Source organism: Oncorhynchus clarkii, chromosome 16, assembly GCF_045791955.1.
Source record: "Oncorhynchus clarkii lewisi isolate Uvic-CL-2024 chromosome 16, UVic_Ocla_1.0, whole genome shotgun sequence".
NCBI classification, from domain to species: Eukaryota; Metazoa; Chordata; class Actinopteri; order Salmoniformes; family Salmonidae; genus Oncorhynchus; species Oncorhynchus clarkii.
In genome coordinates this window covers 19,392,732-19,462,465 of record NC_092162.1, presented here as the reverse complement: position 1 = coordinate 19,462,465, position 69,734 = coordinate 19,392,732, and the positions used below count along the sequence as shown (strand labels likewise).

Genomic DNA, 69,734 nt, shown 5'->3' with positions numbered 1-69,734 from the left:
GACGTTGGAGCAACATGACATGATGACACAGCATGACATGTCAATGTCAATGTTTATTCAGGCAGCCACGGAAATAGTACAGTATTTCAACTGTGGAGAGAGATGATCAAATTCCTTTCTAGGCTATGTCTACACTGGCTATACTATTCGTTAGAATATTTGTTTGTTAAGGTCAGCAATTTCTCTCTCTCCTCTCAGTTCCCAGCTTAAAGGGCCAGTGGCCGCATATACACCGGTATTTCTGGACGGGTGGAAGCCAGAGGCCTCCAGGGCAGACAGGCAGGTTTATGAGGATCCAGTTGAGTCACAACACAAACATGAAGCCCTGAGAGAAAAACAAGAGGTTTGTGATAAGAGAGATGCACATTCATGTACATCATGTACATTGAGGAGTTGACAAAGATTGTAACATCATACGAATGTGCCCTTTACTGTCCTGACCTCTTCCTCAACCCCCTCCCTTTTTCTCTCTCTCTCTCTCTCTCTAATTCAGTTGCAGCCTACTCAGCCAGTTGGACCTCCAGTCACCCCTAAGAGCAATGAAATGTAAGTTTTCAAATCAAACATATTTTTTTTGTATTTTTGTATTGTTGACTTTTATTTAGCAGTTACATCAATAATACACTAATTTCCTCTCAGGGATAGCAGTGTCCTACCCCCCGAGGGAGAGAGGATGTACAGTTGCAGCTATGACTTTGTGGCCCGCAACAACAGTGAGCTGTCTGTACAACAGGGAGATACACTGGAGGTAAACATCTGAAAAGTAATTAAGTGACATTAGGTAATATTACACAACAGACAAATTCAGGAGAGTTCTTGAACAACACACGCCTGGTAGCTAGTCTTCAAGGGCTTGGCTCTCTTTTAATGGTAAGATACATGGTTGGTACAGATGTAGGAGGTTAATTTGAGCCAGTTTGCTTGAGCAGGAAAATAATCCTGCAGCAACAGGAAATGTGAATTATTATGTTGATTATAATCAGAAGCCTTTTTAAACCTCAAATACACTACACGTTTTACATTTCCTGCATTGCAGGAAAGTTCTCCTGCAACAGGGTGATTGAATTAAGATCCTACATCTGTAAATTAGAAAAATCCAGTACACAATCTGGCTATATTGGTGATACTGTACAAAATCAAGTTCTAAAATAAATGTATCCTCAATCAAGCATTAGTAATGCCAGAGTTAAAAAAACCTAGGAAATAAATATTGATGCATAGCACAGGTACACTTTGTCCTTGCCAGATTCTAGGCATACTGTACATACAGTTGAAGTCGGAGGTTTACATACACTTTGGCCAAATACATTTAAACTCAGTTTTTCACAATTCCTGACATTTAATCCAAGTAAAAATTCCCTGTCTTAGGTCAGTTAGGATCACCACTTTATTTTAAGAATGTGAAATGTCAGAATAATAGTAGAGAGAATGATTTATTTCAGCTTTTATTTCTTTCATCACATTCCCAGTGGATCAGAAGTTTACATACACTCAATTAGTATTTGGTAGCATTGGCTTTAAATTGTTTAATTTGGGTCAAACATTTCGGGTAGCCTTCCACAAGCTTCCCACAACAAGTTTGGTGAATTTTGTCCCATTCCTCCTGACAGAGCTGGTGTAACTGAGTCAGGTTTGTGGGCCTCCTTCCTCACATAATGCTTTTTCAGTTCTGCCCACACATTTTCTATAGGATTGTGATGGCCACTCCAATGCCTTGACTTTGTTGTCCTTAAGCCATTTTGCCACAACTTTGGAAGTATGCTTGGGGTCATTGTCCATTTGGAAGACCCATTTGCGACCAAGCTTTAACTTCCTGACTGATGTCTTGAGATGTCGCTTCAATATATCCACATCATTTTCCATCCTCATGATGCCATCTATTTTGTGAAGTGCTCCAGTCCCTCCTGCAGCAAAGCACCCCCACAACATGATGCTGCCACCCCCGTGTTTCACGGTTGGGATGGTGTTCTTTGGCTTGCAAGCATCCCCCTTTTTCCTCCATACATAGCGATGGTCATTATGGCCAAACAGTTCTATTTTTGTTTCATCAGACCAGAGGACATTTCTCCAAAAAGTATGATCTTTGTCCCCATGTGCAGTTGCAAACCGTAGTCTGGCTTTTTTATGGCAGTTTTGGAGCAGTGGCTTCTTCCTTGCTGAGCGGCCTTTCAGGTTATGTCACTATAGGACTCGTTTTACTGTGGATATAGATACTTTTGTACCTGTTTCCTCCAGCATCTTCACAAGGTCCTTTGCTGTTGTTCTGGGATTGATTTGCACTTTTCGCACCAAAGTACGTTCATCTCTAGGAGACAGAACACGTCTCCTTCCTCAGCGGTATGATGGCTGCGTGGTCCCATATTGTTTATACTTGCGTACTATTGTTTGTACAGATGAACGTGGTACCTTCAGATGTTTGGAAATTGCTCCCAAGGATGAACCAGACTTGTGGAGGTCTACAATTTTCTTTCTGAGGTCTTGGCTGATTTCTCTTGATTTCCCCATGATGTCAAGCAAAGAGGCACTGAGTTTGAATGTAGGCCTTGAAATACATCCACAGGTACATCTCCAATTGACCCAAATGATGTCAATTAGCCTATCAGAAGCTTCTAAAGCCATGACATCATTTTCTGGAATTTTCCAAGCTATTTAGAGGCACAGTCAACTTAGTGTATGTAAACTTCTGACCCACTGGAATTGTGACACAGTGAATTATAAGTGAAATAATCTGTCATTAAACAATTGTTGAAAAAATGACTTCTGTCATGCACAAAGCAGACGTCCTAACCGACTTGCCAAAACTATAGTTTGTTAACAAGAAATGTGTGGAGTGGTTGAAAAACTAGTTTTAATGACTCCAACCTAAGTGTATGTAAACTTCCGACTTCAACTGTACATACTGGTTGTTACCTTGGCAACAGCTATCACTTCTAGAGATTGTGAGTTGTGTAATACTACACGATTAAATATATCACTTGTTTTATTCCTCCTTAATTATTCTCTGTAAAAACATTGGCTCCTCTCCTTTACTGTGTCAGGTCGTGGAGTCTTCCAAACGCTGGTGGAAGTGTCGTAATCGCTTCAACGAGGTTGGCTTTGTCCCATTCAACATCCTGGAGCCAATGGCTCACATAGACAGCCCTGTCACCATGAGAGAACCTAAGGTAACAAACAGCCCAATGTAAAACAAAGACACAGAAACAACACACGTTCCTTTACCCACACCCAGATACTGGTACAGGTATTCATTTCAGTGATTCGATATTCCATATCAGTGTTTTCAATGTTGTTCCCTCTCTCGTTCCTTTCCCCTCTGTTCTGGTCCAGCCTCCGGTCTCACCTGCCCTGACCAAGACTCACATTCCTCCCAGCCCTCCAGCCTTTAACCCTAGCTCCTTGACTCCTAGCCCCTCAGCGCACCACCGCCCTCGCCCACTATCATACAACCAATACAGCCAACACATTCCAGCCGGAGATGACGCAGACAAAGGTATCACACTATACTGAGAGGATTAACAGTATATTTCTGCACTGTGTGTGTTTGTCTGTGTCTGTGTATGTCAGAGGAGAGACTCAGGCACTGCACTACACAGAGACACTCTTGGTCTTTGCTCTGCTATGTGAATGTGTGTTTGTGTCTGTGTCCACGCGCAATTGTGTATGAGGGAGGCTCCAGAGAGGGGGGAAAGTGTTTGTTTGTTTGCACTGTGTAAATGGCATAAAAGCATTTTAGTCATTTAGAAGACACTCTTATCCAGAACAACTAGGGCCAAAGGGCTTGCTCAAGGGCACATCGACAGATTTTTCACCAAGTCAGCTCGGGGATTTGAACCTGCAACCTTTTGGTTACATTCTTATGACAAGAAAGTCTTCTGACTGCTCTGTTTTAGCAAGATAAGCCAAACAAAGACCTAGAAAACACTTTAACGCATTGTAAAAACTCTCCTCAGTCATGATGGTGAATGACGAACTGCTCCAGAGACTGACCAATGGGAAGGCCAACCTGAACAAGCCACTGGTCATCCCTCGCTCGTCGGACACCTTGGTCCCCCTGGACTACAACTCACCCCCCGAGGAGGTGGAGCAGTGGCTCAGGGGGAAGGGCTTCAGTGAGACGTGAGTTTGACGTGACCCCCAACAACCTCAAACTCAAAACTGATCACATTCCAATCAGGGACCTATTCTGGTCATGGGTACTTCTCGTGTATAGTGGACTTATAGTAACTCCAAGATTTAGGTACTGCTTATGTATTGCTTACTGATCTGTTCAAAGGAATTTGTCACAATATACAGATATTCAATACATTTCTACCAAATCAATTGTAATTGGTTGAACCTGAAATAGTCCTTAAGATCTGGACTCAGTAACCTTGCGACTAAGTCGATCTGTCTAGTTCCTGTACAGAGATGACTGAGTTGCTCATTGATGATTGAATGTGACAGGTGAATGAAGGGTAATGTCTGAGTAAGGTTACTGACTAGCTGTGTGCCTCCCCTGCTTAGGACGGTGACATTACTGGGAAAGCTGACAGGAGCCCTGCTCTTCTCTCTGAACAAAGAGGACCTACGACAAGTCCTACCAGACGAGGGCGCCAGAGTGTACAGCCAGCTCACTGTGCAGAAAGCACTGTTGGAGGTACTGCTTCACCTTTTGTTGGTTAATACACATTGGAATTCTTTAGTAGGCAACCTATGATGATTGCAGTGTTCCTCAGTATTGACTTACGCATAAGACTAATACATTTCCCAACAATTTTACTCCAGTCGTATGCAGTTTTAAATCCATAATGTCCCTGTTGTGTCGTCTTTCCATGTTTTGAACTAATTTGAAGTTCTGTTCTCCCAGGACGCCCGGAAGGCCACTGAGCTGGAGGCAGTGATGGAAAAACAGAAGATGAAGATGGATCTGAAGCTGGAGAGTAGCACACTATAAGACCCACGTTTCAGACATCATGTGTCACTCCCCCATAAGGAAGACTCCAACTAAAAGAGAAAAAAGCCCGCACCACTGGCTTGATTCTATCTAACAAACATTCAAAAACTGTCAGATGTAACATTATGCAAATATTCATTTTATGGTTGCTCTTCAAGCCAGGCTGTGCAGTCTTGAATCAAGGCTTTGTTTTTTTGTTGCAAATGCTTGCTTCGGTTAAAACTTTTTAGGATAAATTGTCCTCTGTTAAGCCAATGTACAATTACACTTAGGCCCTGAGCAATGATCTCAGGCAAATAGATTAATACAATTCTGGGATTTTTATTCAGGCTTCAGAGAAAATCATCTTCTAGCAAAATAACGCAAACAGACCAAACCAATACTAGAGCTGGCACCCATTAGGAAAAGTTATGCATTCCTTTATATGTGTTTGCATCCAATTTCAAGTGACTGACATACATGAACCAACATATTCAGAAGATGTACAAGCTGCGGATTCAGCATCAAAATACTGGAAAGTAAAATGAACATAAGCGGGTACTTAGGATATTGTTCCCAGCACCAGGTGTCATAGTCCAAAACCAGGGTAACGTAACTGACTACCTGGGTAACGTAGCTGACTTGCTGGGTAACATAGCTGACTTCTGGGGTCACATACAGTCATTCTCAATCCAAAACAGCATTTCCTACTCAATCCATTGGAGACATGCAAAGTCCATCATGTCTACTATACAAACATACAGACTTCACATGACATGAAAACTTGGAACAAACTTGTAAAATTCTATTAAAAAAAGAGACTCCATTTGTGAACACAAAGGACAATAAAATCTAAAGCGTGAGAAAATCCTGTCCGTATTATGACATAAATGTCCCGTCAGTCAGTCTAGGCCACAACTACAGAAGCAAAGGTTATTTCACAAGCTGACAGAAATGAGCTCACTGTTCACAACTGACCAAATTCCTTTTGTATTTCCAAATGTCCTGATCCAGTCAAACAACAATATGTCTGAGTTGATCAATCTTATAATCTGTTCTGCACATATCTGAACTATGGTTACTGGTATGTTAAATATGTTTTGCAACTTTAAATGGAAAATTACTGCGACTAGCATAATGAAATAGCCTCTAGGAAGGGAAGGAAGCCTCGAAGAGTGAAGCCAATCTAAGGCAGTATGCCGAGTTGTGTTCATTAGGGCACTAATTGAAAACCTTTCGCTACGTTTTTAACGGGAGAGCAAAAATGTGCTTTTCTTATTGGACAAATCCAGACGACCCCTCCCTGTTTCAGTCCGGTTTCTTCAGTTTGGTGCCTAATGAACATGACCCAGGACAGTATGATTAAGCAGTGTCTCAATCGCACAGCAATCCTGACAGTTTAAAAATAACAGTATCAAAACAAAGAAACATTTAAATGCTCTATTCTTTAAGTTTATGGTTCATTCAATGGTCATTCATTTATCCTTTCTATAGCTACCACTTAAATTGTATATTTAGGATTGTTTCATAGAATATGTATATAAAATCAAATGAATTGCAATCAACAGCCATCACTTAAAACATATGCTGGCAGGACTTTGTGCACCCCCACAACATTCAACAACTACCGATATATTTGAATGCTTGAAATATATACAGTACCAGTCAAAAAGCCACAACACAACTAATTGGATCAAACGTATTAAGGAGAGAAATACAACAAATTAACTTAAAGGCACACCTGTTAATTGAAATGCATTCCAGGTGACTACCTCATAAAGCTGGTTGAGAGAATGCCAAGTGTGTGCAAAACTGTTGTCTAGGCAAAGGGTGGCTACTTTGAAGAATCTCAAATATAAAATATATTTTGATTTGTTTAACACTTTTCTTGGTTACTACATGATTCCATACGTGTAATTTCATAGTTTTGATGTCTTCACTAATGTTCTACAATGTAGAAAACAGTAAAAATAAAGAAAAACCCTTGAATGAGTAGGTGTGTCTAAACTTGACTGGTACTGTATATATTTGCGCAATATACGATACATACACACACACAAACCTGTGGTCATATAAGCTCTATTTATTTGGGACACAGTGGGTTGGCTGGAATATCTGTCAAATCAAAACGTCTCTGGACATTGCTGTTAAGAGAGTCCTTATAGATAGATATATGGACAGGTATGAAAGAGAGAAAAGGAGGTTGTGTTTTGAGGATGGATAGATAGCGAGAGTCCTCAGAGGTCCCCGGTGTCTCTGTCCCTGTCCTGCGCCCGGCGGGAGTCCGTCCTCCCGTTCTGATCCCTGCTGTCTTGCCGCCGCTCGGAGGATCCCCTCTTCCTGCTTCGCTCCCGTGAATGGTCTCTGGAGGAGCGCTCTCGATCCCTGGACGACCTGGAATCGTTCCACACGGTCTTGTTACACACACATCTAACGTACATTTATTATGAGAATAACCTTTATTGTTGTGTACATGTCTGAGTAATGAGAGTATGTGTGTGTGTTCTCTCCTACTTGTGTCTGGTGCTGGGCTCGTGGCGGTGGCCCTTGCTGCAGGATCGGGAGTGGCTGCGGTGGCGTCTCCTCCTCTCCCGGTCCCTGGAGCGGGAGCGGGAGGAACGCCGCTTCTCCCGAGACGAGGAACGGGAACGCCGTCTCCTACGTTCGCGAGAGCGGGACCTGCAGCACAGACACAGAAAAGTTCTATATACAGTAATAAACAATGATATTGTGTATCTAATATAGTTCATATGGCAGCAGATGGCTGGGGGCCCATACTAACCTATGTTCCCTGCTCTGTTCCCTGCTCCGTGATTTGGTCCTATAAAAACAAGACAATAATTAAGATGCCTGTGAAAATCTTAAATTGCCCCCACATACAGTACATAAATCAATATTTTTTTCCCCCCAAAGAAGTTCTGCCATCACCACCAACATGTTTATAAACCATGTGCCCATGTCAATTTAATTATTTCTGAAAAGTTAAGTCCTGTACCCACCTCGTCTTCATCCGCTCTTCCTTCTCTCGCTCTTCTCGCCTCTTGAGACGGTCCTGGTTCCTCTTCTCCTGCTTGTCAATGACTGTTTTCTGATTTAAAAAAATGATGAGCAATGGCATTAGCCGAAGTCTTAACATAGAATTTAATAACACAAGAAAAAATGTAACGTCAAAAAGTCCTTACCGCAAAACTCAAAGGTATCGAAAATACAGACGTTGGCAGTGCTTTTAATCTCAAACAATATCCTTGTATAATCTTCAAAATGGGAAATCAGTTTAAAAATTAAAAATAAAACTCGACAGGTGTATTTAGCAACCTATGTGGTCTGAGGTGGTTCAGAGATTACCTTCAGGGCTTCCAGTTTCTCCCTGATCTGGATGAATCCCAGGTGCAGCTTCCCACCAAAGTGGTCGGCCAGGCGACGGTCGTTGTCGTGGAGACCCAGGTAGGCCGAGCATACCTCGCAGACACGGAGCTTCTGCTGCTGGAAACTGGAGGCAGGCATGGAGTTTCTGTACTCCTCCTGAGAAGCAGAGAACAGAAAATATGAAAGAAAATGAGTCCGCAACGGAAAGAATGGGGTCAAGTTCATTATGGTGAAAATGAAGTGAAACCGGATGGTTCCCCCTAAACTTGTCCAATAAGAAGGCTATTTGAATTTCCCATTGCAAAATGTTTTTGCTAAGGTGTGCCCTGATGAACACAGCCCAGGTTTATAGTCAGGATGAGTTAAATGGAAACTAGATTTGTTGTGAGGAAAACAACCCCTCACCTCGGCATCCCTCTTCCTGCTGCGGACCTTCTCCACTTCCTGTAGGATCAGCTGGGCTTCATCTACGTTCCCCTCGGCTCCCAGCTGCTCTGCCTTGGCCAGGAGCTTCCCGATCTCTTCGTTCAGCTCGTGGACAGTCTCTGCCTGGAGAGTCACACACACATACAATCAGTCTGGATTAGAACGTTTCCAACAACATGTCCTTACATTCCACAATAAGGTTCATCTTGCTTTCTTACCTTTGCAGCCACCTCCGCACTGATCTCATCCTGAGTCTCCACCAGTCGTTTCTTGGCCAACTCTGTTCTACGGTCGCAATCAGCGATGAAAGACTCCAGGTGATCCACAGCCTACAGTCAACCACAGAAAAGTCAATGCCATACAAGTCAATGGAACACGGACTGGTGCACAGGTAAAATGAACAACACTGACTCAAAATATAAAAACGCAACATGCAAAGTATTTGTCCCATGTTTTATGGTCTGAAATAGAAGATTCCAGAAATGTTCCCATACGCACAAAAAGCATGCCTCTCATTTTGTGCAGTAATTTGTTTGCATCCCTGTCCGTGAGCATTTCTCCTTTGCTAATATAATTCATCCACCTGACAGATGTGGCATATCAAGAAGCTAATTAAACAGCATGATCATTACACAGGTGCACTTTGTGCTGGGGTTAATAAAAGGCCAATAAAATGTGAAGTTTTGTCACAAAACACAATGCCACAGATGTCTCAAGTTTTGAAGGAGCGTGCAATTGGCATGCTAACTGCAAGAATGTCCACCAGGGCTGTTGCCAGAGAATTTAATGTTCATTTTTCGACAATAAGTCGAGTACGTCCAAACGGCCTCACAACCGCATACCACATGTATGGCGTTGTGTGGGCGAGCTGTTTGCTGATGCCAACGTTGCGAACAGAGTGCCCCATGGTGGTGGTGGGGTTGTGGTATGGACAAGCATAAGCTACGGACAACAATGGCCATTTGAATGCACAGAGATACCGTAACGAGATCCTGAGGCCCATTGTCGTGCCATTCATCAGTCACCATCACATCATGTTTCAGCATGACAACACACAGCCCCATGTCGCAAGAATCTGTACACAATTCCTGGAAGCTGAAAATGTCCCAGTTCTGCCATGGCCCGCCAATATCCAGCAACTTTGCACAGCCATTGAAGAGGAGTGGGACAACACTCAACAGGCCACAATCAACAGCCTGAACAACTCCATGCGAAGGAGATGTGTCGCGCTGCATGAGGAAAATGATACTGACTGATTTCTGATCTACGCCCCTACCTTTAAGGTATCTGTGACCAACAGATGCATATCTGTATTCCCGGTCATATGAAATCCATAGATTAGGGCCTAACAAATGTATTCCAATTGACTGATTTCCTTAAATGAATTAACTCAGTAAAATCTTTTAAATTGTTGCAATGTTGCGTTTACATATTTGTTCAGTACAGAACAAGTGCAAATTACTTGGCACGGAAGGGATGAATAAAGTTGTATTTCATTGAACTGACTGTGGACATCACTTACGTCAAGCTCAAAGAAGAGTTCCCTCGCCTTGGAGGCGATTTCGTAGTCGGCCCGGAGCGCCAGGTCGTGGGTCTTCGCACATTCTCCCAGATCCATACGCTGTCGATTAAGTCAGTCAGCTAGTCAAGACACAGCCATAGTTCCTGCATAATCTGTGGCAAACTACTTTAGAAAGTAGTTTACGGTCACTGCATTAAAATATTCAGAATCGATCAACCAATATTACTGACTAGACTTGAACGGCAATAAATCATATGGGAGGACGCGGTGCTTAGTCTGCTTACAGTTCCAGAGAGGATGTCGTGGGGACAGCAGTTCAGGAGATGGCTTTTGCAGACCCGCTCGTCAGTGAACTTGACCCTCTGCCGCGTCTCGTCCCCTGAAACATGCAAAAAGCAACAGTCAGAAATAGCTCACATAGCTATTGGTCCACTAGAGCGAGGTATCCAACGCTTTATACCCATATTAGGGTAAAGGGGCAAAGATTTGACCTTTTTTTGTTACAATTGCATCTTGGTATTCTCTTTATTGGGGTGAAATGAACATAGATATATTCCTCTAGAATGCATCAAGTGACAGAATGTGTGCCTTTGGACAGTACTCAACGACATCCACTTTGTCTTAAGATATCCCAAAATGTGGCTTTGTAAAAACACGTGCTTAAACCGGACCCAGGTTTACCAGTCAGTAAACAATGGGGCCTGCATTGGGATAAGAGTGGTGTGTCCCTTAAGGCTTGCTGTATTTTCTGCTGTAACCTAGAGGCTTACCTTACCCTCGATACTACATTAAGAATATGGTTGTGCTAAGACTGTGACTTGACACTCTCGTCATGGCATTCTGAAAGCACCTGTTCAACTGAAGAATATAGGCCTATAGAAAAATCAACAGCCAAATGGTTGTAAGCCTACTGTATGGGTGTTTTTAGTGATTGACAGGGACAGGCCCATGACGATCCCTTGGTCTCATGACATTGTCACGCTTAACAGTGCTGTGTCACTGCAACAGCTGTTACGGCATCAGCTAGATCTCCTAACTTCAACAAAATGAGACCATTTAAAATAGATTCAGGCCTAGGCTATAGTTGGCGCCAACGAAGTCCCTGACACAAATGGAACATTGAAAGAAAACCCAAGAAAAATGTTAGCTTTATACACACTGCGAGCTGCAACATACTGTACCCATCTGCATTCTCCAAGACCTCAGCTGCAGAATTTTAAACCCGCTGTAGGAAAGTATAAATGGGAACAGTTCTTGCTCAAACCTGTAGTAAGGAAGTGTGGAATGATACACAAGTAAGATTGTAAAGATCTGTGCAGAGCTTCGATGGCTAATATTGTCTCTGCTTGACAATAAACGTGGCTTTCAACGCAACCAGGCAACGTCTTAATTCAAGCTGCAACTACTTCCAAGATTTTAATATCCATTGTTGTGATGCTAAAAAAAAGATACAACTTCCGGAAAGAAAACAATTGTTTGGATTATTATTATTCATAACAGCTTTAAAAATCATGTGTGACTCACGGCTCGATGAACATGAGGCTTTTCTGCAACTCCTTTGCAGATTGATGTAGGCTGGCAAAGATACACTGAACCTTTATGAATAAAATAAAGGGGCCACAATTGTTCAGTTTGTATGCAACATATGTACGGGAAGAATTTGTATTCATCTCAACACACACACAAACTCACTTGACACAAACTCACATTGTTAGGCTGATTAAGCCCAAAAAAGAATCATGGACTGAGGTCAGTTTATCCGACTTTACATGTCACCATTGTAGACATGACATCCTTACTAAATGGCAGCTGTTATGTTTTCAATGTTTGTATCCGTGTAGCCTAATTTGACACCTTTATTCATCTTTTCATTTATTAATAAGCCGGGACTAAATGGCATTCTATAGCGACAGCTTGAGAGATATTGCTGTACCTGTTTTGGACCTTATCCGTAAAAGTTGTAGACAGTAGAGGGGTGACCAAGAAAGTATTACATCCAAGAGCGTGAATCCATCTTTGAATTAGATTGGAGAGGATGAAAGTAGCATCAAACAATTGGATGTAGTACTTTCTTGGGCACTGCTCGGTGATGCAAACAGCGGTTTTATCAGAACCGTCTACGGATACCGTCCAACGTGGGACACATGCTGCTAAATACAGGTAGAGCAATGGGCCGGGTGCATATGTCACAAGCTGTTACTATAGAATGCACTAAGACAGAAGGCTACTGTTAAAATAACTGTACTTACTGTTATTTACCGTATATGTGACAGCAAGCTTCGTAGGTCTAGTATCCTTGTAGCCAGATACGTAATTTACTAAGGAAGTGGTGCTTGTGCAAATGCTACACAATACTTGATGCTGTGCACAATATGACTAACTGTTTTAACCTCCTGTCAAGGACTTGCAGACTCTCTAGATATCCTTACTGACTATTTAGTATTTACAAGGCCGGCTATCTTTGTTATCCTATACTGCATGTAGGCCTTGCTAAATATAATTAGCTTCAGGGTTGGGGTCAATTCAGTTTCAATTACAGTCAATTCAGAAAGTAAACCAAATTGTAATTCATTTTTTTTCTAATTGAAAAGTATTTAAGAGAATTGGAATGGAATGTGTACTTCCTGAATTTACTGGAATTGAAATGGAATTGATCCCAACCCTGGCTAACTATGTATCTAACTGAACAACATAAGAACGTGGATCTGTGTTGTAAAAATACATTAGATTGAAATGTATTAGTTATAACATGAGTTTTATCCCCGCTTTTTCAGGGACCACTTAAACTCAGGATCCCCCAGGGGGGCGCCCAGATGATCATTACTTATCTAGCCAGCTGGTCGATCAACAATGAATGCCAGAGTGGACGTATTTAGCTATGGATACAAACATTAAATCGCGAAACAACAACTAGGCCGGCGACAGATCATGATTGATCTGCTTTTATGTCACACAGCCGTCCTCTTGTACGCCATTCATTCAAGGTATGTCCAACTGAAACACGCCACAAAAACTAGTTAGCTAGAGAGTAAACTAGCTAGCTAGAAGGCTAAGTGCAAGCCACTGGCTCACACATATGAGGCTGCGTTCAGACAAGCAGACAAATTCAGATTTCCCCCCCCCCTAATTAATTAATTCGTATTTTGACCAATCATATCAGCCCTGAAAACAATCTGATGTGAAAAGATCTCATGTGATTGGTAAAAAGACAAATGAGTGGAAAAAACATCAGAATTGGCCTGCCTGTGTAAACGCAGCCGTAGAAAAGTATCTCTGAATGGCTCCATCTTTTAGCTAGCAAGCTAACGTAGCTAACAAGCTAGTCACCGCCGTTTTGCTACTCACCATCCCTCGCTGTCCCCATTAGTTGATCGAGCAAAGCTCTCATTTGAGCTTGGGCCGACATTGCTGTGGGTTAATTCTTGAAAGTTTCACACAAAACAGAAGGTTCCACGATCTATGGTATCCTATTTTATTAATGCAATATGTTTATTATTCGGACAAGCTTCTTCAACGATCTCGTCAGCCCCTTCTTTCTTTGCTAAGGAAATGACGATACTTCCTCTATGCTACAATTGGCCAATTGGAGTGGCTTGGTAACGAACCAATCACAGCCACTTGAGCTCAAGTTAGCTCGTTTCACGATGGTGCACGCAATCGGGGATCCTTGGGATGTTCCTATCCCCATTGAAGCTGAAACGTAAACGGGTAAGGTTGGGTCGTTCAAATGATCCCAGATTGCAATGACTATTTCACTGTAGCTAGTAGGTGCTTTAAGGTGTGAATTGTTTACGCAGGTGAAGTTGGATTGACAGTTATCGATCAAACAAAGACACGGACAGAAGTAGCTTCTAAAGTAAGATACAAAAATAAATCAACTACTTGAGATAAATGAGACATTTAAGGGCTCGAAATTGAATGGCGAAACTATCTAGATAGTTAGCTAACTAGTCTAGTCTGAGAGAATGCCAATGAATACGTTTTGAGCCTGTAACGCGTTATGTAACGGTAGCTACTATGGCTAGCTATGCTAACTAGCTAGTAATCTAAACCAGAAGTTGTGGTATCTTGACCAGGCTTTCAATGAAATGAACTCGCTAAATTGACATGTTATGCATTATTACCGCAGCCAAATAACGCTAGCTAATTCTTAATCTCGGTTACCCAGAAGTACAATTCTCTCGCGAAAGTTTATTTTACTGTTTCATCTGTCCACGACAATATGTTCATGAGAGATTAGTTGGTTCTTTGTTTACGGAAGTGGTGAATCCAGAACCCAAACGGAGTCCGGGTGTATATCTAGAATTAAACACTGACATTGTACCTCAGGACATAATCAGTGCATGCTGTTACATGGTAGCTTGCTAGCTAAGGTCATGGGTTATGCATGTTATTGTTTTGTTCAGAAAATTCTGGAGGCAAACTTGAAAATGTTTGGAGTGAGATGGTGCGGGTGTGGAAATGGCTGGAGTCCCACAGGCAGACAGGAATACATTTGGTACTGTGTCAGTGCTGAGGGGGCGGTATAGGTTTGTGTCCTTTGCACCACATTTTCTCTGTGTTTAGGTCTGTTCGGGCTATGACACATTGCTGAAGAGATAATGGAGCCAACAGACCATGCCACAGAAGCCGACCCCCTGAAGAGGGAGGAGGATGGGGTTGAGGGTGGTGGAACGGCACCACCAGTGCAGACCAAGAAGAAGAGTTTGGGTCTGGCCAAGTTGTCCCACTGGAGGACGGCTGCCTTCTTCCTCTCCCTCTTCCTCTGCCTCATCATCGTCTTCGCCTTCTCTTTCATCATCCCCTGTCCCGTCCGTCCGCAATACCTCACCTTCTGGAACCGCACCTTCCCCCAAGCAGGTGAGGAAGATGTACAGTGACACAATAGACCAGAGAAGGCCAGTTAAGAAGTGATTTAAACCCTGTGTTGTTTTCCACTATGGACTGGATGAAAAAGTCTCAATCTCCATGAAAATATCATTTAGTACAGGACCAGGCTTGAACTGTCTGGGAAAACAGCCCTATATGTACTGTTTGTTTCTTTACCCAAAAGGTTCAACTTACTTCCTTTCCTTTCTCTCACAGCCACCTATGATTTCCTGGCCATTGAGGATGCAAGCAAAGACAAAGTGATGGACGTGTTGTTTGTCCTGAAGGCGCAGGAGGGCAGTCAGAACGTTAGTTGTTTGGCTGAAGGTACTAGTAATACAGATCTTACAGCAAATGCTTCATGCTTTGTCTTGCTAAAGGCCCATTGCAGTCAAAGTTATGTTTTCCCTGTGTGTAAGTATTATATTGTAGATAGCTGATGAAACTAACACTGTAAAAGGTTGAACAAATATTATTGTTATTTCCTGATAGCTTCTGGTTTAAAATACAATCTACACAGGACCTTCTAATCAGCAGGTTTGCATGGTTGGGAGTTTCAGCTTTCCATGGTGACATCCCTATTCTAGTAAATAAAATAAAAAATAAAACATTCTGTTCACTCCCAGAAAGTCCTTTCAGAATTCTTGCCTGAGAACGTTTTTTTGTTAAAAAAAAATATTTTTGCACATTTGAATGGAAATCTATAACAGTTTGGTACCTAATTGTTACGTAGAAATAACTTGATATTAATATAAAAATGGCTGCATTGGGCATTTAAGCATAATAATGAGGAGTAGGTAGCTGCTTTTGTAGAATGGTTTCATTGAGATTCCAGTAAAAGTAGAGGCTACCAGCCAAAGATTCCCAGAAGACAAGCTAAAGTCCCCTCAATACAGAGATACTGTTTAATAATTCCTACTGTAATTGTTCTAACAATATATTGTCTGCTGTGTCGTTGTAAAATCTGTAGCTTGGCAGTGTCTGTGAGATTCACGTGTGCTGTATGACTTCCAGGTCTGGACACACCTTGTGTGTTTGTGTCGGCGGTAGCAGGGACCAACGGGGAGACTCTGTGGGAGCGGCCCTTGGCCCCTGAGTTCCACTGGGCCCAGTGTGGTCTGGACGGCCTTGGAGAAACCGACAGGGGCTGCCTGCTGTCTCACTCCAACCAGCTCACTGCCATCAACAAATACACTGGTGAGTGACTCCGATTCATGACTCTCTTGTTTATACTCACCTCTCTCTCTCTACGATCTCACAAACAACACCTGATCAGGAACTTATAGTCATGTTTTCACACCTTTTCCACCACAATGGTGGTTGAACGTCACACTTCAAGTAGTCATGCTTTCTCTCCTCACGCCTTTCATAAATCGCAAGTATGTGCCTGCTTATCCCTCTAATGTATGATAGTTTGGTCTGTGTCTCGCCACTATTTTGTAACATGACTCACTTCAAAGAAAACGTTCATGATTTCTGATGGAGGGGGGTTGTAGCTGTGAGTGCATTCTGAATACTTGGTATTTCTGTACAGGAGTGGTGACGTGGGCGCGGCTCCAGCCTCCCAACCTGAGGAGTACCTTACCGGTCCTCAGTGTCTCAGACCTGGATGGGGACGGGGTAAGCGACGTGGCTCTGGTGGCGCCCAGCCCAACGCAGGTAAACCTCAGAGGCGTCCTCGATGTCTCAGTTTAGTCACACTCACCAGCTGTGTTCCGCATGACGACCGCTCAGACTAGAGGATGCGATATTGTAGGATTTTCACTGTTTGCGTTTTATACCTCTTTAAAACACCGCTTTAAAACACAGGACAATAATGCATGAGAAAATGTGTGCTTCACACATGAAATGGCAACCTCTGTGCCAGTACCTTTCAACAGAAGACCTCAAGACAGTTTGTTCTGTTGTTATCCGTTGCGCTCTAGACACAGCTGGCGATCCTCTCAGGGAAGAACGGTGTCCAGATTGGCTCAGAGGTGGTTCTTGACACCGCTGAGTGTGCCATGCATCTCCTCCACTCCACAGGGAAAGGCTCCAACTATGTACTGCTCCAGAAAGGTGAGCAAGCCATTTGCCAAAGCCTGCTAGTGAGCTCATTTATAGATCTGTTGTCAATAATTCACTGACCAAACTATTGATCTCATAACATTCTATGTGATAGAACACATTGATTTCAGTCCTACTGTATGTGACCTTGTCCAATGGTCAGTGAGCTATCCCAGTACATTGATTTAAGGGTCCTATATGGCCAGTTGGCTACAGCCCACAGCATATTGATGTCAGTGTAATGTTATATGACTGTTGTCACTGCCCTTTGTCCCCTCTCCCCAGACTCAGGATTGTATGGCCTGGCCCTGTGGAGGATTGCAGCCCAGGCTAAGGCAGGCATGGAAAAAGGCCTCAAGAAGGACAAGCACTGGGAGCGCAAAGCCAATGACTCCTCTGGCCTTGTATCAATCTATGAGTAAGATGGAGCAGCAGCTAGACGCTAATACACAATTCTCACAATGCCTCAAAATGTCACAGCTTGGGGGCAAAACACAACACCAATATACCAAACGTCTAGTGGTTAAATGATGATTTCTCATGTCTTATGTTCAGTAACCTGGACCATAGACTGAAATGAATTGCTAATGCTAACATGGAGTCTTTCCTTTTGACGGCCGTTCCTCCCCTGCAGGTCTGGGACATTGAGATACGTGTTAAGGACAGGGAAGGCAGAGGGTCCCTCCAACCTGCTATTGGTCACTGGGGGCAGTGTGGTGCTGATAGATGGTGACAGTCTGAACTTACTGTGGAGAGTCAACACCAGCACAGTCCTCAGGTTAAAAAAAACGTCATCACCCTAAACACTGATTAGTTAGTTAACATTGTCATGTAGCTTACTCAATACACAGTTTTGAATGGTCATATCAGGACTAACAACCTCGTATTCCTTAACATTTGTAATAAATTGCCACGCTATGAATTCCGTGTGTGTGTGTGTCGACAACTATGATAACCAGGTATTTGGGCCAATGTCGTGTACTGACTGGGAGGGTTTTAAGTACAGTACCAGTCAAAAGTTTGGACACACCTACTCATTCAAGGGTTTTTCTTTATTTTTACTATTTTCTACATTGTTGAATAATAGTGAAGACATCAAAGCTATGAAATAACACATTTGGAATCATGTAGTAACCAAAAAAGTGTTAAACAAATCAAAATGTATTTGATATTCTTCAAAGATGCCACCCTTAGCCTTGATGACAGCTTTGTTCAGAGTGTTCAAAGCTGTCATCAAGGCAAAGGGTGGCTACTTTGAAGAATATAAAATATATTTTGATTTGATTAACACTTTTTTTTTGGTTACTACATGATTCCATATGTGTTATTTCATCGTTTTCACTATTATTCTACAATGTAGAAAATCAAGAAAAACCCTTGAATGAGTAGGTGTGTTCAAACTTTTGACTGGTACTGTATGTTTTTCCTCTCCCCTCAGCGAGCCTTCTTTTGGCCACTTCAACAAAGATGGCACACTCGACATAGTGATCGAGGAGGACATTGGCAACCGCATTAAAAGGGTATGTGGGGACCAGCTTGGAAGCAATAGAAGAGACTCAACTTACCTGCTTGGCATTTCATCCCTCTTTGTTTTTCCACTCCTAGCTGCATTTGCATTGAAAGCGACATCTGTCCCTGCTCTGTGTGCATTGTAGGTGGTGATCCTGGACGGAAACACTGGAGGCACAGTGTGGGAGGTCAACCTACTGGCCAGCCCCAACTCACCCAAGCCAGCCTCAGTCAACACCATCAACTCCTTCTCTGTGTTCATGTTCTGGGGGCTGATGCCCTCCGAGGCCAACACTACTGTGAGTACAGTGACTCTATGAGAACGGATCATTCACTGATCTTCATCTCCCTCTGTGTTCACGGAACCTTAGCCTGAGAATCTGAAGGCTTGCGTTAGCTTCCCGAGTTAATGCCTAGGATTCAGCTCAGTGGGCTAACACAGGCTTGTGGCATGCAGAATACCCGGGTTCGAACCCGGGTCGATCCAATTCACATCTGTCATAGTGGTGCTCTTTAGACACGCTGACCTGTTTCTAAAGGAATGCTTTCCTACCAGAGGGATTTGAGTGAGGAGCGGCGCTCCTACATGCTGTATCCCCACTACTCCTCAGTTCTCCTGGAGAAGAGCAACGTCATGGACCACATCATCGCGTTTAAAGGTGAGCTACACGATTGAGCGAAACAATGTCATTATGCGCGACCGGTGAACCGTCTCAATAGCTCAGCTGTCTAAAAACGTTATTACCGCACCGCCCTCTCAGGGAGGAGGAGGGACCTTGGATCTTTCCTCCAATGCGCTTTGAGAGGAAGGTGAGGAATTGAGGGGGAAAAGGACTTGGGATGCAAGGATTTGACGTCTAGTAACGTTTTCAGACAGCCCTAGTCTACTGTACTTGAGGATAATGACTATTCTCTAAGCCTAAATGACTTGTTGTCCATGTGTTTTCTGCCTGTCCTAGCCACTCTGTTGGAGCGGGGGCGCCACGCCTGCTACATCATGTTGACGGGGCCCGAGGGGGAGGGGGCCGAGGGGACGGTGGACCTTAGCAAGCGCAAACTGAAACAGGACGTCACCGACAGCCGGGTCCTCCGCCTGGGCTCCCTAAGCAGCAAAGACACTAACGAGGACATCAAAGAGGCCTTCCAGAGACTGCGTTTCAGCGATGAGTGACAGGCCACTGTTACCATGACAACATTGCTGCTGATATCGAAACTGTGTTACAATAGATATGACAACCGTTACTGCTGACAATCAACCAACTGTGTAGCTATGGTTACCTTAAAGCTGACTACTAAACCTTCTTCTGCTGACCTTGTATTCCAACTGTCCCATCATGACAATCAGATTAATTTAGCTCAGTTTTCTTAGCGTGGAAATAGGCAAGGTAGAGGCAGACTTGGCTTTGGGTCGATGCAACCAATAACTGCACTAATCACAGAAGACTGCCAGGGCATACCAACCAGGCAATATGGTATTATCAGGTACTGTATCTGAATTCATTTATGCACAACTAGTAGGCTACCGTGTGGGATAGTTTTTAGATACCTTTGCTGTAGCAACTTCAGCCTCTGTAAAGGTGGCTAAAGTGACTAAGCGTTTATGTTATGCAACAAAAAGAGGCACTAAAAGCCCCAAAGAGCTGCATGGGCAACCCTGTGGTTAGTGGAAATATCTTAAGGGTACTGCTTCCATATAAAATTACAAGTCATAGCCTTATATTGTAGCCAGAGGTACTGTGGTAGATGACAATCAGATGAAACTAGTAGCAGGTACTGTACTATTCCAAGTTGCTGTAAATTAGGGTATAATTTAAATGCACATTGACATAGCTGTAGGCCCTGTATGAGGGACTCAAGCCTTGAAAGTTTAACGTTTCTGGTGATCTGTGTGTTGATGTTCAAATCAGGCAAAAGATAAAGGGAAAGCTTGAGAAAATTCTTATGCCCCCCCCCCCCCATCTCTTAAAAAAAAATGCTTTAAAGTGATCTTGAATGGGAATGAGGGTTTTATAGTTTGCCTTATACATGAATATATTGAACCTTCTTTTTGAGATGATTTTTCCTTCTTTTTTACTTATCTATTGATCTCTAAAAACATTTTTCAGATCTGAGCGAGCCGACACCCGCATAGCTGTTGTTTTTTGCAGTGTTGGAGGAGGAACTTGGGGCTCTATTCAACCCGTATCACCGAAGTTCAGCTTTGTAGTGTGATTGAAATGCAAAGGCTTGTTCGCGCTTTAGCGGCAACCGCATTCACGGTAAACGCTACATGTCGGCCCAATTGGAAATGACCTTTTACATTTCTATCGCTGAATCTGCAACCAGAAATAGCTATTGGATTTCTGGTTCGTTAAAAGAGCTAAACTTAGATATGTTTTTGTTGGTTTGATAAATTAAACCATGCCCATTTCAAGCTTATCTTTCAAAAAAAAGTTACATCAGAATATTTAGCCAAGTTAGCTGGCTAACTCATTGATCCTATTTTGTAGTATCCCCCCCCCCCCCCAGCTTTCGAAGTCCCTGATTTTAGACACAATTTGCTGTGTAGTTGCGTATCAGCCAGACTAGGTGGAATTGCATGAGCTGCCAATTCCGCAAGCTGCTCCAAGCATAACTGGTGCCACGTTCAAAACAACTGGGAACTTGGAAATGTCCAACTTCAGTGTATTCAAAACAACTGAACTCGTAAAAAAAAAAAAACAAGCTCCGACTGGGGGAAAATTGATTTGAATGGTCATTCAGCTCTGAATTCCAACTCGGGTACTCTGGCCTCATTCTAGAGCTCTGACTTTCCGACCTAAAGATCACTGAAGTCATGATTTGACCTTTTATTTTTCCAAGTTCCCAGTTGTTTTGAACGCAGCATGGGAACTCTGGAAAAGTACGAGGTCAAATCTTGACGTCTGCAGTGGTGGAAAAGGTGCTCAATTTTCATACTTGAATAAAAGTTAAGATACCTTAATAGAAAATGACTCAAGTAAAAGTGAGTCACCCAGTAAAATACTACTTCAGTAAAAGTATCTGGTTTTAAATGTACAGTAGTTGAAAAAGTAAGTAAAAGTTGTACATCAAATGTTTTATATTAAGCAAACCCGATATCACAATTTCTTGTTTTTTAAATTATGTACAATCAGGGGAACACTCCAACACTCATAATTTACAAATGCAGTATTTGTGTTTAGTGAGTTCGCCAGATCAGGCAGTAGGGATGACAATGCATTGTATTGATAGGTGCTTGAATTGGACCATAATGCTGTACAGCATGAGCATTCTCAATGTAAAGAGTAGGCTACTTTTGGGTGTCTGGGAAAATGTATGAGAAAAAGTACATATTTTCTTTAGGAATGTAGTGAAGTAAAAGAGAGCCCCAAAAAATGACTAATGTAGTACTTCAAAGTATTTTTTATTTAGTTACTTTACACCACTGGATGTCGGTGATCTTCAGGTCGTAAAGTTAGACCTCTAGAAAGGGGCCCGAGTTCCCGACTTGAAATTCCGAGTTGGATGACAGTTCAAAACTATTTTTCCCAGTCAGAGCAACAAAAAAATGTGAGTTCCCAGTTGTCTTGGACGCTCGGAAGACGGAGAGTTCCAAGTTGTTCTGAACGCAACATATACCTATAGCGGACATTGGCGAAAGCATAAATCATAGTCCACAGACGTAAGGACGCGATAGTCCTGCTTCCCATTGTAACATAGCTACATGTCTCTGACACCACCAACCGCGGGGGACGTACAGCTCGAACGAGCACCTCCCCACAATGCCCAACCAACGCGTCTCCCGGTATGTGTCTTCTAGTCATTATAATGTGTTGACCACTAGGTTTTATGGGTATTGTGACTCATACTGTGGTACTCCATTGGCTGCAGGGAAAGGGAGTCGCATTAAAACAAATCCCATGCAGCATTGTTTGCCAGTTCGAACACTGGAGTGTGATTTGTAACTTACACCTTGATTAGGCTAATGAATCCTCAATATTTTGTTGGATGATTTTCAATTTTAGCATCATTTCTGTTGTTCGGAACTTTTAAAGCTGCAATATGTAGCTTTTTGGGTGACACAACTCACCTTTCTATTAATTTGGTCATCTGTCATCCTCAATGAAAGCAAGTCTAAGATGCAGTAGATTCATTCTATATGCGATATTTATATGCTTCCTGTTCTTAAATTTCGTTTTTGCGTGTTCTACTCTTGGTGTTGTACACCAGCTTCAAACAGTTGAAAATATATTTCACCGCGGTTTAGATGATGCAATGATTCTACACACTGTACTTGCTTATTTTGTTACATGAACTAAAATTAGGCTTTAGGTGAATTAAGAATTTTAGCAACTAGGAAATGGCGGAGTCATTTCTGCATATTGTACCTTTGACACTAGTGGGATGGTTTTGGCTTCATGACAAATCACAAGAACCTGCAGACGGATTTGAAATCTCCAGCTCCGTTACACCATCAAAACATAATATATTGGGGTGTCTGCTATTGCCGGTTAATGCTTGATCTGATTTGAATCTAGGCCTAAATTATGTTGTAATTTCAAATATTATAAATTGAATTAGAAAAAAATACTGAATGAATGAAGCTGTGTTATGCTGGCAAGCTTAACGAGTTTGAATATAGGATAAATATTAGTAGTAACTATACACAATGACAGTGTATAGTTTGGTCTTTAGCATAATCATTTACTAACAATATAAAAATGCATGTTAAAGAAAGGGACAGTACGGAATTGTTACAGCAAATCCACTAATCTACATGGGTTGACTAGGGTTCGGTTACATCTCACTAGGACCAGCTTTATTACTTAATCAATGGGCGCATTCGCGGTGGATCACTTTTGTCAAGGCTTTCAAAGTGTGCTGCATTATGGGTATAAAAATGGTCAGACTTGCGACTACAACAACCAAGTGATCAAACGTCATGCACTTTCGACTGCAGTCGACTGTAAATATCTGCAGTTTCTCTGCAGAACCAAAGCTTTGTGAGAGAACCTTTTTCTGTTTTCTTGGAAGCATAAGGCATTACATGCTCATAAATGGTTGATGTGGCCACCTATCATTGGTTATTATCAATGCATGTTTACTTTTCTGGGTGGATGACTATTTAGCATTTAAATTACATAGGCATATACATGTGATCCAAATTTCTAGCATAAATAAATTAAATATACCTAATGTATTTACCTAGATGTTACTGTAATGTTGCCCAATGTTATAGTCTACAATTTGTCTTGTCCGCAATATTGCTTTCACCAAACAAATTCAAATGTCTTGATCGTCTGAAGTGTGTTAATAAAATGGAATACACTGAACAAAAATATGAACACAACATGTAAAGTGTTGGTCCCATGTTACATGAGCTGAAATAAAAAATCTCAAACATTTTCCATACACACAAAAAGTCTATTTCTCTCATGTTGTGCACAAATTTGTTTACATCCCCGTTAGTGAGCATTTCTCCTTTGCCAAGATAATCCACCTGACAAGTGTGGCATATCAAGAAGCTGATTAAACATGATCATTACACAGGTGCACCTTGTGCTGGGGACAATAAAATGCCACTCTAAAATGTGAAATTGAGTCACATAACACAATGCCACAGATGATTCAAGTTTTGAAGAAGCATGCAATTGGCATGCTGACTGCAGGAATGTCCACCAGAGCTGTTGCCAGAGAATTTAATGTTCATTTCTCTACCATAAGCTGTCTCCAACATTGTTTTAGAGAATTTGTCAGTACGTCCAACCGGCCTCACAACCGCAGACCACATGTAACCACGCCAACCCAGGACCTCCACCTCCAGGTTCTTCACCTGCGGGATCACCCGAGGGGGGTGGGGTGCTGAGGAGTATTTCTATCTGTAATCATGCCATATTGTGGGAAACAACTAATTCCAATTGGCTGGGCCTGGCTACCCAGTGGGTGAGCCTGGCTGCCAAGTGTGGTGGGCCTATTCCCTCCAAGGCCCACCCATCGCTGCACACCTGCCCAGTCATGGGAAATCCATAGATTAGGGCCTAATGAATTTATTTAAATTGACTGATTTCCATATATGAACTGTAACTCAATAAAATCTTTGAAATTGTTGCATGTTGTGTTTATATTTTTGTTCAGTAAACATATTGTAGACTAGACATGGATTATTGTAGGGGATTTCTACACTAGCAATTTTAGAGGCTTACATCTGTGTGAGGGAAACTGGTCCTTAATGAGCCCCATAAGTACCTCAGACACCTCAGACACCACAATACCAAGTGCATTTGTCTGCTTGGCATATTGTTTACCCAGTCATTTATGTGAACTGATATACATATAGTCTAATCCTTTTCATATTGTTTAGCCAGTATGAGAGCTGATGTATGTACATGTATAGTCTAATCTGTTTCTGTACAGTGAGTGTTTTGTCCATGTGATTGAATGAAAGTATGTTATTTACATGCTTACTGACAAAAGCAACATAAACGTTGAGAATTAAAGAACTACACTCCAGCCTGTAGTAATGCTGACATGCAATCAATTACCACACACTAAGAATCTTTATGGACTCCATCTAATCCGACCTGTTACAATTCACAAATACTAATGAGGAGGGTACAAATAATGGCATGAAATAATGGCAATCAACCAAGCATATCCCATATTCTGCAAAAACACATATGTTCTCATTCAAGTGGCCTATGCATTCCCCACCTGGTTATATATTGAGAAAACCATCACAAAAATACAAAATAAGTTAACTTCCTGTTGATCATGTTCAGCTTCATGTAGGAGAAGTGGAATTTTGACATCATCCACAATAACAAAGGTGAATGCCATGTCTGCAATTGTCACGTTTCTTAGAACAGCAGAAGCTGTCTGACTTGCTTTCGTTGCATATGTACCTCCCCCAAATTTACTCCTCGAATTCCGTCTTACAGTCGGCTATTTTCGGTTTACCACTCAAACGCGCCCAATGATATACCTAGGCTATAGTTTCCGATCCTTTTTGAGGAGGAGAATGTAACTGGAGCCCACATCTTTCCTCGCGGAGTTTTAGACCGAGTCCTAAAGGGGTGGCAAAGAGCGAAGCTGTTCGACATTATGTTGCATTCTATTTATCATTTTTACCTTTAATTAACCAGGCAAGTCAGTTAAGAACAAATTCTTATTTACAATAACGGCCTACCCCGGACGACGCTGGGCCAATTGTGCGCCGCCCTATGGGACTCCCAATCACGGCCGGATGTGATGCAGCCTGGATTCGAACCAGGGCCTGCAGTGACTCTTCTTGCATTGAGAGGCAGGCTCGTATAGAAAAGGGAAAGTTCAATGTCCGAAGAGGTGGAGACTGTTGCGCAGTGACGGTTGTCTCGGCGTTTGTTTGGGGTCATTTGAAAATTATCTTTATAGTGTAGGGAAGGGTTATTGTTTTACAAACTGACAGAGCGATTAAACCAGCTCAGACATATGATAGCGTGCATGTGTTGATGGATGTCTGTCCATCTATATCCATCGATTGATCAATAGGCGTATCTGGATAGCATGAATTGTGACTTTAACTTGGCAATGGATTTGCATCCATTCCGTGTCCCAAAATGGTACCCAAATACAGCTGGCTATAGTTCTTACAAAATAAAATAAAAATTCAACTCATTCAACCTAGCCTATCTTTATTAAATTCATTCACTAAAAGTTATCAGTGTAGCATACGGTACAGATTACAGTTATTATTTACAAATACAAACTTTTTTCTGTCTTATCTAAACTATTTTGGCATTAGGCCAAACCTATATCAATTATCTACTAGTAACAGGCGGACAGAATTCCTGTTAAAATGCCACTTCCTCAACTGCAAAATGTAGGCTATCATGTTTTGCCATACACCTATAATATCACACAAATGATGGCAATTACCATATTTTTGGTAAAATGAAAGGTTTCCAGTGATTTATCCTTAGTTGTATGTGATCGATCTTGCACATGATTAAACTATCTCAGTCATTCCAATGTGACCTGCGTCCGCCATACCGTTTTGATAGGACTGCACGGCTACAACAGCCACAAGACCAGCGCGCGCGCAAGGGCGCACTTCAGTCTGATGAGGGAGCCTAAGCGTGGTGTTCGGGTATCATCATCTTTAGTACAATAGTCACTTTGAACAACGCAGCACTTGCCACAAAGGTAAATATGTTACATTTGTAGTATAAGCCTAAATAAAAATCTGCCTATATTAGACCTACACCATATTTTATGCAACACGAATATAGTGTTTTAATTAAGGTGGGAAGCTTCTGAAAATAAAACCATGAGCAAACAAGTCGATCATTAGCCTAGTTATTTTATTTCCTCATTTGCTTACGAGTGACTTATTTATCGTATACAACACTCTCCATTAACAGACAAAATAACGTAATTAGGACTAATTCATATTGATTAAGAAGTCTACTTCTTAGATATTGGTGATTATGTTTAATAACATTGTATTGACGTTCCTATTAGTCTATTGTATTTCTGTATTATTGTACTTAAATACCAATTCGTCTAATTAAGTTCTGTAATGTAGAAACGTGGCCATTGTATTAGACTTGTGGCGCCCCACTTCCATCCTCAGTGGCAACATTTGGTCTGTAACCACAGAAATGTTTATTGGTACTTTTCCTTAAAAATCGACACTTAGGTCGTAGACAATTGAAATGAGAGTATTTTGTCTGTGGTGTAGCCTAAACATAGCCTCATCTCATCATACCTGCTAAGGAGATTTTTCCTAAGTCACCTTCACTCAGGGCCGGCCCTAGCCTTTTGGGGGCCCTAAACGAAATTTGGTTAGGGGGCACCTCGTGAAAAAACATGTTAGTGGCCCACCCTCTTGACGATAAAGTGAAACATTTAAGTTTTAAAGTACATTTCCTGCAATTCTACACATTTTGCCATGGGGCAGAGAGAACATTTTGCAATTGTATAACATATTTCATGCAATTCTACTGAATTTCAATTCTACTAATTTTGCCACGGGGCAGAGAGAAACATTTTGCAGTTTTACAGCAAATTTCCTGAAATTTTACACATTTTGCCATGGGGCGGAGAGAACATTTTTCAATTTTATAACACAATTCATGCAATTCTACTCATTTTGCCATTGGGCAGAGACATTTTGTTCTTTAGTTTTACAGCTAATTTCCTGCAATCCTACCTATTTTGCCATGGGGTGGAGATAACTTTTTGCCGTTTTAAAGCTAATTTCCTGCAATTCCAAACATTTTGCAATGTTAATAGTGAGAATGATGAACAAAATTAAAATGGGCCCCCTGGAGGTTAGGGCCCATGGACACGTGCTCTGCGTATCCGGTCGGTTTTCGGCCATGATTATAATAAGTTTAGACAGCTGGCTAAACTAACTACCAATCAAAAAATTGTCAGCTGACATGGCTAATTGAGTGACTGTTAGTGACTGACATAGCAAGAGAAAAACTGCTGACGCACAACCACTTTTTGAAATTGCACGTGCTATATTCTATTATTCTTACTCTCAGTAAGGTGAGAACATGACTGAGTTGCCAAAAATGTATAACACACACACACGTATAATATATAGTGTGTGTGTGTGTACGTACATACATACATATATATTTTTTGGTCGGGCCCTCTAGCTGGCGGGAGCCCTGAGCAACTGCTTATGTCGCTTATGCCTGGGGTCGGCCCTGCCTTCAATTGATAGCGTCATTGTAGGCTTTGGACAGAGGTTATTCCATTTTCTTGCAACCTCCTCATTCAAGCATGTTTTCCCGACAGAACTAAAAATGGCAGAGGATATTGCGACTAAGCTCCAGAACTACCGCACTGCTCCCTTCGATGCCAGATTCCCCAATCAAAATCAGACAAGGAACTGCTTCTACAACTATCTGGGTAAGTCTAGACTCCAAGGTCAAAGTCTAGGACTCTGGTTCTGTAGTCATACCAGTCACGTAGGCAAGTACAGATCAATCTTTAATTTATCCAGTGCCTTTCTTAATTGTGAATGTGTTTAGTGTGTGCCAATTAATTATGTGGGACAGAACCATGTCCTTGTGGAAAACTTCTATTTTAGAATGTGTGTCAAAAAGGTGATTAACTCACCTGGTAAAATAAGGGTTAAAATTAAAAGACCCTGACCTTAACCTTTTTAGAGGACTGCAATCCAATTTTGTATATTTACACAAGACCAGTGACAAGACCACAACCCTTGCCCCGAACTCATTGACGTGCACATTTTTTCCCAACATCCCCATTGTTGTTGCTATATTTATAGATTATCATCGCTGCCAAAAATCCCTGGACGCCAAAGGAGTCGACACTGCCCCGTGTGACTGGTATAAGAGGGTCTACAAATCACTGTGCCCCATTTCCTGGGTAATGCTTTTAAGATATTATTTTTCATTAGCTAAAAGTCCTTAAGTGAATTAGAAAGGATTTCTGAAGTAGACCTACAGTATTGATGACACATACTGTGGGTTGACTGACTGGTCTATAAGTACATTGAGGTCATTTGAGGTCATGTGTCCATTGTTCATCCTGTTTCAGAGTTAAAAAGCAAAGCAACAGGCTATTATGGTACATAGTGTGATTTGCTACACTTAACTGAATTTCAAGAAAGTCTTTTTTATTTTTTATTAAAGAGGTTACTGGGTTCAAAGGTTTATAGACATCATTTGAAGGGGTCTGTGTTCAACTATTGCTGGTACAACAGACAGTAAGCATTATTGTAGGAAAAAGCTCTGGCCTTATTCAATTAGCCCTATTCTGAGCTATACATGACTCCGGCCTTATCAAGTCAAGCAAATAGTGGCCATAAAAAGGAAAACTCTTTAGTCAGCAGAGTTAATATCCAAACATGTGATTCCTCTCAGAGTTCATTGACCTTTTGCAAAATGAGATACTGTATTACTATACCCAATCCAAATCTAATAAAAATCATGCAGGATAATTGGTCTGTTACAACTACGTCAACATGTAGGGGTTTTAACTGGTCTGGTCTGTCAAGTAAATGTTTATTTTACCCGTTTGTCCCCCAGATCCAGAAATGGGACGACCAGAGGGAGGCGGGGACCTTCCCAGGGAAAATTTGAATGGCATCTCCAAAGAAGTGTACTTCATGGCAATATGTTTGTATGAGTAGGACTCCTGGTCGGTCGTCCACTACTCCTCTGGAATGTGAGCAGAGTATAACTGAATACCGTAGTCATTCCGTATCATGTGTTGCAGATTCTGCATTAAAGTGTCTTGGGCGATGTTTATCAAACTGAAGAGTCCATATATTTTTGGGGGGGGGGCATTGAAGAGAAGCAGCATTACATGACATCGTGACACCAAGACTCACTCTGTCACTTGTTTTAAAAGGATTTCATTTTATTTATTCAAATAAAATACACTTATTTGAACAAGATTTTTTTAAAAGAATAAAAATATTTCAACGCGGAATGTCACACTTAACAGTAATAACACCGTCACTCAAAGCATGACGGAGGTGCAGTGTGAAGCCTATACCCACAGACTGACATTTTAAATCAAATACATAAAACGGCATTTAAAAAACAAACATGTAACTCCTCTATCATATACAAGAGTATTTAGTAAGAAATAGGCTATATTGTGGCTCAATGAAGCAGCAAATTATTTAAAAAAAATACAAGGGTCTACTTTTTAACATTTGTAACCGAAGCCACAACTGTGGTAACTTGTCCATGCAACAAAATACTACTGGGTATAAGGTATACCACGCCAACTATAGATTATACTCAAACATTCAAGATAAAACAAGATTTCTGCAAAGATCCCTCCCTTTGTAAAGATCACATTTGACCTATTTGAGGTATGTTTTACAGTGTTTGCATATTCAATATTTCTGGTTACATATTCTTAGGTGTTTTTCAACTAAAGGCCAAAATGTTGTTTACACAACAATCTATATCTTGATAATATATCTAAACTTATGGAAATAACAATATTTTAGCCTACAACCATCGCTACAAGTGGGTGTCTCAAATAACTGTTTTCATATCAAACAACTTCAATAAAAGGTCACTTAGTTTGCAAACATGTCTTAGTAATACATAGTGTTGAACGTCTATAGTTTTCACCGATATATTACTTCATCAAAAATATGATATATTAATATATTCGAGATTGCAAAATGCATATCTAAGCAAGTGTACTGTTTTTGTGTTAAGCAAATGCAGCGGCCTAGGATGCCTTAAAACTGTATCCGACCTATTGCTTCAATGTGACCCAATACTCAGTACCGACGCCTGATTCTACTTTATGAAACAGACAGCCAGTCAAATTATCCACCCTGCGTTGTAAATCTTTCAAAGGTTAAACCTCCATCCGACACCACAGACACCTAGAAAAAATCATTTGACTGTGAGATATTAGACGAGAGAAAATATGAACTGGTTTACTGCATAGCATTCAGACGGGGATGGTGCACATTGCAGTTGCATTACTCAATTGTCTTGTGTTATGCCGCTAGGCTAGTGGCTATTAAAACTATGCTTTTCATCAACACAACTCATTCATAAAATGTAGGATCCGGATCCCATCTATTAAGAGCGTACTTGTTGCCACGGAGTTCATCTTTGAGTAGCTCTGCACCACGAGCGGCAGGAGAACGCAGCACAACATCAAGAGGGGCAGCGACAGACAGGAGTAGTAACATCACCAGGCACAAAGATGGCCGACATAGCAGCCTAATATAGGTTCACTCTGACACTGTGAAAAGGACAATCACAACTGGAGTTACTACAAAAAGGTCCTACGTGTGTGACGCAGTACTGACGTAGTACTACACACGTACTATACATATGGTGTAGTACTACACAGTTATTATGCGATGTAGTACTACTACACAGGGACTACTAATCGGATGTAACGTTAGCACTACACAAGTACTATGCATCTGATATAGTATTACACAGGTACTATGCATCTGTAGGAGTCTAGAGAGATCGGAGTGACAAGAGAACCAATCCAACCAGAAAGTGGAAGGCCAATCCTGTGGGCGGATGGATACAAACCCAATGTGTTCTGTACAAGCCTCTTCAAAAGTAGACCCACCCCACACACAAGCGCTGTCACTAGGCAACACTATAGTTCAATGACTGATGGAAGACAATGGGAGTTGTTTTCTTTTCGGCTGGTCAAGGCTTGAGTTAAAAGTCCCCAGACGGGGATAGTGCAGATAGTCAGTAAACCCTCATCCCTTCATTACTGTTCCCTACAATTAACCAGTGAGACACCAACCACCATCTCTCTTTCTGATCGTCTGCCTGTCAGTCCGTCTGTCAGTACCTCCTTTTCCCCAGCTTTCCAGTGTCTGTCATGCAGGTTTTAGGCCGAAGCGCTGCAAGATGGGAAACCAAATATGGTTTTGGTTAATTATAGTGTCCAAAAAAGTTACGGGTTGTTCACACAAAAATAGATAAAACATCAGAAATTCCAAGTTTGTTTAAAAAAAAAGTATTTTCTCCCCTTGCATTTCAGCAGGCAGGGGGGACATTCACACAGATGTTTTGTTGCATTTGGTATGTTTAAAAGACACCGAAACATCTGGGTCAATAATAGTGTAGAAATATCACCTCTAACAACACTGATAATGTAACAAGGTAGTTATAGCTTTTTGTTTAATTTGCTTCTCACTGTTTATTGTATTACACGTGGTATTTTAAAATACTGAACAAAGAAATTCTGACTGAATTGCATTGGCTACCTGGATCAGCGGTTTGTTTCTTCTTGTTGTGATGGACTATCTGATTCTCATTGGTCATCTTCACATCTTGGTCCTCCACATAGTTGCTGCAAAACAAAACAAGGAGGGGAAAACAAAACCGTTTCATTTCTGCCCGTGCATTATCTGGCCAGGTATTTGAAAGGCAGGAGCACAGGAGCCGCGGAGGACACAAAATGGAGGACGGACAGACAAGCAAGCTTGAAGCTCCAAGTCTTATGTCCTACAAAGAAGCTACAGAGAGGTGGACAAGGGACCAGGAGGTCTGTTGGAACTTGAAGGACTTGGCATCACAAGCTAAGCTGTGGGTTGGAGGTTGGGATGACTGGGGTGACTTGGGGATATGAACGCAACCCGAGGGAGGGCTGACTGACACAAGGCCAATCTGGGACTCTGTTACTCACTGTTTCAGATCGTGATGTCTGCTACTACTGCGGGGGCTGGAGTAGAGAGAGCACATCTCCGTTTAACAAAGAAAAAGACTTCAGTGCCAATCATTCACTGATAGAGCTAATAGGAATGTCTGTCCTTGTAAAGACATGACAGCTCCTCCACTATCCTACACAGTCTCCTTCCATTTGAAACAACTCATTTAAAATCACATTTTATTTATCACATGCTTCGTAAAACAACATATGAATATGGTAAATTACTTCACATACTCTGCCACTATGAACACGTTGACAGCAGCTGGACAGAAGAACCAATAGGCATGTGTGCAAATTGTTGGCCAAGCAGCCAAACCAATCTGCACCTGTGTGAATTTTGATGGACAGGCAGCAGAGCAAATAATTTGCTTATATCAGGCTACAGCCAATCCCATGCTGGGTTACCTGATTACAGTGTTCCTTTCACGGTGGGCGATGCGGGCGTTGTCGGTGAAGAGGATAGTGTGGTAGGGCAACACCGGGTCGCAGGTGGGCAGGATGCCCCGCGCCGCCTGGCTCACGCTGTCCAAGACGCCGTTATAAACCAAGAGGTCATCGACTAACAGCTACACAAAGGAAGACACAAAGGAAGACACAAGGAAGGCTAACAGGCGTCCATTACGCTACCCACAGGAGACTGTGGGAAGCATAGTGGAGGAACTCTCGTGTCTTTTCAAGGACAGACGTTCCTATTGGTTCTAACAGTAAGTCATTCATTTATTCGCTTTGATTTTCACCCAGAAAGTTAAACAGAGAACATATTATTGTTTACATAAAATATCTAGGGAAGAGTTTATAGTAATAATAATAATAGTACTTTATTAGTCCATTGTTGTCAGAAATTATTCTTATTCTGCTCTGTTCCCAAGTCCTAAATCCTGGGTCTCACTGATGAACATGGTCAGTGTTACCGTACTAAGTAGGAGAGAGAACAGAAGACTGACTTACCCCAAACTCCTTTACCCCCCTCTGTGGTGTCTTGGAATAGTTCCACAGTTTGATCATGGACACGGTCACTGGCTGGTCAAATATGAGATACACGCGATTCACCAGTCCGGGGAGCACCGGTGCTAGCCACATGTGTCTGCCATCATGAGTGCCATCTACCAGCTTATCTGGAGTCCTCACATCACCGTTCACACTGTCCAGGACATTCACACTGTCTGGGAACGCAGCAATATCTAGGAGAAGCACTGTTAAAGAATGGACTCAGCCAATTTGTGTTGACTACTATGGCTTTACTCCTGCCATTTCTATTTCCTCCACTAGAGGACCCCCTTTAATGATTTCAGGGTATATTTTATGTTTGGGATTTCACCAAACTTGGTCCGGTTTGGGTTCCTACTTTATGGCCAAGCTGCAAAATCAAAATTGGCTATATTGTAGACATTTATGAAAATAAAAAAATCTATTTTTGGTGTTCATTTAAGGTTAGGTTTAAGCGTGAGGTTATCAGTGTGGTTAAGGTTAGGCCTAAAATCAGAATTTAAGAAGATAAATTGTAGAACTAGGCAGGGTTTTTGACTTTGCAAGTTGGCCAGATAGTGATGACAGTACAGGGACAGCAAGCTTTCGTTCCACCCTAGCACTAAACAAACCGGATTCAACTAATCAGGTGTTTTAATGCTGGGCTTTAACAAAAGCCTATACACCCTGTGGATTTCCAGGACCAGGGTTGGTGACCAGTCTCAGGCCAGACTCGAGGTATCACGCTAGCTACCCTACATGACCAAAAGTATGTGGACACCTGTTCGTTGGACATCTCATTCAAAAATAATGGGCATTAATATGGAGTTGGTCCCCCCTTTGCCACTATAACAGCCTCCATCCACTTTCTTTCCACTAGATGTTGGAACGTTGCTGCAAGGACTTGCAGGACTTGCTTCCATTCAGCCATAAGTGAGGTCGGACACTGATGTTGGGCGATTAGGCCTGGCTCGCAGTCGGCGTTTCAAATTCATCCCAATGGTGTTCGTTGGAGTTGAGGTCAGGGCTCTGTACAGGCCAGTCAAGTTCTTCCACACCGATCTCAACAAATAATTTCTGTATGGACCTCACGCTGTCCACGGGGGCATTGTAATACTGAAACAGGAAAGGGCCTTCCCCAAATTGTTGCCACAAAGTTGGAAATACAGAATTGTCTAGAATGTCATTGTATGCTGTATTATTAAGATTTCCCTTCACTGAAACTAAGGGGCCTAGCCCGAACCATGAAAAACAACCCCAGACCATTATTCCTTATCGACCAAACTTTACAGTTGACACTATCCATTGGGGCAGGTAGCGTTACCCTGGCATCCTCCAAACCCAGACAGATTTGTCTGTCAGATGGTGAAGCGTGATTTATCACTCCAGAGAACGCGTTTCCACTGCTCCATAGTCCAATGGCGGCGATCTTTACACCCCTGCAGCGGACGCTTGGCATTGCGCATGGTGATTTTAGGATTATTTAACGAACTGACTTGTTGGAAAGGTAGCATCCTATGACGGTGCCCCGTTGAATGTCACGGAGGTCTTCAGTAAGGCCATTCTACTGCCAATGTTTGTCTGTGGAGATTGCATGGCTGTGTGCTCGATTTTATACACCTGTCAGAAACAGGTGTGGCTGAAATAGCCAAATCCACTAATTTGAAGGGGTGTCCACATACTTTTGTATATAGTGAAGCTCAGCCAGTCAGGTCTAGTGAGACTAGCGACCACCAAGTGCAGATTGCAGCAGTGATGGTTCTCAGTATATATATATATGTGTGTGTGTGTGTGTGTGTGTGTGTGTGTGTGTGTGAGTGTGTGAGTGTGGTGTTTACATTGTAGGTAGGATACTGTTGTCACTGAGGGGGATCTTCTCGTCGTTCTGGTCATAGAACTCCAGGCCATTCATACCGATGTAGTAGGGGTCACCCCAGGTGGTCAGCAGCTGCAGCTGGAAGATGACTGGTGGGTCAAGGGTTAAGGAAGAGAGACGTGGAGCCATGTACACACTCAGGACTTTGGCAGTCAACAAGTAATTTAGTGATTGTCCAGATCATAGTATCCCAGCAGGCAAAACTGGTTGGAATGACATTTACGAAAAGCGAAACAATAATAATATATATTTGTCAATTTTATCCACTATAAGGTGATTTATTTATTGTTGGGGTCAATTCTATCCACTGGTCGCATTATTTCTGCTTGTCCATGTAAGGGGACTATGTAAGGTGACATGTTATGTTAGTAAAGGCATACTGTATTCTGTGGGACTATTTCTTGTGAGCAGCAGGAGGAAGGATACATCCACAAGGCATGATGGGGGCCTCGTAGTCCATGCTGGCATGCTCCTGTCTTTTGGAACCAGCTCTGAAAACCACACAAGACACAAACCTTAAGATTATATCTCATATTGTATAGCAGTACTGTAGTTGAGAATATGAAATAGGCCGTGGCTACGGAAACAGAGTTTTCGCCCACGCCCCACCCGAAAACAGAAAACATATTTTTTAAAGGTAAGGATCCGGATCACGTTCTGCCCATGTGTTATTTTATGCACACATTAGTTTTTCTAACGTAGCTGCTGCTCCCCCCCCCCCCCCCCCCCCCCCCCCCTTCACGTTTCGTGATGATGATGAAGCCGATATCTCTGCCTCGTATTTCTGAACAGCTGTAGTAAAAACCCAGAGGAGATTTGAACGAACATATATATTATGAAAGTTACAATCTTCTCTGTCAGTCTTTTGTAACAGATATCGCAGTTGCACAAGCAGGACTCAGTCCCTACACTTTGGACACATTTTGTGTGCACATTTTCATTTTGTGTCATCCGGTGCCATAGTTACGCCATATGTTGATATCGTGGCGAGAGTAAATAGATGCATGTAACTCGGTGCCTAAGAAGAACATGAAATCACTAGACTGCCTGTCTGTGTTGTGCTTATGTCTGCAATACTGACGACAAAGTTTGTACGAACATGTCCATAATGTATTGTGTATAAAACATGAAAATAGCTGGGTCGAGAGCTTCAAGTTCCTTGGTGTCCACATCACCAACGAACTATCAGGGTCCAAACATACTAAGACAGTCGTGAAGAGGGCACGACAAAACCTTTTCCCCCTCAGGAGACTGAAAAGATTTGATATGGGTCACCAGATCCTCAAAAGGTTCGACAGCTGCACCATCGAGAGCATCCTGAACGGTTGCATAACCTCCTGGTATGGCAAATGGAATTTATTTTTGCTGTTGTCTGTTTTTCATGTTATTTTCAATACGTGTCACATATCAGTTTGCAAACAATGTAAACAAAAAAAAAAATCATTGAGTTAATAATGCTGCATACAAACATGGTGTATTTTTTGCTTTCTTGAGTAAGGCAACTCCAAAATGCAGGTGTTTCAGCCTAGCTCAGTGCTTTCTGTGATAGAGGGGCAGCCAGCGGAACATACAGAGCATAGGGGTTGGTAATGTTCTCTAGTTGCGCTGTGATTGGCTCAGTGTTCTGTCACTCAAGGGAACACTATGTAACCGCAAAATCAACGCAGAGAGCTCGAGAATTCAAGCCCCTTGGGTACTGCCATAGATTTACATTAGAAGTGCCCACCCAAGAAGGCTCAAGGTCATTGGCCACAGATAAAATGACGTCAAATCACGTTATATCTACAGTAGCTTTGAATGGACTGATCATGTCAACATCATACTTTCAAAATCTTAGCTAGCACGCTAGACAAGCAGTCATCATCATGAATCAAGTCGACAATCTACTGGCAAATCCTTTTCAATCCTTGTCATACGAAGAAAAACTATAGATAAAACGTATTGGTGCTCACCGGCCATTGGACATAAACATTACACAACAAGTTGGAAATGCAAATTCAATAATGAGTGGTTTGAAAGGAATCAGTGGCTAACTGCAAGCTTTGCAAAGCAATCACTAGCCTGCAATTCAGTGGAGAGGATGTGTGGTCCAAGTCTGGGTTTAAGGGTCAATTTTGCAAGCTTAAAAGGATAAATATTCACATGAAACACCATGGGCCAGAAAAGGTTGAATACATTGGCCAGGCTGTCAATCCAGCATGACTTCTTCTGTGTTCAAAAGAACTGGAAACTCTTCAGTGAGTTCAAGACAACTGGGAACTCTGAAAAAAACGACCTCCGACTGGGTAAATACGTTATGAACGGGAATTCCAAGTCTGGAACTAGGGCCTCTTTCTAGAGGTCTGACCTGAAGATCACTGACGTCACGATTCAACCTTGTTTTTCCCCCCAGAGTTCCCACTTGTCTTGAATGCCCCATAAATCCAGAGAATGCCAGACTTTGATGAAAAAGTTTGATGACAAAATTTGCCGACAAGAAGGACCGCTGCGACATCTTCCTGTTCATGTGAGCGCAGCACAACAAGGTGAGTCCAAAAATGTATTGTATGCTGCTGCATAAATGATGTAATATGCCAGGGAGATATGTATACTGTAGCTAAGAAAGTAATACTAAGTGTATGTTGTGTAGTAAGATGTTAGTAGCCTATGTGTCTCACCCTATTAATTGTCTGCCTTTTCCCCTCATAACTTAGCCTACTGTTCTGACTTGGTGGTGCACATGTAGGCTGTTTTTGAGAAATGTCATCATTGAATATTGTAGGAGCTTTCATTGTCTGCTTATATGCCTGCCCCCTTTATCTATCCTACGGTTCTGAATTGGTGTACAGGGAGAATACTGTAAGAACGAATTGTTCTGAATTCTGTCTCTCTACATTTCAAAAGTGCTGAACAAATAGTTATACTGACTACGCCCGTCTTAGCTCGCTCATTAATGTCGCAATCGAAATTACGAGTTGCCTCAACCACTCATTGTTTCCTTTATGCCATAGTTTGCACAGCTCAGTTATCAGTAGAAACCACATTTGTTTAAGCAAGTGTGCCATATCAGCTATGTTTTTTTTTTAAGGAACTACATGAGGCTGAATTAACTGTTTCGCTGCTAGACAAGGCTCTGCTGATAGCCAGGTGTAGCAGTGGTAACGATTCACTCCATGGTGCTGAAAAGAAAGCTCTGTTGGGACAGATTAATGTAGGCAGTTTGTGGGCACCGTTTGTCACCGTTATAGTGCAATTCATGTATTGCTTAGTGTTATGTAGTTGCTTTGCTGGCATGCTAAAATAAAAAATAATTTTTTTTTGCCCCACCAAGATTTACATGCTAAAATTGCCACTGCACCAGTGACCAGACAAAAACGATTGAGGAGGGGGGAGTGGCAGCGAAGCACTCACCACAGCAGCTACGTAGGCAGCAGAGTGGGCACTCAGCTCCGTAAAAAAAACATCTGTATTTTTAGCCTGGGCAAATTGGGATACAGAAACCCTGTATCTGTAGCCACTCTATATGAATTATCATATGAATTCGGCATACTTTGGATGCATGACTAAGTGTTTGGCACAGTGCGGATAATGGGCAGAATGCTATTTTACGAGACGCTAAACGCATCAGGACGCTTCAGTCCGGCTGGGCCGAACAGAACGAGTGTGCTTGAATACTCCCTTGAAAGACCTTCGCTTCAAAAACTAGTAAAAAAAAGCGTCAATAGTACTGTTTGTCCATTTTGAGGCGCCGTAGCCAGTATACACTTCCTTAAAATAGTCTGAAATCATCTAAGATAACTCAAGAAATCTGTCAGATAATCTTCAATAAAATTTTTTAAATGAGTCGTCTCTCGTTGAATGACTACAAAGACTTTATTTACTTTACTTTATCTCCACTGTTAACCAATCACAGACGAAGGGGCGTAGACTTCGGCTCCGAACTTCAGCTCGCCTCCAGAGAATTGTTTGTGTGCCCGAACAGCCGAAAAAAACAAGTCCAAAACGAACAAAAACGTCACAAAATGTCATCATAGTATATGCACCAACTCTACCAGACTGTTTTGGCTGGGGAGCAGGCAGACGTCTTAAAACAGACGTCTTACAACAACAGAGCCACTACTTTAAACACCTTCCTATTGGGAGGTGGCCTACAACTAGCCTGGTCCTAGGTCTGTTTATGCTGTTTTGTCAACTCTTTTGGTCATTGGCAAGACAGAAACAAACAGATCTGGGATCAGACTAGCCTACAAGTACTCACTTCAGTGTGTAGGCCAAGTCCTCTGCTGTAGTCTTGCTGTTGACCAGGCCAGTGGTGGGGTTCTGGAGGAAGTCGATGAAGAGGATCTCCTGAGCAAAGTCAAAGTGACAGTTCCCTGGTCCCTTCCTGATGAGGAAGCCCTCTGCTGGAGAGATGAGCCTATTGTCCAGAGACACATGGATCACCTTCACCTGGAGAACACAGGAATAGGAACAATACATGGGTCTCTTAACAAAATGTGGATCATGGTTAGAATTGTATTTTTTGTGGGGAATAGGGATTCACCCCTTAGAACAACATTCTCAGTCAATTCAGAGCTATTTAAAAAACCTATGGCAGTTATTGCATATGTTGTATATGCACTCTTATGGGGCATCGCATAGATTTGTACAACTACAACGCACCGCACATTTAACGACAACTCCGAAATACAATGGCAACCTACAGGGCCCAGATATTTCTATTATTTCATTTGACACTTCCACCAGAATACTAAAAAGGCAGGAAGTTCTCCATCGCAGTGATTAAACAAATGACTCTCCCTCACCCCTCTGTAGGAGTCCTCTGGGGTCTTGTTGTAGTTCCAGATACGGAGGCCAGCCACCGTCTGGGCCTGGTCAAAGTTGACTGTCAGGGTGTGGTGCTGGCCACAGAAGAACGGGATCAGCCACATGTGCTGGTCTTCAGTGGTGATGTTGTGGCCGTCAATGAGTCTGGACAGAGGAGAGAGAGAGAGAGAGACACACCTCACTGGTTACGTACATGTCATTCTGCAGCATAACGGACATGAAAACCTAGTATTTATGAGACACTTTGTTATCCTTGCAGTATAACTGCTTTAGACTGCTTCCTATCCTTGCAGTATAACTGCTTTAGACTGCTTCCTATCCTTGCAGTATAACTGCTTTAGACTGCTTCCTATCCTTGCAGTATAACTGCTTTAGACTGCTTCCTATCCTTGCAGTATAACTGCTTTAGACTGCTTCCTATCCTTGCAGTATAACTGCTTTAGACTGCTTCCTATCCTTGCAGTATAACTGCTTTAGACTGCTTCCTATCCTTGCAGTATAACTGCTTTAGACTGCTTCCTATCCTTGCAGTATAACTGCTTTAGACTGCTTCCTATCCTTGCAGTATAACTGCTTTAGACTGCTTCCTATCCTTGCAGTATAACTGCTTTAGACTGCTTCCTATCCTTGCAGTATAACTGCTTTAGACTGCTTCCTATCCTTGCAGTATAACTGCTTTAGACTGCTTCCTATCCTTGCAGTATAACTGCTTTAGACTGCTTCCTATCCTTGCAGTATAACTGCTTTAGACTGCTTCCTATCCTTTCTGTGTAAAGTGAACCTTTTTTGTTTTTGTTTTTACAATGTGCATTTTAGAAAAAAAATAAAACAACTTTTTCAAATGCACAATTGTTCCATGCAAGGCTATAGCATGATATTTAGAATACATTAAACAAAACGTTTACATTTTGTTTTTATGATGGTGCATTGCTGCTGCTGCTTCAAACGCCATGTGACATTGTTTACGTTTTTCAGTGGCGGTTTTGTTGTGCACTGTTGTTGCGCCTACAGAGGGGTATACTTCAAAGCAGAATCAACTTTGGTAAGCAACCAGAAAAAAATAATACATTTTATGGCTACTAAAAAAAGCTACACTTAAGGCACTGGCCGGCAGGGATATCCTTGCACAGTGCACACTGACCAGGTCGCCAGGTGTATGGTGTTTCCTCCGACACATTGGTGCGGCTGGCTTCCGGGATGGATGTGCATTGTGTCAAGAAACAGTGCGGCTTGGTTGGGTTGTGTTTCGGAGGACGCATGGCTCTCGACCTTCACCTGGTTAAAAAAAATCCAGGTTAGCAGACAATATTAACCAGGTGAAATTGTGTCACTTCTCTTGTGTTCATTGCACACAGAGTCAGAGTATATGCAACAGTTTGGGCCGCCTGGCTCATTGCGAACTAATTTGCCAGAATTTTACGTAATTATGACATAACATTGAAGGTTGTGCAATGTAACAATAATATTTAGACTTAGGGATGCCACCCGTGAGATAAAATACGGAACGGTTCCGTATTTCACTGAAAGAATAAACCTCTTCTTTTCGAGATGACAGTTTTCGGATTCGACCATATTAATGACCTAAGGCTCGCATTTCTGTGTGTTATTATGTTATAATTAAGTCTATGATTTGATAGAGCAGTCTGACTGAGCGAACATGTTTCATTATTTATTTGAGGCTAAATAAATTGTATTGATGTATTATATTAAGTTAAAAGAAGTGTTCATTCAGTATTGTTATAATTGTCATTATTACAAATAAATTGTAAAAATCGTCCGATTAAATCGGTATCGGCTTTTTTTGTCCTCCAATAATCGGTATCGGTATTGAAAGATCATAATCGGTCGACCTCTAGTCTCCTCTGAGGTGGGTACGGAGCACCAGCTGCAGGACGCGGTTATCACCTGCCTCTACCTGACCTGCTCCTACATGGGCAACGAGATCTCCTACCCAGTGAGACCCTTCTTGGTGGAGAGCTCCAGGGACATCTTCTGGGACCACTGCCTGTCCATCATCAACCTAATGTGTGCCAACATGCTCCAGATGAACACGGACCAGCACTATTTCTTCCGACCTGAAAAATGAGAGCCAGGAGGAGGAGAGGAGCCGCTTGCTCATCGGTCTGGACAGGTGAGGGGCCCCGGGAAGAGGGGCCAGAAGAGGGTAGGGGCCTACTCCAGTCTGGTATTTCAAAATGGAGGGAGGGGGACTGGTTGAGGGAGTAGGAAAGGGTAGAGGTGAAGTTTCGATGGGATTCATAGATTATGAGTTTATATGAGGGCCTACCAGCCACCCATGAGTGTTTTACTGACTGTCTAAGGTGTGCCTGCTTACCACGGAAGGGAGGATGACCACTGCTATATATCGAAACAAAGCTGTAATAAACATTGACATGATAGACACATAAGAGTTGGAGTCAGATTAATAAAATCCCTTGCAACGCTGTTGTCATTGACAAGTTAACTGGATCACTTTGGCGTTTCATGTCTTAAAATACATCCTCAGAGGGTACGCAGTTAGATCCATCTATATTGTCAGCGTTGTGAGGTCAGACACACACGCACACACACACACACACACACACTACTGACTTGTCGAGGGTGCGTGTGTCCTGGCCGTACTCAGGCAGGTCGTTGAGGTCCCGTGGCGAGGCGTCCAACATGGTCAGGTCCAGAGGCAGGCTGTCCCCCTCCTTCCCCACCACCTCTAACCCCGTCAGGCCCACGTAGTGGGAGTCCCCCCATGTCATACTCAACTCTATCCTAAGGCCTGGAGAGAGGGACGGTGGAGAGAGATAGAGGAGAGTCAGCGTGGAACAAGCTGAGCTAGCTATATTTTACAGACATAAAATGACAGTTCTGTGTGTAAAATGTGTGAAATGATCATGAATAACACTAAATTTAGAAGAGAGCACTCACACTTTCCATTGTACATTCCAGGGATCTGCTCCAGGGTCTCAGACTGACCAACAGTAGGGTTCAGATGGAGGTTTAACTGAAAAATGGCAGTGAATAGAAATCAGAAATGTTAGTGTTGGCTGGAACAAAACCTGCATGCCCTGGATCAATCAAGGCGTTCCAGGTTTACACTGTATAGTCCAGGTCAGTCCGGTCAAACTCACAGTGAGGTCGTCCTCGGGTCTGAAGCCAGCCTGGGTGAAAGGTCTCTCCTCCCCCTCTCCGTCGGCCGTGCGGGGCCTCTGCAGCTCCTCCTCGTGTCCAACCAGACCCTCGGAATCCTTTGCCTCCCCGCAGAACGTCTCGTCGTAGCGCGACATGGCCTCCAGGATCTCATCGTCCGTGGTGAACAAGATGGTGTCCCCGAACTGGTCCAGACCTAAGATGAGAGCCGTGGAGGTTAAGGATAGGCATGAATAATCCCTAGTGGATGTTAAGGATAGGCATGAATAATCCCTAGTGGAGGTTAAGGATAGGCATGAATAATCCCTAGTGGAGGTAGAATTCAGTATGTTAGAGGCAAACAAATGACACTAAACCTATTTTGTCACAAAACAAATGCTCTAGTTCCATAATCTAAGATAATAGTTCTAATGTTCTTGTTATTTCCAGATTGGTGATTTAAATTAATTGTGTGGTCATCCTCACAAATCAAGCCAGTCCTCCATGAAAGCAATCCAGTTCACTAGGAATGGTCTAATACAGACCTTTTTTGAAGGGAATGAACTACACAAAGAGGGGTCCTTTCCTGGACACAGATGACTAATGGAAGGACAAATTGAATTGCTTTCATGGAGGACTGGCTTGAATTGTGCGGATCACCACACCACTTATTTTCATCATGAGCAAAAGCTATTTTCTACCCAAAATTGCAAAGACAATGTTGTGATCCACTTTATAAATACAAGAGACCAGCAACATTGATAAAAGGGTGTGGCAGTAGAAGAAACAGTGGCATCTAGTGGGCAAAACCTGGTATTTTAACATACATTTATGGGGGGAAATGCAAGTGACTTCAACATATAGTTTCTCTAAATGGGGGAATCCCACCAAATTTACTGAGAATACAATTTACTGAGAATACATTACACAGTATGAATAAACAATACTCCAAGCCACAGCTTCATACTACTTGTCAAACATAGGGAATTTATGCTGTATACTGGATGTCGGGGTGGGCTTGGTGTGGGGTTGGGGGGTCAGTGGATGGCTTAATCATTGTTAAGAGATTTGGTCCAAATTGGACGTACTATATTTATTGAACATTATATGAATCCTATAAATTGAAATGGCCAATGTGGGTGTGATCAATTAGTTGAATTTCTCCGTGTTCAGATGTAATGTTGCAAGAGTGCTTATCTTATCCGAAACCATTTCAGAACAATTTGAGATGGTGGGTGTCATAGCTTGCTGAAATTAAATAGAACTACCCATTTGGGTGTCATAGGAGAGAACCTGTCCCTCACTAATGCTCCCCTACCTCCAGACAGAGTCCCTGATGCTTTGGCGATCTCTCCCCTGAAGATGCACCTCCCGTCCAGCAGCATTTCAGCTTCCTTCACCCCCCTGAACGAGTGGATCCTGGACTTGTTGTAGTTCCACACTCTTATCATGGCCACCTGACACGGCCCGGCGAACTCCAAGTAGATCACGTGACTCCTCCCCTGGGTGAAAGGTGCCAACCACAGGTGCATGTCGTCCTGTGTGAGGTTGACACCATCGATCAGGTTGGTGACCACACGCGGGTCCTTTCCGTAGGCAGGCAGCACGTTAATATCAGGCGGGTCGGCGCGGATGCGGGTAGGAAGGAGGGGAAGACCGCTGGAGCTAAAGACTTCGAGACCGTTGAGGCCCACGTAGTGGCGATCGCCCCACGTGGACAAGATGTTAATGACCAGACGTTGACCACGTGGGAGGACCGGAATTTCAAACTCCTCCTCGCGCTCCGGCTCTGCGGAAAGGTCATCCTCTGGGTCATCGCAGAGGCCCCCTTGAGGGGCGGGGGAGGAGAGGTGGGAGGAGTGGGGGACGGGGCTGCAGGAGGAGGCTCCTGGGCCGGAGGAGGGGATTATAGCAATAGTGGCGGCTCTGGAGGAACGCTGGAGGAACTCGTCAAAGATGTCGCCCTCGAAGCTCATGTTGGAGATGCGACCACGCTGGCACTGGTTGAACTTGGTGAGGGAGTCCCAGGACTCCATGAGGGTGTCGTCATGGTCCTGCTGGCTGCGGAGATGGGCCCGGGGGGTACGCTGCTGCCTCCGGTCGCTGCTGCCCGATACTGAACCTGGCTCCTCTGTGGAATCAACACACACACTCTCATGTTACCTCAAAGGCAGTGCAGAGTACATAATAAAAGTGTAGTTAAGAGCAATAGGGAAGAAAGCAAGGTCATTTTGAGCCCGTTTTATACATTGTAGTACTATTCTATATCATTTTCAGAGTAGGATTTACACTACTAAAGTTATGGCTCGCAATAAAAATATATATAATTTAATAATTATGGTTAACATATTCCAGGTATGTAGAAGATAAAAGTCATGGTAATGTTAATGTGAGTTTCACACTGAATAGCCCAGCTCCGACAGCTGGTGTGATGCTAGTCAAAGAGTCTTTGACCCACTTCAGGGTGATATGTCCACAATAGATATTGTCAGAGCCAGCTGGCATGTGCCTTGTGTGTTTCCAGATCGGGGGGGGGGGGGGGGGGAATGACCCATAACTAGAGGGTCTGGCTGGGAGTCTGTTGTCAGGGAGATAAAGAGAGATTATTATAGGATGTAGATTTGATGTGATGCAGCAATCTGTCTGCCCTATAATCTTATTTAGGGACAAACAAAGATATGTCTGGTCTGCCGTTGACAAGAACATTGGGAAACTAATGCCAGATCCCGAAGGGGGGGGGGGTCATTAGTGAGTTGCAAAACTAAGGCAAGTAGACAAACAGTCTCCCACTAAAGATCATTCTGTCTCTGACCTTAAGACGGTTACATGAAATCAAATGAACGTCTGGCCTCTTTCCTGCACAGCCCGGTATGCAGAGTAGATAAAAGAGCTGCAAAAGTATGGAAAGGTATGGAATGGCTCACAACAGGTACGAGCACATAGCACACACACTGGGTTAGCTACCTATGGACAGTCCAATGGCTCCATGCTGGTGCTCCACTGCTGGTTTGCTGCTGGTACTACTAGTGTTATTGTGCCTGGCTGCGCTCCTACGTCCACTAACAGGCTGGTCCTGGCGCTGCTGGTCACTCAGCTCCCCCAGAAGGTCACCTCCCAGGTCCAGAGAGTCTGCACTCCCCTGTCCCCCGTTCACCGTCCTCTCCAACCCCTGACACACCCTCCCCGGGTTACAGCCCAGCTCCGGGAGCACCGAGGAGGATTGGGGGAGGGGAGGTTTGGACTCCACAGATTGCTGGGGAACTAGCCAGAGGGGCCTCTCCCTCCCAGCCTCGCAGCCCTCGGGGGCGCTCCGGGCCAGGGGCTGTAGCCACTGGGGAGTCCTGGAGGAGGAAGGCTGGGTGGTGACTGTGCGCTCTGTGGGTTGACCCGACTGCTCCAGCTGCTGTTTCAGAGGGGGGTGGGGGAGGTCCAGTTCCAGTGGGTCCACGTCAAAGGAGTTCTTCTGTAGGGGACGGTGTGTAGGCGTGGGGGCGACGGGGTTGTGCGTTTTATCCTGCAAGTCTATTCTGACCTGGGCTAGCCCCTCAGCGAGAGAGAGTTTGTGGTTGGGGTCACGATGGTGCCCTCCGTTGTTCCCCTCCACGCTCCTGTCATAATGGCGCTGTGGGCTGGCGCCACAGAGACCGTGTCCGGATGCCATGGGGCTGGGAGAGAAAGATTCTGGAACTTGGAGTGCCTGGAGGGCAATGCTGGTGCTATAGTCAAAAACCTGGTTGCCACAGCCCTTGTCCAGCTCGCCTTCGAACACCAGCGTGCTGTTGAGGTAAAGATTCACATGCCGGGCGCCAATGTCCAGGTCCTGAAAAAGAACAGTACGGCTATTTCAGGCTCTACGCAGGCCAATATTAAGTTAATGCATTGATATTGGTAGACCATGTCAGAAAATAAACATTAAAACGAACTCCAAGTCAAATATATTTACATTTTTTTTTTAAATGCAGAGGTGAAAAGGGAAATGTCAAAGAGCTAGAATATTCTAGTTACCATGACATCGCTAGATCAACATTGAAACTGAATGTGATACCGTACTTTTAACCAAGGAGCTTCCTAGTTGTAAGCCCCAATGTTCATACATACCTGGGAGAAATGAAGCTAACCTTGCAGACATAGTCAACTGTAAAGCTAACCGTAAGTAGCCTCCGTACCAACACACAGACAGACATAGTGGATGGCTAAAACCAGACTCCAATCTCCTCAATCCCTGCTCATTAAATCAGTGCATCTCCACCCACTGGATCACACTGCATCACACTGCTCCTTACCTCGCAGCTTAAAACACACCACCTGTACCCTAACAAGGGACTCAATGAACAGAGACGCTGTTAATATCAACCCATAACATCCATCGTTCCAGACAGAGCGCTGGTTGCCTGGGCTTTGTGCCCCGTCAGTCCCGTTTGTGACAGCAGCAGGGCGGGAGGCAGAAGCAGTAACCCGGGAGTCCCTTCACTAATCCCCCAGGGTTAATCTCTCACTGTTCCACATATGGACGGACTGGCAGCTCACGCAGCCACCGGTTAAACACAACTTCCCTCCCTCCTAAAGCCTGCTGCCAATATGGTGGTCACCCTCTAGAATGACTGGGGCCGGCTGAAGCAAGCTGGATTTATGAGCAACTGTTAGCAAATGATGGAGTGCATTTTGGTAACCCCTGAACTAGGACTGGCGTGATGAACCAATCAGAGGCTGCATATGTAAGGGTTGCACACACAGTACGTGCTAACAACTTAAGTGCCATTTCTATCAGATTCCATTCGAATCTTCACTAAACGCAACCCTTTTCACTAGAACTGGCAACCTACCGGCAACCTCTATCGCAAAGGCTCGGGCCAAAAGTAGTGCACGACATAAGGAGAAATAGGGTGTCGTTTCATACTCAACCTGTCAGTCTGGTCTCTTACATTGATGCTCTTGTTGTAGTTCCAGATCTTGATCCGGGATATCTGAAAGTCCGGAGAGCGCTCCGTGTTCCTGATGATGAAGTAGAGCTGGACCGGAGGATGGAAAGGACAGGTCCACATATGACGCTCCTTCGTGGTCTGGCGGTCAAAAAAACATGGAGAGAAAAGCAGTCCGTTTAAGTCAGAAAATACATGAATACATTCCCTTTAAATGACCAGAGATCCAATATAATCTGGCAACACTTTGAAGACCCTCTTCCCAAAGTATAATTCAGAGTCCCAAGCCACGATAGTCCGGCGGCCCATTGTGACATAGCTATTTCTTTTTTATTTTATTTAACCTTGTTTGTAGCTACTGAGACACCGTCCGCGTGGCTCCTCGTACGCGCCTGCTATTCATTTGAACGGGGTCACGGTTGGAGAAATAGCTTGAGCCGCACTGAGAGTTCGGAAAGCATGAAAGGCAACGGTCCAATATTCTAGAACATCTCCGTGTGGACATACACATTTTGGACTATGATCAGCGCTTAAATGGGTATAAAGCGTATTTATAGCACCAATGCAAAATGCTTTGTCATGCACGACATAGCTTATAAACTGTTATTAGCCTGTCTCATGATTCCTTATGTGTTCTAATGCCTTTATAGTGGATTATGATGAGGGTATCTACTTATAGGAAGTGTCACCAAAAATCCCTCTAAAATGATGCATGAATAGTAAATGCAATGCACCAAAACCTTTCCAAATAGTTCAATTAGTGTTATCAGAAAGGCTTTGGGGGCAGAGCTCAACTCACCTTAGGTTTCCCGTTGACCAGTGCTCCAAGGTTCCCAGGGTAGTCGGCGTTCCGGATGTCCAGGTCGTGTGGCGACACGTACAGCTTCCTGTTCCCTGGGCCGAAGAACTGCATCTCCGTCAGCCCCACCTGGCCCCTGTTCCCCCAGTTACTCAGGATCTCCATGGTGACGTATACGGTGGGCGGTGCCTCGGCCGAGACGCGCCTCTTCTGCCACCATGACAACAACAGAACTTCACGAGTCGAGTCAAGCCGTCACTTCATACAGTGTATTCTTAGCATCGTAAAAAATATAATTAGAATGCTGGTAGATCTCTCTTTGTGTGTGTGTGTCTCTTTCGCTCTATGTTTAGCCTCACTGTTTGTCTCACCTAGCTGTTTTACGCTTAGTCATTCCTAGCCCTGGTATTTGATGGAGTGACTCACCGGTGGTTTGCTATTGTCGGTCTTCACTGTCTGAGGGCTGTCAAAGTTTGTGCCTGCCTCCAGTTTCTCCAACGCCTTCAGTAGTCTCTGCTGTTGCCTGGAAGAAAATGATTAGTCATCAATTGTATTGTGTCTTTCACCACATCAATAGTCTTTGACCTTGCTCTTGGTGATCATCTACGGAAATGTACGCACGGTCACTGACAGTTATTGAAGACTCCCTACGGCTCGGTTGACTAAACCCGCTTCAGGGTCAGAGAGGTTAGGTTACCACCGACACGTTTCGGATTGTTAGAGAGCCTCGGTCGGAAGGTATACAGTTACTGGTGCTCCTGCGCCGGCCGTCCAGGACGTACTGCATTACCACACGTTTTCTGTTACTGTACTGCAGAGTGTCAGTGTCATTCTAAACGGTCTCCAGACAAGACTTCATTTGGCCACATCCCGATACCCATACCTCATAGATGGTTTCTTTCTCTGTAGTATGATAGTGTGGACACTATTGGAACATAGCCATTCAATGTTTTTTCCTTTTGTGATAGTCAAGTGATTAGTATCGACCCAGATATGGACCGCGAGCCCATTCAATGCGGCCTGCGGGTGGTTTGAGTTTTAAAAAAAAAACATCAGTCTACATTAAAAAGGACTCAAACCAAACCGTGTAGAAATGATATTGGACTTACATTTATAAAATCTCTACCCTCTTTCCAGGTCGCTAAGAATCACCAAAACAAAAGTGTGCAATACACTACCTGGGACCCATGAGGGTAATTCTCTGCATGGCTCTGGTCACCCCACTGTCATCTTTGTCGTCATCGTCGTCACGCAGCGAGCCGTTCGTCATCTGGTGACCTCTCACCTGTGGATTTAGAATGGAGGAGCACAACGGAGTTTGACTTAAGACAGGGTGGTAGCCCAACCAGGTTCAACTAAAGGTTGAAAAGATGAGAAAATAAGAGAGATGGGGATAGGCTAGGATGTAAAACATGAATCATTACAGCAGACAGATTAGAAGAATACAACACAACCAACTAGAGGACCCAAAACAGCACACCCCTGATTATGCCTACAGATATAGAATTACATTCTATGGTTGTTATCTATCCTACCGGGGTGCGGCTGAAGGCCCTGGGCTCGGGGCTCTGCAGTGGGCTGTTCTCCATCTGCAGGGCCTGGAGCACCCTGCACGCCGTCTCCTCCGAGTCGCGCTCCTCTTGGGAGGCCTTCCTCGCTGCAGACAAGGGGCGCTCTACGCGACTCCTTGGCCCTGAGAGAGAGAGGGTGGGGGAAGAGAGAGAGAGAAAGAGAGAGGGGGGGCGAGTCACACTCTTGAGGCCTCTTAGTTTTATGAATGACAGGGAAGAACAGAACATACGTTGAGGATCTCTGCCATCCCTGCACTCCTTTGAAGAGGGCCTGTCCAGAGTTCTGCTCTTCACCGGCAGAGGCTTGGTGGGGACGTAGGCTTCCATGTTGTCTTTCCTCTTGGCCGACAGCGAACGCTCGATCTTACGGCCTGCAACATAATGGAAGAAACGGTCTACGAAAGGTAAAGGAATAGACAACCTGAAGCAAATTCCGGGCTGCATCTCAATAAAATCTCTTAACAGGCGTCTTCTACATGTCTCCTTCCCTTCAACTGCAATGATATCAAACATCTTGATGGGTAAGTGGGCATCCAACATATTGCTTTCACCTATCCTATCATTTAAGATCAGTGCAAATGAAGGGTGGGGACCAGGAAAGGAAGCCACTATAGTTGAATGTTAAGATGCATCCCTGGTTGAATAACATGAATATACTGTCATCCGTATTGCTGGGAGTACCTTTAGGAGAGGGCCCAAAGTCCAACACCATGAGCTCTGCAGGGTCGTGAAGGCAGCCTTTGGGCCCAGTTACTCGCGGATGACTCGTGTCAGCAGATGTTTTGTTGGAGGAGGGAGGCAGGCCTAGCTCCTCCAGGCTCTCCGTGCTCTCCTCCCTCTCGATCTGCTCCTCCACCCACTCCTCGTCCGACTCCTCCCCCGCCGACCCACTGCTGCTCCTCAGCACGCTCACCTCCAGGCTCCGTCGAAGCACCTGATCACCAAAAAAAACACCAAGGGCATGTTCAATTGAGTTGAAATGGAAATGAAACTGGTCTTCTTATCAGACGACCGCGGGCTTTTCCTCCCCAGTTTCAAAAATGTTTTCACCCCGTTTGGGACCAAAATGAAAACTACTCAGCTCTCACCCTCACGCCACTCCACCATATGTAACACAAACAAGGTTAACACTGAGCTATAACGCAGGTTGAAGTGAGAAGAGGAGAAAAAGGAAAGCGAGAAGAGGGCCACGGAGGAGGGAGAGAAAAACAGTTGACCTCTCACCTTGACCTCGTCGATGTTGAGTAGAACCCTTTCGCTTTGATATTCAGGCTCCGCCTGGCTACCTCCTCGGCCATCTGCCCTGGAGCCAAACGAACGTGACACCTTACAGGAGTCTCGCGGGGGGCTACGAGGAGAACGGGGACTCGACCGCTGGAGAGGCACAGGGTGAAGACAGAGCCGAGTGAGATGCAAATCATGCAAACTCAGACTGACTGCTGTATTTGACATATACAGATGCTGACACACACCATCGAAAAATGCTGAAGAACAGTGCACACAACACGCACACACACGGGAATTTTATATAATATAATATATACCATTTAGTAGACGCTAGATACATTTTACATATGTTGGTCCCGGGAATTGAATGTTACAAGCGCTATGCAGCTGAGCTACAAAGGACCGTTGTTCTCTTCCTACTGTACCTCCATCTCTATACTGTCGTAGGGTTCAAAGTCTTCAGAGTACCGTCTCTCTGGAGAGATCCGCAAACAGGGTCCTTGTTCTGTTCGAATATTGACCGACTTCTGCACAGACGAAAATAGAACACTATTCAAAACACATACACTACATTCTATTCCATTTGTGACAACCCATGTCTGTGATCGTCGATTCGTTCACTAAATCTATTCAACCACCAACAGGGTTGTTGGCGTCATCCATTAGACGTAGAATGACCAGATACTATAGAAATAGAATGACTAGACATTCTCTTTCAAAAGGTGTAGACTAACTAGAATGGCAGTACCTGAACCCATTCTCTCCTCTGCACTTCTCCCGGGGCGGTGTGGCTCCTCTTGCTGCCGTTCACCTCCAGATTGTAGGTCTCCTCCTCTGCAAGCTGCAAACCCCTTCTGGAGGCATCTGGTGATGAGTCAGAGAAAGCGAGAACACAGACACTGCACATGAGCAGTCAAGTCCGCCCTCAGAGGAAGAGGAGAACCAGACACAGATGGTTCCATAACAAACAGAGGAGGGGAAAATGGGCGCTGGTTTTACGACTGTCACTTATTATCATTTGTTCAACGGCTGTGGGCATAGGATTATACTATGCTAAATGAGGGACGGGGTTGGTGTTCAGGGATGCTACAAACATTAGCTTAGTCATAAAGTAGTAACAAACAGGGACATAATCTACAATAGCCTAACAAGGACGTAGTACTGTAGCAGAGATGGATTGTAGTCTATACTCAGTTGCTGATGGGACACTGAAATAATGTATTTTAGTGCTAAGTTCTTGGCGGATCTATTTTAGTCCTGCATGCTGCGTACCAGCCGTGTGTGTAGCTCTCAGAGCCGGCGGTGGCGAGGTGACGGACTTCTGGCAGGGTCTCTTGGTCTGCTTGCTAGCATTAGCGCCGTTCAGATAGATGGAGAAGCCCTGCTCCAGACGCTCTAGCTCGATCTCCTTGGGCTCTTTAGTTTTCAGTCTCTTTAAGATCCTATGGGTCAAAGGTCAACTCATCACTAAAAAATACACACATTTTCATATAAAAGTGGTTTATGAATCTACACTTGAAAATGAGATGAAAAAACATGTTTTAAGTCTGTTTTCATGGTTTTTGTATGCATGTGAGAGCATTATATTATATATGCAAGCAGGTCAAACGAGCGAAGCCTACTCCATGGAAACAAAATTGTCCTCACACAGTTTGCATGTCGGTATCACTCATACAATGAGGGAAAAAAGTATTTGATCCCCTGCTGATTTTGTACGTTTGTCCACTGACAAAGAAATGATCCGTCTATAATTTTAAATGGTAGGTTTATTTGAACAGTGAGAGACAGAATAACAACAAAAAAGATCCAGAAAAACGCATGTCAAAAATGTAATAAATTGATTTGCATTTTAATGATTGAAATATGTATTTGACCCCTCTGCAAAACATGACTTAGTACTTGGTGGCAAAACCCTTGTTGGCAATCACAGAGGTCAGACGTTTCTTGTAGTTGGCCACCAGGTTTGCACACATCTCAGGAGGGATGTTGTCCCACTCTTCTTTGCAGATCTTCTCCAAGTCATTAAGGTTTCGAGGCTGACGTTTGGCAACTCGAACCTTCAGCTCCCTCAACAGATTTTATATGGGATTAAGGTCTGGAGACTGGCTAGGCCACTCCAGGACCTTAATGTGCTTCTTCTTGAGCCACTCCTTTGTTGCCTTGGCCGTGTGTTTTGGGTCATTGTCATGCTGGAATACCCATCCACAACCCATTTTCAATGCCCTGGCTGAGGGAAGGAGGTTCTCACCCAAGATTTGACGGTACATGGCCCAGTCCATCGTTCCTTTGATGTGGTGAAGTTGTCCAGTCCCCTAAGCAGAAAAACACCCCCAAAGCATAATGTTTCCACCTCCATGTTTGACGGTGGGGATGGTGTTCTTGGGGTCATAGGCAGCATTCCTCCTCCTCCAAACAAAGCGAGTTGAGTTGATGCCAAAGAGCTCCATTTTGGTCTCATCTGACCACAACACTTTCACCCAGTTGTCATCTGAATCATTCAGATGTTCATTGGCAAACTTCAGACGGGCATGTATATGTGCTTTCTTGAGCAGGGGGACCTTGCGGGCTCTGCATGATTTCAGTCCTTCACGGCATAGTGTGTTACCAATTGTTTTCTTGGTGACTATGGTCCCAGCTGCCTTGAGATCATTGACAGGATCCTCCAGTGTAGTTCTGGGCTGATTCCTCACCGTTCTCATGATCATTGCAACTCCACGAGGTGAGATCTTGCATGGAGCCCCAGGCCGAGGAAGATTGACAGTTCTTTTGTTTCTTCCATTTGCAAATAATCGCACCAACTGTTGTTACCTTCTCACCAAGCTGCTTGGCGATGGTTTTGTAGCTCATTCCAGCCTTGTGTAGGTCTACAATCTTGTCCCTGACATCCTTGGAGAGCTCTTTGGTCTTGGCCATGGTGGAGAGTTTGGAATCTGATTGATTGATTGCTTCTGTGGACAGGTGTCTTTTATACAGGTAACAAGCTGAGATTAGGAGCACTCCCTTTAAGAGTGTGCTCCTAATCTCAGCTTGTTACCTGTATAAAAGACACCTGGGAGCCAGAAATCTTTCTGATTGAGAGGGGGTCAAATACTTATTTCCCTCATTAAAATGCAAATCAATTTATAACATTTTTGACATGTGTTTTTCTGGATATTTTTTGTTGTTATTCTGTCTCTCACTGTTCAAATAAACCTACCATTAAAATTATAGACGGATAATTTCTTTGTCAGTGGGCAAACGTACAAAATCAGCAGGGGATCAAATACTCCTCCCCCCCTCACTGTACATCATTGGTGTCATTCAATCTCTCAGCACGAGGAAGCAACCAAAGTCAACCCTATGTGTGTGAGTATAAGCCTATTGACAGTCAGCTACTGTGTCCTCTCAGTGTAACCAGAGCTGCCTCTCCCAAAGGCCCGTGTCTGCCTCACAGTTCACCTGTTTTTGTGCTGAAGGGCGATTAAATATTCATCCAGTATCTCTTCAGCAGCCAAGCCTCCCTGACACCTCTGGTTCTCCTTCACAGATAGGTAGACAACAACAGGAAGCAGTGTCAGACAGAGAAGCCATGCGAACACGTACAGTATCACAATACACTAGGGTCATGCTGCAGTGATTCATTTTGAGAAGAGGTGCAGAGTCTTGAAACCAGCTGAATCATTAACCCCGTTTATTGTCATAGCCTAGGTGACCGGCCTTCAAATTGAGTAAATACGACCCCGGGTTGAGATGACACGTTGAAATCTTGACAAATAGTGTGGGCGTAATCTTTGGTTTTCGATATGGAAATCCACAAATTCTTATTTCGGTTAAAAGTCCATACAACTGACTTTATACTCATCATTTGCATGGAGTTAATTAATAAGAGACAGGCCCTAAAGTCAATTGGTTTATTGTAAGACTCTTGCGTTACACAAGAAACACTAAAATACTGCAATCCGTTTACCTACCATAGACATAACAATGAAAAACAGAAAGGATGTTCTGGTAGCAAATGTAGTGTGAACTCTATAGTCATGCGCTCAGTCTACTGAAGTTGAAACGTGATGAGAAAAACAAAAACAGATAGTGTCAAAGGATAAGATAACCTCAACCATTTTGAATGGGAGTATGTTTAGCATCAGACTGCATCTTTGAAATGAAGATAATGGATAGGCTATGAGGATTGTATTCTGGTTTGAGTATTGACAATAGCAAGACATGGCAAATTCACAGGCTCGTGCAGGTAGTGAAAGGGCGATTCCACACCAGCGTAGACAGAAACTATTTTGGGCTATTTTAGATTGTTCTGTCAATTCTCACATAGAAACTTCATTGCGGGGGGTGTTTGAAATGCTTTTTATGTTTGTCTCACAAACCATTTTGTGCCCATTTTAGACCTATACATGCCTCTTGTAAGACATTATGATCCCTGAACTGTACATGATACAGACAACCTCGTGGTCTCATTATACCCCTTTATAGTGTGTTCTCAAATATGGAGGATGTCTAGATTCTGAAATACACATTTTCACATAAATGTATTCAACATTATAAATATTAATAACAATATTACCCTCAAAAGTACCGTTTTGGATTTTGAGAATTTAAAGACATTTTTTGGAACAATATACCCTAAGAGAACATCACATTTCCAGAGTGGGCTCTCTGCTCATTCTGAGGTTTTGATCAATTTTATGAGCACCATCAACACACTGAATAGAAAAATGTATTAAAAAGAACTCTGCTGGTGATTTGCAATCCTAAAGGAGGGCTGTGACTGGTTAATTTTGGGGGGGGGGTTTATTTTACTAGGCAAGTCAGTTAAGAACAAATTCTTATTTTCAATGCCTGGGAACAGTGTTGTTGTTCAGGGGCAGAATGACAGATTTGTACCTTGTCAGCTCGGGGATTCGATCTTGAAACCTTCCGGTTACTAGTCCAACACTCTAACCACAGGCTACCTGCTGCCTTAGGTGAATGACCTAATGACCTATTAAAATTACCAGAGAGCCCACTCTGGAAATTTGACGTGTTTTAAGAGTAGCCTATATTGTTCTTAACAATATGTCTAAAAATATGAAAAATCTAAAGGGGCACTTCTAAGATACAGTATTCCTATTTTTTATGTTGAATAAATTAATGTAATTTTTTCCCTTTCAGAATCCAGACATACTCCATATTTGAGAGCATACTCTAAGGAGTTTAACAACACCAATATGTTGTCTGTATCATGTATGGTTCACAGATTTGTGATACAAAATGTAAAAAGCATGTCGAACACACTTCCTTCCAATGAAGTGTTGATGTAAGAATTGCCAGAACAATCCGAGATACCAAAAATATTTTCGGCCTATGTTGGCATGGAATCACCCGAAAAGGGGATGAAATCACTAGCTCTCTTACATAAGTCTAGCAGCCAACTATGCTTCACCATCTGCAGGAGCACTGGAGGAAGAGGGGGAAAGGTGAAGGAAGAAAAGAGAACAGCAGAATAGATGCACTATATGACGAGAACCAGAATCTGGTCTTGCAGGAGACGTTGATGTGGCGAATCTCCTTTAAACCCAGAAAGCAGCAGCCATTCACCAGCTTTTCAAGCTTAACAATGTCCAAATAAGTTTGTTACTGACCAAATATGGGGTTTCGATTAGCAACTATCCTAATTTACTGCCGTCACGGATGGTACGTACTTCCATAAAAGGTCCAAGTAAAAAGTTACATGCAACCGAAATAGAAAGCTTCTTCGACACCTCCAATGTATTGGTTAAGATGTTGTAGCAATCCGAGATCATTGGGTTGTGAGTGATTGGAGGTGCTGAAAAGGGTATTTTTTCAGTTGCTTGTTCATTTTTATTTAAACCTTTTTTGGAACTACATGCCCGCTGTGGTGGCAACACATGACTATAGTTGGTAATCAAAACTCCACATTTGGTGAGTAATGAATGCATTTGAACATTAATAAGCTTGAAAAGCTAGTGAATGGCATATTGAATAGCTGCTTCCTGGGCTTAAAAGGAGTTTCACCATAAAGTCAGATTCTGGTTCATATATGACTATGTTATAACAGGTGCAATACTGACTTTGGCAAGTGACCATGTAGGCAATCTATTGAAAAGAGGGTTATTCGCACACCTTGTGTAATTCCAGATCCATATCATACTTATTTAAAGAAACTCCAGCAGACTGGCATCCTTGTATGCACCAAACATCGAATAAATTAAAATCCATAAACCACAATATGGAACGAGCATAGGCTACAAGAATGTACCCCGCCCAAGTAATGGGGATCATAATAAAATACCCACAATACTAAATGTGCTCGAGTTTCTTGTCACAACGTAGGTAATCAAATCATAAAAAAAGAATGTGGTAAAGAGGCACAGACATGACATTAACAAACCTAAAAACGTTTTATTCATCCTTTTAATATTTGTCAGGATATGCATCTCCTTTACAAGGCTCCCTCTGCCTCTGACCAATATCTCCCACCTTAGAGGTGGGGAGTAGGCACATAAATCAAGCTTCATGGCAGTGAGACGCAAAGCCATCCCTTTTTGTAGTGAACGTCTATCCACATGACCTCAGCTACTGTGTTCTCCAATTATTTGAATATAAAATAAAACGGAACTCACCACTTTATCCATTGTGGGATCACAGACACTGGTTTTCACATAACCCTAATTCCACATTTTGAGAGGATGTCAACCCACGATGATTTTCTAAATTCAACTCTGTAACAAGGAAAGAAATGAACCGAGATTATGACCTTTTTATGAGGACCGTCCGACAGCAATGTTGCCGCACCCGAAATATATATTTTTTTCTCCCGCATAAGCAAAAACTGCACGCCGCTGCTAAAATTCTGGCCCTAGCTACATTCTTAGTCATTGTTACAACGGCAGTTTTTTTGCATTTCACATACATTTCAACAATGCACTCCACATGTTGAAGTTAGCTCACTCGGTGAATTAAGAAACATAGCTAGCTAGATAATCAGCTTTATTTGTGCAAGCTATGCAGCTAGCAAGTCGGCGCTAGCTAACGTTAGCTGATGTTGCTGGCTGCAGGAATAAACTGTGGCTAAACTAGCCAGCTAAGCTAACGAATGACTAGGCTAAGGAAGTTTACCACTCATCATTTTTATCAACTTCCTGTTTTTAGACAATATACACTTTGGTTAAATGTTTTAAATACTCACAATCCAGAAATATTTACACGGGTATTTTAATGCCGTTTCTCGATATCAGATGAAGTTTCCGATTCTCATGTGTCCAGTGTTGTTGATAACAGTGGATGCTGGTTACCAGGAGAAACATCCACCAATAGCGAAAGCCCCTGTGTTGGACACACCCCCTGAGGAGGAGGACCATGTTTTGTGTACACTGCCTGCCTACAGCAAATACACTACAGCAGAGCGAGAAATACTGCACTTTGCCCAGCAACCCCTACTAACCATAATAGATTATACTCTATTATGGCCATATCAGAGTCACAATTTTAGCAATTTTCTCAAACTTCACCAGGGTATCAATAAAAAAGTTATATTTCTAAAGAAAAACGTTTTGTTTGAAAAGTAGAAACCAGGGCAAGGAGCATCCTGGGACATTAGAAAACAGCAGGTTTATCCGATCAGATGCCCGAGTCGTGTTCAAATGTCCTCAAAAGCCAAACTGCAAACCCTCCATCAGAACAGGACAATGACACCACCAAAACAAAATTAAACTCCCCATATGTATTTTGTGGTCCACTGTCAAAAGTTGGAACATGGTTTTATTCATTATAAATCAATGCATTTTATATAAAAAGGGCAAAGGAAAACATAAACCTCACAAGGGCACCCCCTGACCACACTGGACTCAGTTGCAGACACTCAATGAGCCATGCACCTGGTTAACAATGATCCACTGTCACCAAAAGGCCTGGGCTCTGTTTCATTATAATTCAACAGTTGTGAATGGTCTAGAAGCTGCAGGCATGAATGAGAGCATTACAAGCATGGTGACTAGGAGGGCCATTGTGTTTTGTGCACTTAACACAACAGTCACTAGCAGCCGACACACATTCTTGACATGCCCACAAGATTAGAGTGAATAGCTGTCCAATGTTGTAAGATTGTTGTAAACTTGGTAAGGTCTTAGCTTATTCTAACTAACTACAGAGTCCCTAAAGCAAGGGTGTCAAACTCATTCCATGGAGGGCCTAGTGTCTGTGGGTTTTTACGTCTTAATTGAAAGGAAAAACCAGACAACCAGGTGAGGGTTGTTCTTTACTAATTTGTGACCTCGATTCAATCAAGTACAAGAGAGTAGCGAAAACCCGTAGATACTCGGCCCTCCATGGAAGGACAAAAGCTTTGTAATGACCTAACACAACAGCCCTGAATGTAGCCCAGGTAAGGTCACCTTCTGTCCTGTTCACAGATCTGAATTAACTACATATGTGCAAGCTATAACTTCAGGTAGAAGTCCACAGTCCATTGAATGGCTTGGTGGCCAATACCATATTGCTTACATGTGTTCAGTCCTTTGGAATCTGTGAACAATAAAGGGACAGGGGCTAGGGACCAAAATGGAACCAAGCCCTGGTAGTTAGAATAAGCTAAAGACACTACCACGGTCTAGAGCACTCAACAACCTTTTCATAAATTACAATGCAGAAGAGAGAGAGAAAAAAAGGGTGTGATTATTTTCAAAGAAATCAACTTGAAATTTAAAAGGACTTATTGGAATATAGCTTCAACAAATGTTTTATTTAGATAAATAGAATAAAAATAGTAACAAGGTATTTTCACCGTCGCTTCACTTCAATTTTTACTTTAGGACATTATGCACACTCGAGTACGACCACGTCTTGAACAAATCTTGGTTGGCCATCACAACTACAGGCAATAGATAAGCCAAGAAGATAACCCTTTATATAGTCCACATTTCAAAAATGAAAGCCAATTCATCCACACTCAAATGTTGTTCCAAAATAAAACAATTTCAATCAAGTTGATTTCACTGACCCCATAAAGATAAAGCTCAGTCTCTGGTAATAAAGAGTTATTTGAGGACAAATAGATTGTCCCAATTTCCCTTCTTCTTAATGCAATATGAGGATTTAATAAGCCTATGTATTTGGGTGAGAGGTCCAGTCACCAGTGTTTCCAGGTCAATGAGACTTGGGAACTGGTATGGATTTCTGGCACCTGGTTTTTAAAGCAACCCTATATACTGAGCTTTCTTTGTGAGTTGGGAAAGATTCAAATGGACCACATGTCCAAATTATTTAAAAAACAAACACATTAAAGACAAATAAAACAAATAACTTAAATAGAAGTGCTTAAAAACAATACAGTTCTTAGAGCCCTTTCAATAACCAGAAATAAAGCAGGGTGCAAGGAAACCCTGTCCCACCGCAACAGAAAAGGAGCGAGAGGAATAATGGTAATGTTAATACTAATTTGTCATCCAATGATTCACAGATGTACAGTTCACTTATAGGTCAGAACCCACCAACCCCGACCTTCCTCCCTTCCCAGAATTCCATAGTCAGTGGCCCACCCAGGTCTGTGAGCCCCATCCGCTCTCTGTTTCAAGTCCGTCTCTGCTGGAGGGAGAGTCCTCGGTCTCAGTGCATCCCCTCTCCTCCTCCTCTGCCCTCCTCAACTGCTCCTCCCGCGCCTCCTTTTTCCTGCGCTCCATCTCCCACTCCACGAAGGTGTCGAAGAGGCTGGGCCAGGCCTCGTCCTCGCTGTAGTTGCTCAGGTCTGGCCCGATGGCCTGTGTGAAGTTGAGGAACATGTTCCAGGTGTCCCGCGAGATGCCCCGCACGCCCGACGGGTTCTCGCCGAGGAAGTCCAGCCAGTGCTCAAGGATAGCCGGCGTGTCCTGCGTGAAGACCAGGCGCCACAGAGCGATGGCGATGTCGCGCTGAAGAGAGCGCTGGCCCTCCTCGGCATCAAGGCCGAACTGGAAGGTGAAGCGGTACAGGTCCTTGAAGCTCTCCTCGCCCTGTGCCTCCAGCAGCATGCAGGAGAACCGGGAGCAGATGCCCTCCAGACTGTCCGCCTGGATCGCCCTGCATCCATCCACAAACTCCTTCCTACAGACAGGAGGGGAGAAACAAGGCTGCATTATAGAACGCAACATAATATCAACCTTTGACTCAGGGCAATGAGCAATAGGGGGAAAAACCTGTCCGTTTTTAACATTTTTGGCAACAAAGACAACTTGGGCAATTTTAAGTAGTTAACCTTTTTGGGATATGGGGCAGCATTTTCACTTTTGGATGAATAGCGTGCCCAGAGTGAACTGCCTCCTACTCTGTCCCAGATGCTAATATATGCATATTATTATTAGTATTGGATAGAAAACATTCTGAAGTTTATAAAACTGTTTGAATGATGTCTGTGAGTATAACAGAACTCATATGGCAGGCGAAAACCTGAGAAAAATCAAACCAGGAAGTGAGACATCTGAGGTTTGTAGTTTTTCAAAGCTTGGCCTACCGAATACACAGTGGGATATGGATAAAGTTGCACTTCCTACGGCTTCCACTAGATGTCAACTGTCTTTAGAAACTGGCTTGAAGATTCTACAATAAAGGAGGGGCTCATGAGACTTGTTTGAGTCAGTGGTCTGGCAGAGAGTGTCTCAGGCTTGTGATGCGCGCTCCAGACAGAGTTACCTCTCGTTCCAGTGCTTTTCTTCAGACAGGAATTCTCCGGTTGGAACATTATTGATGTTTTATGTTAAAAACATCCTAACGATTGATTCCATACATCGTTTGACTTGTTTCTACGACCTGTAACGGAACTTTTCGAGTTTTTGTCTGGACGAAGTGCTTGCGCCTCATGAAGATGAATTAGTGGGCTGAACACGCTAACATCAAGTGGCTATTTGGACATAAATGATGGACTTTATGGAACAAATCAGTCATTTATTGTCGAACTGGGATTCCTGGGAGTGCCTTCTGATGAAGATCATCAAAAATAAGTGAATATTTATGGTGTTATTTCTAACTTCTGTTGACTCCAATATGGTGGATATTTCTCTTCAAATATTTTTTAATTTCGAGCACTGCCTTTTCAGCGGAATGTTGTCGAGGGGTTACGCTAGCGCCTGCGCTAGAAAGGTTAATAGGTCAAAGTTTCCTAACTAAGCTAACTCTGATAAACATCACATGGGCCTCAACATAAAGAAGTCAGGTAAAGTAAAAACAGAAATAACTATGCCATTTAAAGTCTCTGATAAAGAGGAGCACGCTTTACAGCACACGGAGAGAAAGGGCGAGAAGCCCCCTTGATGAGAATGGCGCTGGAATGTATAGCGGCCGTTATACGGGCCCCTGCTCACCCCGGGCCAGGCCTGAATCCTCGACATGCGGAAGAGAAAGAGAGGGGCGATTTAGAGGCTGACGTGCGGGCACCCTGATGAAATTACGGCGGCGAGTGAATAAGCTGCTTCTACCCTCTGTTATACTGGCGAATGTACAATCACAGGAGGACAAACTGGACGAGCTACGATCGAGATTATCCTATCAACAGGGCCGGAAGAATTGTAATATCCTATGCTTCAAGGAAACTTGGCTGAACAAGGGCATGGATAATATTCTTGTTGTTTTTTTTATGCATCGGCAGGACAGAACAGCAGCTTTCGGTAAGCTCAAGGGGGGGGGGGGGTTCTCTTAACTACAGCTGGTGCACGATCTCTAATACTAAGGAAGTCAAGGTTCTGCTCACCTGAGTTAGAATACATCATTAGCTGTAGACCATACTATTTATGAAGTGAGTTTTCATCCATCTTTCGTAGCTGCCTATTTACCACCACAAACTGATGCTAGCACTAAGACCGCACTCAACGAGCTGTACAGGGCTTTAAGAAAACAAGAAAATACTTACCCAGGTGGCGCTCCTAGTGCCCAGTAATTATAATGGAGGAAAACTGAAATCGTTCTTACCTCATTTCTACCAGCATGTCACCTGTGTAACCAGAGACTAAAAAAACTCTAGATCACCTTTACGCCACACACAGAGATGCATACAAAGCTCTCTTACCGTTTTTTAGGCAAATCTGGCCATAACTCTATCCTCCTGACTCCTACTTAGAAGCAAAAACTCAAACAGGAAGTACCAGTGACACGCTCAATACAGAAGTGGTCCAATGAAGCGAATGCTAAACTACAGGACTGTTTCGCCAATGGGTCATTCTCATGAAATCCTTAAAATACCATGGCAGTAATGATTTTAAATATAAAACATGTAATTTAGTAATATAACAAAATATCATAAAGATAAGTGTTCTCTACCTTGCACAAAGAGTAATTTCAACATAGGAATTAATTATTTGTGTATTTTATTGCATTTTCTGCTAAAATTCTCATTACGCGTCCAGCTCTGTCGGAATGTATGTTATGTTGTAATTTAAACAGGGTAAAATGAAAATATTCTGGAAAAAATAAATGGATGTTCTACTAGATGTTTTCAAATGACAGAAAAAGTATTAACTGAATATTCATGTATAATAATAATGAAAAAATATTGGAAAAATTAAGTGTCCATGACTGATGTTCTCATCCTCCACAACATTTTTGAAGGACTGTTTACACACACACACACACAGAGAGAATTTAAAATAAGTTTGTTTTTGAATGAAGCAGGTAAGCAGATCTCTTTATATTTCTCCAGTTAAAAGTTAAACATTCTCTTGCAGACTGCGTACACGACAGTATTGATTATCATTACCGATACAGGTAGTTTGATATTTAGAAAAACGTTAGATTTAAAAATTTCAATGAAAATATACTTCATTAATGTCTAATTATGTACATTGAGTAAAAATTTGCTTAGTCATCAAGTATCTCTATTGTTAGCAAAACATGCAAGGTTCCTCATCCTTCACAACACCATTCTCACTTAATGCTGCCAGTTGCAGTAGAGAGAACTTCTGTTTCAGTAATGAGAATTGAATCATAGACTATATTTTTAGATATAATTAACTATTAATTTAAATATTACTTGCCAACTGTTGATATTTTGCTTTATGTCCTGTTTAATTGCAGACAGTCAGCAAGTGACAAAAATACATCTTTAGCGAAGGCTGACAAAATTTAGAGAAAAAGTTTACACCAACCCAGAACGGCTGGAAGAGTACAGAAGGAAGGAGAGAGAGGTTAGGGGTTGGAGAGGTTACAGCAAGCGTAATTAGCATATATATGGTCTATAGGAAGCCTATGCCCTCATACAGTGTCTATAGGAAGTCAATACGCTAGTGTTAGGAAGTCTACACTTGCACGTTCACACATCCATCACACACACACACGAGCAAGCTCACACACACACAAAATCAGTAAGCCATTTATACTATAGGATGTCCACACACAGTCTAAGTGTAAGCCATTCAGTCCCTACTATAGGATGTGTACACACACACCAAGTCTGGAACCAACAGGACCCTTAACATCTTTTACCCCCAAGCCATAAGAATGCTAAATCGTTTAATAGTTAGCCTAGTTATCTGCATTGATCCTTTTTGCACTAACCCTTGACTCATCACTTACACCGCTGCTACTCTTTACCATCTGTCACTTTATTCCTAGTTATACGTACATATCTATCTCAATTACTTCGTACCCCTTGTATATAGCCACGTTATCATTGTGTTTCTATTATTTCTCTATCTTCCTTCTCTCTGCATTGTTGGGAAGGGCCTGTAAATTAGCATTTCACTGTAAGTCCACACCTGTTGTTTACGAAGCATGTGACGAATAACACTGGATTTGACTCACAACCACATCCTGTCACATTGTTCTGCTGTCACTTCAGCATGAGTCCCTGGCCAGATATGTCCCCTGATATACATTGCTTTTCCACCCCCTTTTATACAGCAGACATGAAATTAGACTTGGTGTGAACAGCAACGCAACAGTAAACCTTTCAAGTTTCTAGCTCTAGGTAGCTCAGATGAGAACATTTGTTAATAGGTCAAATGATGGTAATAGGTACAATCTTCAGATTAGATACAAGATTACATGAAAATGAAGAGGACAAAATCATCTGAGCAATAGACAATCAGAGAAAGACCCTGTCTAATCCCTACTCATTACAGAGTGCAGTGTCAGAGCCTGTTTCGATTTCCTGTATGCCCCCTACCTGTCAGAATAGCAAGTGAGCTGCCGTGCTGCTGAAAGCTGAGAGAAGTGGGGGTGGGGTGGCCAGCCAGACCAATGTTAAATGAAACACTGCACAGTGAGAGGGGAAGCTAGCCTAAAACATACAGTGCAGGACAGCAGTAGCCATTTTAGAAATTTGGTCAGATGTCTAACATCAGCCATTGAATCAGCCATGCTAATCAATATTACAGGCTAATATGGTCTCTTTTGGACCAATAAATTACTTGAGGAATCTTCTCTGAACATGTTTTCTGAATATCAGGCTAAAACACATTGATGAAGCATCGACTGTCTCATCCTTACTCCTTCCGATCTCATCCCCAACCCGTCTCTCACCTTGTAAACTTGCACATGGTGGCCGCCTGGAACTTCCAGGCAAGGACCAGCACGCGGAACTCGGCGGGGTCCACGCACAGGTCGTTGCAGAACCCCTCCATGCCCTCCTCCAAGATGGAATCCTCATGCGGGTCCTTGTAGCAGCAGAAAAGCTCCTCGATGCGCAGCAAGGACGGCCCCTCCCTATCCGCCACCAAGCGGTCCTCCTTCCTCAGATCCCCCAGCATGGCTGACGCAGGGATCACCGTGGTCTCCACGGTAACCTCCATGGCGGTCTTGGTGCCGTTGAACATGTGGTCACTGGAGGTCTTGCTGCACACAGTGCCAGGCTCCTCTTTGTGCCCTCCTCCCCCGCCGCCTTTCTTGTGGTGGGACTTGGACCCCTGCTCCTTGTCGCCACTCTTGCTGCCGAGCGAGGACGATGGGTTCTTACACTTGGTGACGCACTGGCCCATATCTCTCTCTCTGGTCCTCTCGGTCTGTCCTCCACTCCTTCAGGCCCCGTCTGCCCCACCAAGACGCCTCTGCTCTGGCCTGGTGAGACGTCTCAACATGCCCTTGGGCCCTGGAACAGAGGAGGAGTCCAACACAGTCACATGGGGTCAACAACTACAGTGACAATGAGTCACTGAATCAACAAACCCATTAGTCACAAAGGGTCAAAAGCCACAACACTGAGGTAATAATTACTAGAGAAGACAACTGCTAAATGCTAAAATAAGAAAATCACATGAAGACCATACAAGTAGACCATCACCAACGCAAAAGGGTGAAGTGTCTGGCAGTTTTCAGCCTGGCCCAGTTACCATAGAAGCTGGTACTGTACCATGTATAGGAGGGTTCATATCAAACTAGAGGGCTGAATAACTACTTATAGAGAAGAGCCTAATACAGCATGGATTACCATATAACTGACTAAAATACTAAAACCACAAGATACCACCAAATAAAACACTAAAATTGAAATGTAAGTTGTCTGGATCATACATACTACTAGCCTGCACAATACGCTACCAGAATTGCTCAGCGATAGCGAAGAAATGAGTTGGTTCTGATAATAAGTACTTACAGACACTTCCTCAGAATGCCTTTATCACTCTAGATGAAGGTGTCATCTTTTTCTGCTCCATCGTGGTGACCTTAACATCGGTAATGCTGAAAGACACACAGCATCTTGTCACCATAAGCATAATGTGATACAGGGGTATCGTTCGCCCACATGTAGATTCAGTGTATGAACTTGCTGTGAATTTGTCATTTCAGATTGAGAAAGCAGTCATTTACAACATGCATTTCCACAGCCTTGAGTCAAGGATGAACTACTTTTAATTGAAAGCAGACAGTGGTGTAAAGCACTTAAGTAAAACATACTTGAAAGTACTACTTTAGTTTTCTGAGGTATCTGGCCTCTGACCTGGGGACTCACTAAACACATGCTTCATTTGTAAATTATGTTTGAATGTTGGAGCATGTTCCTGGCTATTGGTAAATAAAAACATTCTAAGTAAATGGTGCCAGCTGGTTTGCTTAATATGAGGAATTTGAAAAGGTATACTTTTACTTTTGAAACGTAAGTATATTTTAGCAATTACATTTACTTATGATACTAAGTATGTTTAAAACCAAATACTTTTACTCAAGTAGTATTTTAATGGCCGACTCACTTTTGAGTAATTTTCTACTAAGGTATGCCAATTTGGTACTTTTTCAACCACAAAGCAGGAAACTATAGAGATAAATATGCCTAGCCCTTTTCTTTGTTAGAGACCTTTTAATTACATAGGCCTACATTTGAAATATTCTGTTACCCAATGAGGAATTCATGATGGCTTCCAGCTGTTGCAAGATTCATAAGTCAAATACTGTACTACCATTCTTGTTCAACTAGTTGGTATTTTATTTTGTTCCTGTCTTTCATGATTTAATGAAACACTTAGCAACAAGCGAAAAGCCCCTGATCACATTTATTGAAACTATTCATGAGGAATCAAACTTCCGTGGACATGTACAGGCATAACACCTCCTGGAAAGACTGCAGTGCTTTCAACCACGTTCACCTCATTCTAATATGATATACTTTATTGTTGTAGGTAGCTGACTAGGAACACATCGGCATGTATATACTGTGGGGAATATCTAGCTATTTACCTATTTAGTTAGCAACCCATTTATGAAAATAACACTGCCAACAATTATCTTTAAACTTGGTAACGTTAGCTAGCTCAGCTGTGCAGTTCTAGTTTGCATCTGAACGTTGGCTAACATAACTGTTTCTTTGTTTGACCAGCTAACATGGTAACCTAATCAACTCGACTGTCTAACAACTACAGCAGCTAAGTTCCCTGGTAATAATATAGCCTCGTTTGTGGCTGGTTACACTTCGCCATCATCATACTTAGCTACCGACTGGCTAGCTAGCACGTCATCATGTAGCTAACCGTTAGCTAGTTATCTGTAAAGTTAGCAATCTAGTATGCCATAAATATATAAACTATTTTAGACCACAAACAGGATAAGTAACGTTACCTCTTAAAAATAGTTGATTGTCGAGAAAATCACGTACATCACTCCAATAACATCAGTAAAACAAATAGCGAACTTAGGACACAACGACACAATCAGCCCCACTTAGCTAAAATGCTAGCCAGCTAAGCTAATGCTAGTAGGAAGCTAGTCAGCACCATAAACAAAAACGAGCGTTTAAGTTGGCTTTTGCCTGATAAGAACGCACCTGGTTTGCAAACAACCGCCCTAGACGACTGTCTTTTACTTTAAATTGACTACTAAAAAAAAAGTCGGATGAACCAGTACGAAAGGCTTATAGTTTCTTTGTGTATCCCCTTTAGTCATTGAGTGGATTTTCCCTGCATCACTTCCTCCCAACAGAGCACCAGTTAGACAGCTAGCAACTATACCATCCACTGATCTGTGTGGATGGGGTCCCCTGTTCAGATTTAGTTCAAAATTGTAGTAGCTGGCAACCTGACTAATACAGCTAAAACCCAACGAACATGAATTAACATAATATTTGGTAAAATCGTTTAACTTGAAGGGCTTTGAAAAGTGAATGAAAAAATGACTATTTAATTGTTTCGAAGCGACTTTAAAATACTAATCGCTGCGAACACACCTCTCAAATACGTCAATTTAATCGTCATTTCA

General features: G+C 42.9%; 6 protein-coding genes across 10 annotated transcripts in view; 3 read left to right on the top strand and 3 right to left on the bottom strand.

The window, feature by feature from the left end:
• Window positions 1–5,245, top strand: part of LOC139368127 (epidermal growth factor receptor kinase substrate 8-like protein 1) — a 12,217-nt gene extending 6,972 nt beyond the window's left edge. Inside the window, exons 12-19 of the mRNA XM_071106707.1 lie at window positions 199–343; window positions 494–546; window positions 640–748; window positions 3,039–3,164; window positions 3,328–3,490; window positions 3,951–4,116; window positions 4,504–4,636; window positions 4,847–5,245. Coding sequence (XP_070962808.1) covers window positions 199–343; window positions 494–546; window positions 640–748; window positions 3,039–3,164; window positions 3,328–3,490; window positions 3,951–4,116; window positions 4,504–4,636; window positions 4,847–4,933 — 982 coding nt within the window. The 3' untranslated portion in view covers window positions 4,934–5,245. The remainder of the gene's footprint in view (window positions 1–198; window positions 344–493; window positions 547–639; window positions 749–3,038; window positions 3,165–3,327; window positions 3,491–3,950; window positions 4,117–4,503; window positions 4,637–4,846) is intronic.
• LOC139368128 (putative RNA-binding protein Luc7-like 1) lies at window positions 5,239–13,769 on the bottom strand. Of its 3 annotated transcripts, XM_071106709.1 has the most exons (11): window positions 13,572–13,766; window positions 11,751–11,821; window positions 10,511–10,605; window positions 10,227–10,325; window positions 8,923–9,033; window positions 8,684–8,827; window positions 8,258–8,434; window positions 7,912–8,000; window positions 7,695–7,733; window positions 7,427–7,591; window positions 5,239–7,306 (listed from the first exon to the last, which is right to left on the bottom strand). In XM_071106709.1, exons 4-11 carry the CDS (start codon window positions 10,320–10,322, stop codon window positions 7,150–7,152), a joined length of 978 nt encoding a protein of 325 aa, XP_070962810.1. In that variant the 5' UTR covers window positions 10,323–10,325; window positions 10,511–10,605; window positions 11,751–11,821; window positions 13,572–13,766; the 3' UTR covers window positions 5,239–7,149. The 3 variants fall into 3 exon arrangements, with proteins under 3 accessions (XP_070962810.1, XP_070962809.1, XP_070962812.1); XM_071106708.1 differs by lacking the exon at window positions 11,751–11,821 and having other exon boundaries at window positions 13,572–13,769; XM_071106711.1 differs by lacking the exons at window positions 11,751–11,821; window positions 13,572–13,766 and having other exon boundaries at window positions 10,227–10,345; window positions 10,511–10,594.
• A 173-nt stretch (window positions 13,770–13,942) lies between these two features.
• LOC139368126 (family with sequence similarity 234 member A) lies at window positions 13,943–24,034 on the top strand. The gene is made up of 12 exons (XM_071106706.1): window positions 13,943–14,082; window positions 14,793–15,086; window positions 15,312–15,422; window positions 16,110–16,292; window positions 16,630–16,754; window positions 17,021–17,153; window positions 17,427–17,559; window positions 17,776–17,919; window positions 18,580–18,661; window positions 18,797–18,949; window positions 19,207–19,309; window positions 19,610–24,034. Exons 2-12 carry the CDS (start codon window positions 14,828–14,830, stop codon window positions 19,819–19,821), a joined length of 1,638 nt encoding a protein of 545 aa, XP_070962807.1. The 5' UTR covers window positions 13,943–14,082; window positions 14,793–14,827; the 3' UTR covers window positions 19,822–24,034.
• Window positions 24,035–26,670: 2,636 nt separating this feature from the next.
• On the top strand, window positions 26,671–29,911 carry LOC139368125 (cytochrome c oxidase subunit 6B1). Its single transcript, XM_071106704.1, has 4 exons — window positions 26,671–26,810; window positions 28,419–28,532; window positions 28,915–29,015; window positions 29,678–29,911. The coding sequence occupies exons 2-4, from the start codon at window positions 28,427–28,429 to the stop codon at window positions 29,729–29,731; spliced, it is 261 nt and encodes an 86-aa protein (XP_070962805.1). The 5' UTR covers window positions 26,671–26,810; window positions 28,419–28,426; the 3' UTR covers window positions 29,732–29,911.
• Window positions 29,912–29,990: 79 nt separating this feature from the next.
• Window positions 29,991–59,373, bottom strand: LOC139368124 (katanin-interacting protein). 3 transcript variants are annotated; one of them, XM_071106701.1, is made up of 29 exons: window positions 59,281–59,370; window positions 58,715–58,813; window positions 55,539–55,618; window positions 53,373–53,542; window positions 52,849–52,964; window positions 52,526–52,627; window positions 52,098–52,247; window positions 51,555–51,807; window positions 51,104–51,244; window positions 50,838–50,995; window positions 50,481–50,587; window positions 49,729–49,825; window positions 49,303–49,512; window positions 48,507–48,644; window positions 46,549–47,404; window positions 44,903–45,715; window positions 43,587–43,801; window positions 43,384–43,459; window positions 43,057–43,234; window positions 40,443–40,608; window positions 39,896–40,086; window positions 36,085–36,149; window positions 35,637–35,747; window positions 33,765–33,997; window positions 33,222–33,382; window positions 32,793–32,828; window positions 32,371–32,456; window positions 31,953–32,004; window positions 31,125–31,373 (listed from the first exon to the last, which is right to left on the bottom strand). In XM_071106701.1, exons 2-29 carry the CDS (start codon window positions 58,724–58,726, stop codon window positions 31,352–31,354), a joined length of 4,995 nt encoding a protein of 1,664 aa, XP_070962802.1. In that variant the 5' UTR covers window positions 58,727–58,813; window positions 59,281–59,370; the 3' UTR covers window positions 31,125–31,351. The 3 variants fall into 3 exon arrangements, with proteins under 3 accessions (XP_070962804.1, XP_070962802.1, XP_070962803.1); XM_071106703.1 differs by lacking the exon at window positions 32,793–32,828 and having other exon boundaries at window positions 29,991–31,373; window positions 59,281–59,373; XM_071106702.1 differs by lacking the exon at window positions 31,125–31,373 and having other exon boundaries at window positions 31,708–32,004.
• Window positions 59,374–59,817: 444 nt separating this feature from the next.
• LOC139368123 (defective in cullin neddylation 1 domain containing 3) lies at window positions 59,818–69,456 on the bottom strand. Its single transcript, XM_071106699.1, has 4 exons — window positions 69,099–69,456; window positions 67,642–67,727; window positions 66,573–67,137; window positions 59,818–62,168 (listed from the first exon to the last, which is right to left on the bottom strand). The coding sequence occupies exons 3-4, from the start codon at window positions 67,025–67,027 to the stop codon at window positions 61,616–61,618; spliced, it is 1,008 nt and encodes a 335-aa protein (XP_070962800.1). The 5' UTR covers window positions 67,028–67,137; window positions 67,642–67,727; window positions 69,099–69,456; the 3' UTR covers window positions 59,818–61,615.
• Window positions 69,457–69,734: the final 278 nt, after the last annotated feature.

Coding starts and splice junctions, on each gene's coding strand:
- LOC139368124 (XM_071106701.1), bottom strand. Junction 43,235..43,383: donor TGGAATGTACAATGGAAAGT/GTGAGTGCTCTC, acceptor CCCTCTCTCCAG/GCCTTAGGATAGAGTTGAGT. Junction 33,998..35,636: donor GATCCCCCTCAGTGACAACA/GTATCCTACCTA, acceptor TGCTTCTCCTAG/ATATTGCTGCGTTCCCAGAC.
- LOC139368126 (XM_071106706.1), top strand. CDS start 14,828: ATGGAGCCAACAGACCATGCCACAGAAGCCGACCCCCTGAAGAGGGAG. Junction 16,293..16,629: donor TGCCATCAACAAATACACTG/GTGAGTGACTCC, acceptor ATTTCTGTACAG/GAGTGGTGACGTGGGCGCGG. Junction 18,662..18,796: donor TTGGCAACCGCATTAAAAGG/GTATGTGGGGAC, acceptor TGTGCATTGTAG/GTGGTGATCCTGGACGGAAA.
- LOC139368128 (XM_071106708.1), bottom strand. CDS start 13,632: ATGTCGGCCCAAGCTCAAATGAGAGCTTTGCTCGATCAACTAATGGGG. Junction 10,326..10,510: donor ACGACATCCTCTCTGGAACT/GTAAGCAGACTA, acceptor CTTAATCGACAG/CGTATGGATCTGGGAGAATG. Junction 8,435..8,683: donor GCAGGAAGAGGGATGCCGAG/GTGAGGGGTTGT, acceptor TCTGCTTCTCAG/GAGGAGTACAGAAACTCCAT.
- LOC139368123 (XM_071106699.1), bottom strand. CDS start 67,027: ATGGGCCAGTGCGTCACCAAGTGTAAGAACCCATCGTCCTCGCTCGGC. Junction 62,169..66,572: donor ACCATGTGCAAGTTTACAAG/GTGAGAGACGGG, acceptor TCCTGTCTGTAG/GAAGGAGTTTGTGGATGGAT.
- LOC139368125 (XM_071106704.1), top strand. CDS start 28,427: ATGGCAGAGGATATTGCGACTAAGCTCCAGAACTACCGCACTGCTCCC. Junction 28,533..28,914: donor CTGCTTCTACAACTATCTGG/GTAAGTCTAGAC, acceptor CTATATTTATAG/ATTATCATCGCTGCCAAAAA. Junction 29,016..29,677: donor CACTGTGCCCCATTTCCTGG/GTAATGCTTTTA, acceptor TTTGTCCCCCAG/ATCCAGAAATGGGACGACCA.